The sequence below is a fragment of the Silene latifolia genome, chromosome 10 (genome assembly GCF_048544455.1).
Source record: "Silene latifolia isolate original U9 population chromosome 10, ASM4854445v1, whole genome shotgun sequence".
NCBI classification, from domain to species: Eukaryota; Viridiplantae; Streptophyta; class Magnoliopsida; order Caryophyllales; family Caryophyllaceae; genus Silene; species Silene latifolia.
This window is the reverse complement of record NC_133535.1, coordinates 109615520-109687608: the sequence shown is the minus strand read 5'-3', so window position 1 is coordinate 109687608 and position 72089 is coordinate 109615520.

Sequence of the window (72089 nt, the reverse complement as noted above, 5' to 3'; positions counted from 1 at the left end):
TTTCTTTATTAAAGGATTATGTCATAACCAGTTTGCTTAACGGGAATCCGAGGTTTTTACTTTACGATTTAAGGTATAATCGCTCATATGAATATATGAATTCGAGTGTAAGGAATAATGAAAACTGGAAATAAAAGATATTTCACTGTATTAGTCAAAACATCATTTTATTGGATCAGGGTTGTTACCCAATTTCTTAACATAGGTTGACCACGAGCATTACAAAGAAAGCAACCATTACAACAAAGAGGACCATTAACCAACTGAGCAGAGTCTTCACTTCATCGAGAGACTTCTTAACCGACTCGTTGAGCTCGTCGTATGGAGTAGCCATGATTAATGATTATGGACTTGAAATTTTGGGACTTGAAAGATGGTTATGTAAAAAAGAAGGAATTAAGTGAGTAAGAGGCATGAGTTTGAGTGTTTTGTAGAGGATGGATTACTGTAGCAGTGCCGTTGGAAAAGGAAGGAGTAGAGTGGTCTAGGGATCCGTTGGAAATAGTAAAGAGAGAGGAATGAACGATGATAGAACCGTAACTTGTCCTATTTATAAAATCATCGATACTTAAAAGGATATTCCATCAAGTCTTCTTTATCCTCTCCCCTTCTTCTATAACTTTAACCTATGGATATTCTTTTTGTTGCTTAAGCGCTCGGAAAGTTCAGCTGTGTGGACACGGGCCACATGCATGCCAAGCCAATCTGTGGACGTACATCGGTCTCTTGAAAGCCACGCTCGGCGGCGTAAAAATGCTTTCGACCTGATCGCTTTAGATCGGTCGGTTTCGTCTCGGTAAAGGTCTCGAAACGAAGCAAAGATGTTCGGAGTCGCCACCAAGCATTTATGGGATACTTAGGTCAATCAAGGCAAAAAGCGGTGCTTGACATAGGTACTAAAGATAAGGACTCGTCCCCCTTTTAGCATTCTATGCCTAAAATGACTCTCGTACGCCCTGGATAAAGCCATCCACTATCCAAAGGTTCTGAGTAAGGGGTGAGGGTACGTATTGGGAAGCCCTTTAATCGGACACCCAATCCCGCACGCGTTAGCGGCCTCTACTGATCGATCGTGGTTGTTTAAGTGCAAAAGTTGATAAAACGGTTAAAATGCATGAATGCGCATCCAAAAAGTCTTAACCTAACATGTGAGCTTTCTAAGTCGGTTTGTTTATCCAAATATCAAGTAATTGATGTCGAGTTGGATTTAGATTGATTTGCATATGAAAACGGAAATTAAACATCCATTTACCAAGTTCGGGTTATGATGCTTAACACGATCCATTTATTGAAAAAGGTTGTCAAATGACAAAGTGTAAAAACGTGAGCTTGTCAATCTGATTTGTCATGTATTCGGATTAACCGTAATCGGGATCGTCCTAGTCAAGTGTTAAAAACGAGGCAGAACAGCGCCAGGCAGCCCCATAGGGGCGCGAGCCTATTGGCGAGGGAAGGGGCTCTGCCCTGGTTTTGAAAGATGGAAACAGACGGCCTCTTGGGGCGCGAGCCATGAGCCGACCTAAGGAGGCGTCTCCTGGTTGTTAAAAAGGTTGTTTAAAACCGTGTTTGTGATTAAATAATTTGCAAGTATGATTTGCATGACTCGGAATAATTACTATTATTTTATAAATAGAAATGTAAAATGTTTGATTTGAACTAATTATGTTAAGTTCATTTCTTTGTAATTAGTCAAGTTAATCATCGTACTCGGATTAAACCGACATGGTATAAAGAACCAAGGATGATTATGAATTATGACTAATATATTTACAAATGTAAACAAATGAGAAAAATGGTAAATAAAAGAAAAATGGGGTTAAAATACCCTTTAATTTGTAATTAACCAATAATATCATCGAGTCACGGAATAAACCGTCATGGTATAAAGAACCAAGGATGATTTTTGTAATGGTTATAAAATGTTTATCATAAAAATGAATTAAAATGGTAAAAACCGTAAAAGAAAAGAAATAAAAATAAAAGAAAGCGTTGGAGGAAAGACGAACTCGAACACATTTGAGTCTGACCTGAACACCACAAGAGGCGCGAGCTTCCCTGCATAGCAAGGCGCTTCTGTCTCAGGCCAAAACTCGATTTTGGCTCGTCTAACCTATATTTGAATCGTGTTATGCATTGTTCATGTTTATAAAGTTATCAAAACAGTAAAGACATGAATTAAATGAGATAATTACACCCTCAAACTTACGTGTATTGATGTTTGCGTGGTAGACGACTTTAGAGACGGTTTTCTCGTTGTGACTACTCGCGATCAAAGAAGTTTAAAAGAGTGCCTTAAAAAAGGATTTTGTTTTGAAAATGAGTTGAAAATATGTTAATTAAAAGATGTTGATTAATGAGTTGAGTTGGTCGAATGGGTCGGTCGAATGCACGGCGACGGTACCAAACAAAATGTGTAAGGCTTGTGTTTACGATCGGTAGGTCGTAAACACGTGTCGATTTTGTGACTTAGGAACTCGGGTCTAGAAGTTTAAGAGAGAGGTGAGGGGGCGGACGCTCGCGTGAAGATTGTGGTGTGTGATGGTGGGTATTTATAGAGAAATTTGGGATGGTAGGTCGGTTAAGTTTGCTTGGAGGCTAAGGGGACACCCCAAAGAGGCGCGAGCTACCTCGTGATGGAAATGGGTGTATTGTCCCTTTCAATTTGGACGTGGCCTATTCTCCATCCATTATTGATTTGTGGTAATCAAATAGGATGTCGTGTAACAATATGGGCATCTAATAAGATGATTTTGGTGTTACTTGGGGTAGGTGATTTGTGTGCTTGACTCGGGTTTGACCCGTGTGAGTCGGGATTAGAATTTGGAGTCGGTTTTTGGCCCGGTGTCAGTTTTGATTCTAATTAGGGTCATTTTAATGGAAATGACATGATAAATACATTCATAGCATTATTTTTGACATCCGAGATTTGGGTTGACTCGATTTGCGGGTTTCTGAGTCGGTTTTTGGTCCGAAGGCGGTTTTAACTCTAAATAGGGTTATTTTAATGCAAATGAAGTTAGAAAATCATTTATGAAATCATTTTTCATATCTGAGTAGTGCATTAAACCATCTCATGTATAGCCAATCCACGCACGCATATCAAAAACACGTTATAGTCCGATCATCATCGGGTGGTTTTTGGTAGGTGCGGATCATCGGGTATCTCTGAGCCCCCACTTTGACTGAGGCTTGGACAGGGCGAAAGTCAAAGTATGATCTCCAGATCAATCGAAGATTACAACCTGAAGACCATTGCGACGTCGAGGCGACTCAAAAAGGTTTGAGCCAAGGACCTGCCGTCGGGAAGGGCGACGTCGAGGCGACTCGGGGATTCGAGTAAAGGACTTGCCGTCGGGAACAGTTTAGAGTCTGTCGACTTTCGGTTCGGGTCGTTTAAAGTCCATTAGACTACGTACAAAGGCTCGCCAGCTATAAGAAGGAGTCATACCTGAGGCATCTTCGGATATATCCTTGCGCGTTTGCGGACAAAGGCTCGCCAGCTGTGGTGCGTACATGAGGAGGGCTCGCCAGCCGTGATGCGTTGTAAGGCTCGCCAACCATGGTGCGTATATGAGAAGGGCTCGCCAACCGCGATGCGTAGTAAGGCTCGCCAGCCATGGGGGCGTATATGAGGAGGGCTCGCCAGTCGCGATGCATTGTAAGGCTCGCCAACCATAAGAAGGAGTCATACCTGAGGCATCTTCGGGATATGTCCTTGAGTGGTGTCTTGTTTGCGGACAAAGGCTCACCAGCTGTGGGAAGGAGTCGTACCCGAGGCATCTTCGGGATACGTCCTTGAGTTGTATCACTGTTTGAGGACAAAGGCTCGCCAGTTATGTTGAAGGTACGTTTTGAGGCCTTGGACTTGACGGGTCAGCGTTTGTTGGGAAGAACCCAGTACTTAGCTGGAATGCATTTGTCTTTTTAAGATTACCTGCATGGTTAGTGGCCACACAAATCCGCAGTCGCATAGACAAGCACGTAGCATGCAAGCATATAAGTACATAAGCATGTAAGCAATTAGAACGTAATATCTCGCGTGAGGGGAGATAAGAGTTTTGAAAGTTGTGAAGCTTAAAGGCGAGTCTTGTTACTCGTAGATCTGTGATTTGATAGATTGGAGACACGTGACCGTTGCGATATTGACTCACATGGAGGCATACTGACAGACTGACAAGCAGACGGTCGTGAACGTGATACAAACTCACTATCGACACGACACGGGGGTGACTATGACAGACTTTGCACATGTAAGTGCAAATCCTAGCCAAGAAAAGGGTGACAACGCATATAAAATCCCTGAGATAGAAGGTCCGTTCGGCTGGGGAATATGAATTGATTATCTTCTCCAGACATCTTTGCCTCCGTTTGCTTGTTGGAGATCCCTTCTCGAGGTATGATGATTCGAAGAGCGGAACCAAAACCTTGTCATCGTCCGAACCGAGCCCTAGGCTATGGGCGGTTTTATTTTGGACCGTAGTTGAGACTCAAAAGACGTTTGAGGATAAAGGACGGGTGACGTCTTGAAAGAGAAGCCCCCAGAGTAAGAAGGTGGGAATTTGACAAAACGAGAAATGGGCGACGTCTTAAGGAAGAAGCCCCTAGTAAAGAGGTATAAGATTAATTTTTGCAGTTGGGTGGGATGCTTTTGAGGATTGATGTTGATGGTTGAGATTGAAATGGGCGTGCGGTTGTGTCCTTGTTGGGGGACTGCCTACGTATTCGCGTGTTTGCGAAATCAAACCAGATCGTAGTTCCGAGGGTGTGTGCAATGGGTTGCAAATTGAAGGTTTGAAAATTGAATGTGTGTGGGGGTGTAGTTGTGTCCTTGTAATAGGACTGCCTACATATTCACGTGAAGTGAAATCAAACCAGATCGTAGTTCAGAGTGTGTGTGTGCCTAAGCGAGATGTTTGGACCTTTAAGTGATTTTGAGGTTTATGGTTGTGTCCTTGAAGGAGTGCCTACGTATTCACGTTATTTGAAATCAAACCAGATCGTAGTTCTGAATGTGTGTGTGCCTAAGCGAGATGTTAGGACCTTTAAGTGATTTTGAGGTGTATGGTTGTGTCCTTGAAGGACTGCCTACGTATTCACGTGATGTGAAATCAATCCAGATCGTAGTTCTGAATGTGTGCCTAAGCGAGTTGTTAGGACCTTAAAATATGAGGGTCACGACGGTAAAAGCCGTTTGGTGACTCGAAAAATTGATTTGAGAGAATTCCCCTCGATCATGAATCGAAGAGGTGTAATTTGTGAAAAATGTTCCTTATCATGTGAGCAGACTAAAAAGTGGACCCTAAGGGTAGATTGGGTATGTCCCGTTCTGGGTAGAAAAGCATTCGAGGACTCCGTATCTGGGTCAGGGTAAAAATGGCTTCGACATTAGGGAATGTGGAGCTTGGTAATAATAGGTTTGTTTGACAGATAAAAATCTGGAGTTGAGGGTCACGACGGTTAATTCCGTTTGGTGACTCGAAAGTTGATTGGAGAGAAATACCTCTTGATCATGAATCGAATCGGCGTTGCTTGTGAAAATGTTTCTTGTTATGTGAGCACACTAAAAAGTGGACTCTAAGAATGAAATGTACATGTCCCATTCCGGGGATCAATGTTTTTTTGAAGACTCCGTATCTGGATCAGGGTGAAAATGGCTTCGACATTATGGAATGTGGGGCCTGGTAATAATAGGTTTGTTTGACAGATAAAAATCTGGAGTTTGTATTTTGTGGTGTTTAGGCCGAGGGGTTACGGCTGTAATGTGGTGCGGAAAGGGGTCTCCGGCTTGATGTGGCCTGAGCACGAATGGTTGGTAAACAAATGTGCGATCAGAATCCCATGTCTGGACCTTAAAGGTTAAGGTGTGACATTACGAGCTTGAGGGGAATCCTCAGAAGCCTAGATAGTACTCCCTATAACAGTCTTTAGAAGGACTTAGGGGTGAAGCGGTGTTGGTTATGATCTTGAGGGAAATCCCCAAGATCCTAGATAGGTTTCCCTGTAGCAGTCTCTAGAAGGACTTAAGGGTGAAGCAGTTTTGGTTGAGGTTTTAGTGTTTGGTGTTTTGGACTTGTCGGTCCGGGATTTAGTGTGTTGGACTTGTTGGTCCTGGGCTTTGGACTTGTTGGTCTTGGACTTGGTATTTTGGACTCACTTATCCAGGATTTTGTGTGTTGGATGCTTTCTTTGGATTTTGGCCTTTTTGAGAAAAGGGTTTCAATCTTGTTTTGTTTTGATTTCGGCTTAGGTCTTGGCCTTGACGTTGGGTGAGTAGCTTTTGGCTTTTGCTTTGAGTGAATTGACTTTGGTTTTGCATTGAATTTGACTTTGGCTTTGGCCTTGAGTGAATTGATTTTGGTTTTGGTTTTTGCTTTGGCCTTGAGCTTTGGTTTTGGGTGAATGGATATTGGCCTGGGCCTTTGATTCTGGCCTTTCGCTTTGACTTTGGGTGAATGGGTATTGGCTAGGGCCTTTGATTTTGGCCTTTCGCTTTGGCTTTGGGTGAATGGCTATTGGCTTGGGCCTTTGATTTTGGCCTTTCGCTTTGGCTTTGGGTGAATGGATATTGGCTTGGGCCTTTGATTTTGGCCTTTCGCTTTGACTTTTGGTGAATAGATATTGGCTTGGGCCATTGATTTTGGCGTTGGTTTTTGCTTTGGCCTTGAGCTTTGGCTTTGGGTGAATGGATATTAGCTTGGGCCTTTGATTCTGGCATTTCGCTTTGACTTTGGGTGAATGGCTATTGGCTTGGGCCTTTGATTTTGGCCTTTCGCTTTGGCTTTGGGTGAATGGATATTGGCTTGGGCCTTTGATTTTGGCCTTTCGCTTTGACTTTTGGTGAATGGTTATTGGCTTGGGCCTTTGATTTTGGCCTTGGGTGAAAGACTTTTGGCTTGGGCCTTTTGTTTGGGCCTTTTGCTTTGGCTCTGGGTGAAAGGCTTTTGGCTAGGGCCTTTGATTTTGGCCTTTCGCTTTGGCTTTGGGTGAATGGAGTTTGGGCGAATGACTTTTGGCCTTTTGGTTTTTGTTTTTGGCTTGGATTTGTTGGTCCTTTGCCGTCCTTCGTTCGAGGAAGGTAAAGGTGCAGGCAGGGATGTACCCGTTGGTGAAAGGTTGATTCTTGGTGATGGGATGTTTTTGTGGGGAATGAGCTTGCCTTCCGTCATTGATCATGAACAGGGAGATGTTCTGGTTTGTTATCTAGGTTCGTCGTAGGATCCCTTTGATAGAAGCTCGTTCTAGATTGGGTGTTAATGAAAGGTTTCTATTGCCAGACATGGAATAGGTAAAGAAAATGGACACGGAGTTTCAAGTCCTCTGCTTACTCGGTACGGAACGTCACTCGAGTGTACTCACATTGAATTGGAACATGTTGTTTGTTTTAAATCAATTCTCGTTGTCAACGAGAAATGGTAAAGGGGAGAATATATGATAGTTGGAAATTGTGCTTTTATTTAGATAAATAAGAGGTTAGCACAGACTCGATGAATACATGAAACTCATGGGGACAGCCCCCAGTTGTCGCTTAGGAATAAAAGGACAGACACTAGGATAGATATGAGAAAGCCTAAGACTCGGACTCGGACTAAGACTCAATCGTAGATACGGACTCCTAATCATCATGTTCCTTCTCGAAGGTCTCTTTCGCAGCATCCAGCGGCTTGAATGTCTGGTTTTGAGCATTGACCCACTTGAGCACTTCACTCTCGTTGTTTGGGACGCCGGAAGGATAAGATCCTAGAAGGTTGTCCTGTTTTTGAGGAGTAAGGCGTCCATGGGGGCCATTCTTTTCCATTAAATGATTCAGGGTTGATAAAGACAACCTGCCACCATCGAGCATGTTGGATGATATGTTTGAGCTTCCAGCATATCTCTATGTTGTGCCCATTACCCCTATGGAATAGGCAATATTGGGAACCGTCCCAAAATCGGCCTTTTTTCTTGGGTGTAAGATCTGGAGTGGGGCTAATCGGTTGGATTAGTCCTTCAGAGACAAACACTCTAAAAACAATGGCATAAGGCATGCCCAAGTCTGAAATTGTCTTTGCGGGTGTGTGGCTCTTTCTGGTGAAGGCTCCACAAATTTTACTTCGGTAATGCGGAAGACTTGCTTTTCGGGAGGGGTCATAGATGTTGAACCTCCTTTAATGATTTCATCGATGCGAGAAATATCTGTTGATAGGTCCTCGACGCTCTTGATGTTACAACCCTTCAAACGGGATGCATAATTTGGCTGAAGGCAGTCAATGACATGTTTAACTAAAGCCCCATCTCCTGACCGATAGGATGGTGTTAAGTCTACCTTCCTCCTTTTTAGCAAATGATTGGTAGAATACTCATCCTCTCAATCACCCAAATTGATGGACTTCCTATTAGGCCGCCCAGTTTCTTTGTCTGGAGTGGTTAAGAGTAAGGTGGAAAACCTGCCATCCTCAATTCAATCTTGTATGGCGTGCTTGAGCTCGCAGCACCCTTCGGTTTTATGTCCCGTGCCTCTGTGATATCGACAATATGCGTAGCCATTCAAAAATTGGGTTATGTTTTCGGGTCTTGGATCTGGAGTGGGACCAATAGGTTGCAGTAATCCTTCTGAAGAAAGTATCCTCAAAGCTGTGCCATATGTCATTCCCAGATCTGTGAATACCCTTTGATGTTTTCCCCTGATTCCAACATTGGTGTTTTTTGGGATGTCTTTGTGAGTTTTGTTTTTGTCAATCCTAGGCGGAAGCAGGATTTGGTTGTTGTCAATGGGAAGTTTTGGGGATGTTGCTTGATGTTTTGAAGGGTATTTTGGTGAGGCAATTTCATGTTCTTTTTTGGTGGGTTCTTGGGTATGGGATCCATCAGACGGTTCCTCATTTTCAGCATTTGTTTGTTGGGGAATTGGGTGTTGGCTTCTCCTTGGTGGTCAGGTTCGTTTTCGGCATTACCATTCCTTTTTCCCAAACTAGCTATCTGAGTGTTCAAATCATTGATAGCCACTTGCAGCTTTGAGAATATGTTGTTGATGGAGACGGAGATCATAGGTATACCGCTTTGTAGTCCGTCTTCACCAATTGCACGAACTTTCTCATCGTCGGGAGGGACGAGATGAGAGCAACCCAAGGAAAGTTCCTGACTGTGTCCGATAGGGTTTTCTGGAGGGTTGTTTTTGTTGTTGGCAAGTAGTCGGCTTTCAAGGAGCTTAACCCTTTGCTCAATATCAGAAGAGGGAGAATTCTCGGTTATCATTTTGTCCTCAACTTGGGAGAGACGAGTGCTCAAGTTTTCCACGGTAGCTAGGAGTCGAAGGACCATGTTGTTGGTTTCGGCAGAAGTCATGGCGGATGAAGGTTGATCAGCTTCTTGAGTTTCTGGTTGGCGATTGACGGCGCCCAAGGGATTCCTATTTGACATAACGATAGGCGTTATAACTTGTCTTGGCAAGAGGTCGCATAAACAAAGGCAAGTGCGACACACACGTACAAAAGGCAGTTTTGTTGTGGAGACGCGACGGTGTGACTAGGTTATGAGTTCATTAGAGATCGTGAATGACCTCTTGTGTTTGAACTCAGGGTGAAAGACGTTGAACTTAGACTCGAGTGTCGACTTTGGCATAGTGATGCCTAGACATACGACTTCTGACTCAGTTTGGATGTGCGTTGATGGCGTGACGCCGTTAGACAAGACATGTACACAGACTTGACCTCTAACCCGTAATGTGGGGGTAAAGACGAGTTTAATACCCGAGAGGTTTTGACTCTGCTAACGCCATTAAAGATGTCTCGATAATTAGGCGACACGACCTAGACCAGAAGGTAGGTACTAACTTCGACAGAGACTCGACGTTATCTAGACGACTTGACTTGAAATCGACTGGACTCTAATCGACTCGAGGCTGAATCGGAAAGGTGGACTGAAATTTTCGAAAATAGAAATTTTCAAAAAGGTTCATTTGTCGTTTTATGGACGGCTTCCGAAGAGTAGGGATCTTCAAAATGTTGGCCATTCGAAAGGGTTGTCTTAGGTTTGTTTTCAAAAGACGGTTTGAGTTGAAATTGCGGCGGCTCTGAAAACAATGTGTTGTTTCCTAAGACGGTTTTGGAAATTCCGAATCATGGATTTGAAAATCGTATTTGGAATCGTCATCACAATGGCCATAAAAACGGTTAAATTTGTTTTCAAAGGATTTAAAATTGGGTTGAAAATTTGAAAACAGTTAAATTTGTTTTCAAAGATTGAGTTTTCATTTGAAATCTGAAAATGGTTAAATTGGTTTTCAGAGTTTTGATTTTGAATTGAAATTTGAAAACGGTCAAAATTGTTTTCAAATGATTTGAAATTGGACTTGAAATTTGAAAACGGTTAAATTTGTTTTCAAAGATTTGATTTTTAATTGAAATTTGAAAACGGTTAAATTAGTTTTCAAATGATTTAAAATTGGATTTCAAATTTGAAAACGGTTAAATTTGTTTTCAAATGATTTGAAATTGGATTTGAAATTTGAAAACGGTTAAATTGGTTTTCAAAGATTTGATTTTTGATTTTAAATCTAAAAACGGTTAAATTCATTTTCAAAGATTTGATTTTGAATTGAAATTTGAAAACGTTTTAAATTGTTTTCAAAGATTTGAAATTGGATTTGAAATCTGAAAACGGTTAAATTCGTTTTCAAATGATTTGAAATTAGATTTGAAATTTGAAAACGGTTAGATTCATTTTCAAAGATTTGATTTTGAATTGAAATTTGAAAACGTTTAAATTGGTTTTCAAATATTTGATTTTTAATTTGAGGATTGAATTCGTCATTACGACGGGTTAGAAAACCGTTTTAACCTTTGAAAGACGGTATGCAAATCATAAATTGTGAGAATTGAAATCGCCATTACGACGGCTTAGAAAAGCCAAATTTGATTTTGAAAACGAGATTTGAAATTTGGAAAGTTGCAGGGGTTGAAATCGTCATTACGACGGTTTGAAAAACGTTTTTGTTTGAAAACTGATTTCGAATTTTGAAAATTCGAGGGTATAATTCGTCATTACGACGGCGTAAAAGGGCGCTTTGAGAATGCAACCGTCGGCGACAGACCGAGGTCTGAAACGGACATTATGACGACGTAAAAGGGTATTTTGAAATGGTTTGTGAAAACCAAGGTTTGAAATTATCAATAGAACGACATGAAAAGGTGCATTTGAAATGGTTATTAAAAACGGGTTTTGAAATGGCCATTATAACGGCATAAAAAAGTGCTTTGAAACGGTTGTAAAAACCGGGTTTGAAAATCGTCATTACGACGGCATAAAAGGTGGGCAACGGTCGGCGAAAGACCGAGGTTTGAAACGGCCATTATAACGGCGCGAAATGCGTTTTTGAAACGGTAGTAGAAAACCGGGTTTGAAAATCGTCATTACGACGGCCTAAAAAGGCGTGCAACGGTCGGCGAAAGACCGAGGTTTGAAATGGCCATTATAACGGCGCAAAAGGGTGTTTTGAAAGTTGAAAATGACACGGAAGGACTTATGATCACATAACACATAAGCATTCGCAGTTCATTATATTATGCATACTGCTGGCACGGGTTTTGGCTTAAAAGGGTGGGTTACACACCAAGCAATCAAACCCCGATTTGCGAGAGGGATACCAATCCAAACAAAATGTGTAAGGAGGGTGCCCTAGCCTCGTGCTCGAAGGTGATGAAAGCTCTTTGACGAAACAGAAATGTGTAACGTCAATGGCATGCTAGACTCAATCGGGATTCGAAACGCGGGGATGAGAAAACTCACATAGACGGGACGAGCCAATTGGTCGATAAAGGTTAGGTTGTGGGCCCGGACAAGGAACCCGACTTATGACCGTAATATCAATTAATGCACTTTAACCACGACCTCGTTCGAGTTTCACCTCTAAGGATCACAAAGACACAAGTGTCCTAGTTTTCCCCAGCGGAGTCGCCAATCTGTGGACACGGGCCACATGCACGCCAAGCCAATCTGTGGACGTACATCGGTCTCTTGAAAGCCACGCTCGGCGGCGTAAAAATGCTTTCGACCTGATCGCTTTAGATCGGTCAGTTTCGTCTCGGCAAAGGTCTCAAAACGATGCAGAGATGTTCGGAGTCGCCACCAAGCATTTATGGGATGCTTGGAACCCGTTCGAATCCACTTTATACCTAGGTTAATCAAGGCAAAAAGCGGTGTTTGACATAGGTACTAAAGATAAGGACTCGTCCCCCTTTTAGCATTATATGCCTAAAATGACTCTCGTACGCCCTGGATAAGGCCATCCACTATCCAAAGGTTTTGAGTAAGGGGTGAGGGTACGTATTGGGAAGCCCTTTAATCGGACACCCAATCCCGCCCGCGTTAGCGGCCTCTACTGATCGATCGTGGTTGTTTAAGTGCAAAATTTGATAAAACGGTTAAAATGCATGAATGCGCATCCAAAAAGTCTTAACCTAACATGTGAGCTTTCTAAGTCGGTTTGTTTATCCAAATATCAAGTAATTGATGTCGAGTTGGATTTAGATTGATTTTCATGTGAAAACGGAAATTAAACATCCATTTACCAAGTTCGGGTTATGATGCTTAACACGATCCATTTATTGAAAAAGGGTGTCAAATGACAAAGTGTAAAAATGTGAGCTTGTCAATCTGATCCGTCATGTATTCGGATTAACCGTAATCAGGATCGTCCTAAACAAGTGTTAAAAATGAGGCAGAACAGCGCCAGGCAGCCCCATAGGGGCGCGAGCCTATTGGCGAGGGAAGGGGATCTGCCCTGGTTTTAAAAGATGGAAACAGACGGCCTCTTGAGGCGCGAGCCATGAGCCGACCTAAGGGGGCATCTCCTGGTTGTTAAAAAGGTTGTTTAAAACCGTGTTTGTGATTAAATAATTTGCAAGTATGATTTGCATGACTCGGAATAATTACTATTATGTTAGTAATATTCGTTGTCGGATTTGCATGTTTGAAAAGCATAGTTTACAAATAGAAATGTAAAATGTTTGATTTGAACTAATTACGTTAAGTTCATTTCTTTATAATTAGTCAAGTTAATCATCGTACTCGGATTAAACCGACATGGTATAAAGAACCAAGGATGATTATGAATTATGACTAATATATTTACAAATGTAAACAAATGAGATAAATGGTAAATAAAAGAAAAAGGGGGGTTAAAATACCCTTTAATTTGTAATTAACCAATAATATCATCGAGTCACGGAATAAACCGTCATGGTATAAAGAACCAAGGATGATTTTTGTAATGGTTAAAAAATGTTTATCATAAAAATGAATTAAAATGGTAAAAACCGTAAAAGGAAAGAAATAAAAATAAAAGAAAGCGTTGGAGGAAAGACGAACTCAAACACATTTGAGTCTGACCTGGACACCACAAGAAGCGCGAGCTTCCCTGCATAGCAAGGGGCTTATGTCTCAGGCCAAAACTCGGTTTTGGCTCGTCTAACCTATATTTGAATCGTGTTATGCATTGTTCATGTTTATAAAGTTATCAAAACAGTAAAGACATGAATTAAATGAGATAATTACACCCTCAAACTTACAGTAAAGGCATAAGTTCTTAGTCCCGTCAATAGTCACTCTGTAACTCGAGTCTATACCACGAGGTAGGGAAGGTAATCGAACCGGTATCTTGGCTCAGAGGTTCTATCAAAACATGTCCAAGACACAACACAACCCTAGCCTAAAATCTGCGCAGACCTAGACATGCGGATACACACCACCGCACCCAAGACCCATGATAAAACCACATGAGTACCCTAAGGAGTCCACCAAAGGGTTGGCTAGTACTTAAGCTGACCACTTACTCTCAAAATAAGTAACGAGGTCATGCCCCAACTTGGATATAAACCCACCAAGTCAGGAACACAGAGGCTATTAAGCAGTGAACATATACTCGTCAAAGACTATAAAGGCCTATCTATGATGAAGGCCGAAATACTCACCTAGGACCTAGTCCGACTAGTCCCGACTTGAATACTTTAGCCCACACCACACAAGACAAGTAGGATACCCAATTCAGCTGACAATCCAACAATATCTCCATTATCAATAATAATCCAAATTCCAACTAACCGTTAATTTCATAATTCATGAGAACAAGCTAAAATGGCAATAAGACAAGAAGACTGAAGTATAAGGCAACCAATTCATCCAACAACCAACATGTGAAATGATAGTCACAAATATTAAGGCATCAACGTAAAACATCCAAAAACAACCAATCTCACCTCAAAGACAAACCCTCGACCCGAGTCCCGCGACGGGTCATCGGTCAAATCGAGGCTGACTGGTTTAAACCTAGCTTGACCAAACTCGTTCGGTCAATCTGGCCCAGCTCAGAGTCTTGGCCTACTTTGGCCCAAATCACAAAATTTATCGCAATATTATTCTCATGCTATTTCTAATTTCTATCATGTGAAAAACGAAAGTAACACATTATCAATCACCTAAACACTTAACAAACAAAGTGCACAACATTAACTACTAATGTGACATTGATTCGTCGAGTAACTCGGAATAGTTACCTTACGCTAGCAAAGAGACAAGTAATAACTTGAGAAAGCTTCTAAAACCCAAAATTACTCTTCATCTTCAACCACATATATGAGCCACCTAAAATAATTATGTGAAAGGACGATATTAATGAATTATCTTTATATAAAAATATGAGACGGAAATTAATTTAATTATATTTTAAATAAACCAAACTAGCGTCAAAACAAATTATAGACACGGCTCTAAAATTATTATGACAACCTCAAACTCGGCCTAACCACCAACTACACATGGCCTCAAACTCGTGACTTAGCTAGGTCACTGCCTAGGCCACAACTAGTCCGACACGACCACCACCCGACTACCCATAGCCACCCTTCACCCTACTTCATAACCTGACCCAAAAATCAGTCCAAAACAGAACCCAAAAGATGCCTAAGCTCGACCCCAACTCCAGTCCTCAAATGCAAAGTGAAAACCCACGATGACGGCTCTCGTCCCCGCCAAAAACAGTACCAATCGTCCCCTTAAGACTCCATTCTCGCGCCTAAAAACAGTCCTAGCAGAGCCAACTAAGTCAGCATTTAAAACGGTTTTAGAGCGGAAATCCACAAGTATAAAGCAACTCAAAAAAACAGTCCCTAAAGACTACAAAAATTCGCCCCAACACGAGTCCAAATTAGTCCAAAACAATCCCTACATGTCAAGTATACACCGTCTCAACTATAAAACACACCAATTATCACCCAAAACAATCCATACAAGTCAGCATACACCGTCTTAAATATACCACTTACTAGCTAGCATCCCAAATGATCCCTAGAGGTCAGTATACACCGTCTCAACTGTCTCCACATATCAGTATACACCGTCTCAACTATACAACTGACTAATTAACATCCATAAGGATTCCTATATATAATTATACACCGTCTCAATTATAAAACAGACTAACAAATCTTATACAAGACCGTCTATCTCAGCATCTACAACCGTCTTATAATAAATAAAGCTGAAATTATAAATTGGGTTTGTAAAAATACATGACGAAAATGAATTTTACTTACAACGGATTGACGGAAACGACGAGAGGAACGCTATGGAACGAAAATCGTCGAAAACGGATGAGAAACGGACGACCGAAAATCGATTTTACGAAAGAAAGAAAAAAAAATGAAACGTGAAAAAGAAGAAAAAGGAAGGGAGAAGAAGAAAGAGACCTAGGAAATGGGGAGCAGACTTGCTGCTGCTATTTATTATACGTACGTTTCTTCGTCGTTAAGAAACTTCGATCGTTATTAAAACCGTTTGAGTTAAATTTAACCGGTTTTAGTAAAAGTTTGATAATAAAACGGAATCAATAATAAATAAATTTAATGAGTGAAAATAAAATAAACTCAGCTAGTTAACGTAAATAATACAATATCAGCTTGAATCGGAATTATTAGCGATTTTTACAAAACTAACGGATATTAATAAAAATTGCTAATTTAGTGAAATAAGCTCAAAATAGCTAATTGGACGGTTTTGTTCCCAAAATCCATCTCGGGTTTACTTAAAACAACTTTCATAAGGACTCGTAAAGAAACGGAAATTATTAAATAAGTAAACTCGAACTAATTTCAATAAACTCGAACTAACTTTAAATAAACTTATTAATGATTATTAAAATTAACGTATCGAATTATGATGAAATTAATTAGTTAGCTAAGCATAAATATATAAATCGTTAAATGATGTAATTAAATTCAAAATAGCAATTAAAAGAATTTTATCCAACTTAATAAAATACGGGGTGTTACAATCACCCCATCTTTTAAAAAGTTTCGTCCTCGAAACTTGAAAGTATAAATGAAAGGTTATAAAAATAAAACCAAAATTGGAATCGGTAACCAAAACATTTAAAAGGTCACTTATCGTAAGAATCAAAATTCTTTCAAAAGTTTCAAATAAAATTTTCCGACAGAACCAGATTCTCATCAAAGGAACGGAAGTGCTCTCGTTGCGCATTCAAGAACATCACATTCCAAATCCAAGATAAGGTCAAAGGCAAATCATTTGTATAAATCAAAAATCAAAATACTTTCAAAAACATTAATGAAGAGTTTTCAAAAGTATAAGTCTCATTCATGGAACGAAATTGCTCTTGTTGTGCACACAAGAACGCTAACCTTCCAAGTCAAAGACAAATTTAAAACCGAAAATCACTCGTCGACAAGAGTAGAACAAGTTATTAAACGTTTCTAATAACGAGTTCTAACATCCGATCAACGTTAAAATCAAAAGAAAAGGTAATCTACTCAAATTTTCTTTTGCAAAAAGCCAAAATAGAAATAAAGGTTTCACTTTTAAACCCAATTGGGGGTCAAATCCCTGAAAGTGTAACATTAAACTTTGACAAAGAAGTCATAAATAAATCAAAGTTAACAGAAATTGGATAAAACTTAACGAAATCTCGGGTCTAGTAATTAAAATTACGATAAATGAGTTTATATTTAAGGAAGGAATAAGGAACTAAATCAAATTTTCATTTTCAGATCTTTAAAAATAGGTTAGGTTTGCAGAAGTGACATAAACTTTTAAGAATGAATCGAAACTGGTAGCTTGAAAGTTTAGAAGTTGTACAAAAAGGAAAGTAACTTAGATAGCATAAAAACAAAGTATGTTAAGAGAGCTTAAACTTAAGCAACAAGAGAGCTATAATGAATTTCATAGGGTAGAAATTGAAGTCAAAATTACAAGGATGTCAAAGATAGAGTTTCACAAGATACGAGTGTCAAACTTAAAGGAGGAGCAAGATGAAGCGAGGAAATGAGGTATGAACGGTAACGCTTATGGTCAAGGAAAAAGGGAAATTAGATAACAAGGAAATGTCAGATACTCAAATCTCAAACAACAATGTCATCACTCCACTAAGGAAACAAAGGGTAATAACCAGGTCAGGAAATGATAGGAAATTTAAAAAGGGATATATGAACATGTCAAGATGTGAGACTAAAAGAGTCGAATCATAAAGATAACTAGTTACCAACCAGTAAGAGATATTAGAGTTAGGAAGGTGTTCAAGACAAGGAAATAACGAGTAAACTTTTATACTTAAGAATCAAATCCAACCAAGGTATGAACGAAAGGGAGGAAAACGATTAAAGGTATGAAAGAGGATTTTAAGGCTTAAACCATACGCTTCCTAAAACTTAAGGTTCTCTCTAACAAGGCCACGCCTATTAGGGTATTGTACCTTCATGACAAAACGACCAAATCCCAAACAAGGGTCAAGGTAAAATAAACGCTCGCTTAAGGGGTGATAAATCGGTTAGATACTTCTTCCGCCTATCTTATCACATATTAGGATTTCCCTAAATCAAATCTACCACTCAAGTATAAAAGCATCTCTTTATCTCAAGCACTCGACACAACCTCAATGTTTTAAAAACCAAAGAATGAATTGATAAAGACTTCTCAACAAAGTTCTCAAGGACAACTAACACCAAATCACATTCCCAAACTATACGGGATTGTTAACATCTAAAAAAAAATGGGTTTTCTTCCAAATTCATATTCTAAACTTATCTCATGTTTACTCCTAAGGCGACGACGCTCAACCTACTAAGCTTTCAAATCCCAAACATAAACAACAAAGACAAGTTCTATAACTTTAATTACATAGGCAACTCATTCCTAACACGAAGAATCCACCAATCGATTATACTCACTTTGTCAAGGAACTATGTATAAGAATCATTAAGTATGTCTCATCACATTACCTAAATCTTTCTAACATCACGACTTCTCAAAGCCAGGGTTAAGGGTCAGACACAAACAATCTCCTCAAAAGTCAAATTTCCAACCCAGGTCAACATTCCTCACAAGAAGGGGTACTATCAAATGGCGTTAAGGGAGGATAAGCAAGGAACAAAAGACAAGTTAGGAGTACAAGCGTAGCTTTTAAAGTAAAACAGAAGAGAGTTTAGGAGGAGGATAAGCACCAAGAGATTAAGAATAAGGCGAGATACAAAAAGAACGAGAAACATCTTCAAGAAAGTAGAAGCATTCTTCAAAGGTTGAACAAATCTTCAATCCTCAGCAATAGGCACTAAATCTTGATCTTCTTAAAATATAAGTGTCCTTTCAATGGAACGGAGATACTCTTGGCGATCACTCAAGAACATCAATATTCCAATTCAAAGACATAAAAATACATTTTTACACCAACAAATGATAAAACTAATTATCAGACGTCTCCAATAACAAGCTTTAACACTAATTGACGTTAAAACCAGTGAAAAACATTAAAATATTTTCAAAACCTTTAGTTCAAAATTTTTTTTTATAATAAGGGTAATAACTCCATTAGCTATAGATAAGCTCACGGTCATTGATCCAAGAACGCAACAATTATTAAATGACAATCAACAAACAAGTTAGTACCTAACAAAGAGCAAACACAAAGAGACTACAACATAAGGTCCTAAGTCTACCCATCTTACCCATCTCTCAAGTTTATTATTTTAAGGTCAAGTTATTTATATTGGGGTGCACAAACGTGCGTCGGGAGCAAATATGCTCTGATACCAACTATGACACCCTCATTTATTGCGGAAAAGTAAACACGTAATTCTAGAATAAAACTGCATGGATATGTTTGTAATAGGTTCATTATAGTAAAAACCTGTAATTTTTAAAACCTGAACCTGTTATAAAGATATCCAAATGGGAAGGTGTCAAACATGCAAGGTCCAAAATAAATCTCATGAATGAAACATCGCTAAAGTCGCGAAACAAAGTTATACAAACCAAATATGAGAAAGGGAGACATATGTCCCTAAAAAGTATATGACATAAAAAGTATTTAAGGGTCACAATATAATAAAGTCAATCTAGGTTCCAAGGTTACTTTGCTCGCTAGCTCGTCCATGTACCCCATATATGCATCACCTACCTGTCATTCGCATTTTATACAAATACGAAAGCCACAGTCAGTGGGGAGTAACTCCGAGTTCTCCCAGCCACGAAATGTCATAATTAATATAACATGTAAACATAAGAATATGAATATGAATAACACATAGCCTTTGCATATAGATGCTAGACAATCGTGCTTATCATGTGAACAATAATATAACAACACATAGTCCTAGCATGTGAATACTAGACGGACTCATACTACACTATCATGTGAATCACATAACATCCTGGAATCCAAACTCTATCAACCATAGCCGGCTTGCATCTCACCTTCTATGATTCATAGAATCATCAAACAAGAAAGGACAATATATCAAAGACAGGCATAAGTTCTTAGTCCCGTCAATAGTCACTATGTAACTCGAGTCTATACCACGAGGTAGGGAAGGTAATCGAACCGGTATCTTGGCTCAGAGGTTCTATCAAAACATGTCCAAGACACAACACAAGCCTAGCCTAAAATCTGCGCAGACCTAGACATGCGGATACACACCACCGCACCCAAGACCCATGATAAAACCACATGACTACCCTAAGGAGTCCACCAAAGGGTTGGCTAGTACTTAAGCTGACCACTTACTCTCAAAATAAGTAACGAGGTCATGCCTCAACTTGGATATAAACCCACCAAGTCAGGAACACAGAGGCTATTAAGCAGTGAACATATACTCGTTAAAGACTATAAAGGCCTATCTATGATGAAGGCCGAAATACTCACCTAGGACCTAGTCCCAGCTAGTCCCAGCTTGAATACTTTAGCCCACACCACACAAGATAAGTAGGATACCCAATTCAGCTGACAATCCAACAATATCTCCATTATCAATAATAATCCAAATTTCAACTAACCGTTAACTTCATAATTCATGAGAACAAGCTAAAATGGCAATAAGACAAGAAGACTGAAGTATAAGGCAACCAATTCATCCAACAACCAACATGTGAAATGATAGTCACAAATATTAAGGCATCAACGTAAAACATCCAAAAACAACCAATCTCACCTCAAAGACAAACCCTCGACCCGAGTCCCGCGACGGGTCATCGGTCAAATCGAGGCTGAGTGGTTTAAACCTAGCTTGACCAAACTCGTTCGGTCAATCTGGCCCAGCTCAGAGTCTTGGCCTACTTTGGCCCAAATCACAAAATTTATCGCAATATTATTCTCATGCTATTTCTAATTTCTATCATGTGAAAAACGAAAGTAACACATTATCAATCACCTAAACACTTAACAAACAACAGGCACAACATTAACTACTAATGTGACATTGATTCATCGAGTAACTCGGAATAGTTACCTTACGCTAGCAAAGAGACAAGTAATAACTTGAGAAAGCTTCTAAAACCCAAAATTACTCTTCATCTTCAACCACATATATGAACCACCTAAAATAATTATGTGAAAGGACGATATTAATGAATTATCTTTATATAAAAATATGAGACGGAAATTAATTTAATTATATTTTAAATAAACCAAACTAGCGTCAAAATAAATTATAGACACGGCTCTAAAATTATTATGACAACCTCAAACTCGGCCTAACCACCAACTACACATGTCCTCAAACTCGTGACTTAGCTAGGTCACTGCCTAGGCCACAACTAGTCCGACACGACCACCACCCGACTACCCATAGCCACCCTTCACCCTACTTCATAACTCGACCCAAAAATCGGTCCAAAAAGAACCCAAAAGATGCCTAAGCTCGACCCCAACTCCAGTCCTCAAATGCAAAGTGAAAACCCACGATGACAGCTCTCGTCCCTGCCCAAAACAGAGTACCAATCGTCCCCTTAAGACTCCATTCTCGCGCCTAAAAACAGTCCTAGCTGAGCCAACTAAGTCAGCATTTAAAACGGTTTTAGAGCGGAAATCCACAAGTATAAAGCAACTCAAAAACAGTCCCTAAAGACTACAAAAATCGCCCCAACACAGATTCCAAATTAGTCCAAAACAATCCCTACATGTCAGTATACACCGTCTCAACTATAAAACACACCAATTATCACCCAAAACAATCCATACAAGTCAGCATACACCGTCTTAAATATACCACTTACTAGCTAGCATCCCAAATGATCCCTAGAGGTCAGTATACACCGTCTCAACTGTCTCCACATATCAGTATACACCGTCTCAACTATACAACTGACTAATTAACATCCATAAGGATTCCTATATATAATTATACACCGTCTCAATTATAAAACAGACTAACAAATCTTATACAAGACCGTCTATCTCAGCATCTACAACCGTCTTATAATAAATAAAGCTGAAATTATAAATTGGGTTTGTAAAAATACATGACGAAAATGAATTTTACTTACAACGGATTGACGGAAACGACGAGAGGAACGCTATGGAACGAAAATCGTCGAAAACGGATGAGAAACGGACGACCGAAAATCGATTTTACGAAAGAAAGAAAAAAAAATGAAACGTGAAAAAGAAGAAAAAGGAAGGGAGAAGAAGAAAGAGACGTAGGAAATGGGGGAGCAGCTTGCCTGCCTGCTATTTATTATACGTACGTTTCTTCTTCGTTAAGAAATTTCGATCGTTATTAAAACCGTTTCGAGTTAAATTTAACCGGTTTTAGTAAAAGTTTCAGTAATAAAACGGAATCAATAATAAATAAATTTAATGAGTGAAAATAAAATAAACTCAGCTAGTTAACGTAAATAATACAATATCAGCTTGAATCGGAATTATTAGCGATTTTTACAAAACTAACGGATATTAATAAAAATTGCTAATTTAGTGAAATAAGCTCAAAATAGCTAATTGGACGGTTTTGTTCCCAAAATCCATCTCGGGTTTACTTAAAACAACTTTCATAAGGACTCGTAAAGAAACGGAAATTATTAAATAAATAAACTCGAACTAATTTCAATAAACTCGAACTAACTTTAAATAAACTTATTAATGATTATTAAAATTAACGTATCGAATTATGATGAAATTAATTAGTTAGCTAAGCATAAATATATAAATCGTTAAATGATGTAATTAAATTCAAAATAGCAATTAAAAGAATTTTATCCAACTTAATAAAATACGGGGTGTTACAATTAAAACATGTTGATTAATGAGTTGAGTTGGTCGAATGGGTCGGTTGAATGCACGGCGACGGTACCAAACAAAATGTGTAAGGCTTGTGTTTACGATCGGTAGGTCGTAAACACGTGTCGATTTTGTGACTTAGGAACTCGGGTCTAGAAGTTTAAGAGAGAGGTGAGGGGGCGGACGCTCGCGTGAAGATTGTGGTGTGTGATGGTGGATATTTATAGATAAATGTGGAATGGTAGGTCGGTTAAGTTTGCTTGGAGGCTAAGGGGACACCCCAAAGAGGCGCGAGCTACCTCGTGATGGAAATGGGTGTATTGTCCCTTTCAATTTGGACGTGGCCTATTCTCCATCCATTATTGATTTGTGGTAATCAAATAGAATGTCGTGTAACAATATGGGCATCTAATAAGATGATTTCGGTGTTACTTGGGGTAGGTGATTTGTGTGCTTGACTCGGGTTTGACCCGTGCGAGTCGGGATTTGAATTTGGAGTCGGTTTTTGGCCCGGTGTCAGTTTTGACTCTAATTAGGGTCATTTTAATGGAAATGACATAATAAAGACATTCATGGCATTATTTTTGACATCCGAGACTTGGGTTGACTCGGGTTGACTCGATTTGCGGGTTTCTGAGTTGGTTTTTGGTCCGAAGGCGGTTTTAACTCTAAATAGGGTTATTTTAATGCAAATGAAGTTAGAAAACCATTTATGAAATCATTTTTCATATCTGAGTAGTGCATTAAACCGTCTCATGTATAGCCAATCCACGCACGCATATAAAAAACACATTATAGTCCGATCATCATCGGGTGGTTTTTGGAAGGTGCAGATACTGGGTATCTACAAGCCGCTTTTCTTTTTCATCAATTATACACCCGACCTACTAATTATCAACCCTTTTTACATCTCTTGTTCACCTCATCCACCCTTCTTCTGTACAATTTATTTTGTTTACCTTTCCTCCTGACGGGTCTCCTTGTCATCGAATTTTCGAAAACTTTTTAAAGTCGTTAACCTTCATTTTCCTCCACTGGATTCAGAAAAATTTGTCCAGGTGATATTTGACAATCGTCTGAAACCTTTTATATTTCTTCAAATAATTTCAAGTACAGTTTTACTGTTTGGAATATCAAATTTCACGAATGAAGTTTTCATAATCGAATAAAAATATTTCAAATTATATTTCATTACTCTGCTCTCACAGCGTAGAAAAATGAGATTGTTCAAAAGGGGTACTATACTTGAATCCCATTTAAAATGTTGATTGTTTTAAAATTCGACCTTCATTTACAAGTTTCGAGGACAAAACTTCTTTAAGGGGGTACGACTGTAACACCCCGTGTTAAACTGTTACAAATTAATTTGATTTAATTACAATTAAAACTACTTTTATAATTTTCCAATTATATTAAGTTATGTTTATCTCAATTCGTTCTCAATTTAAAAATTTTTAATGCGCATTTTTATAAACGATTTCGTTCATTTTAATTATAATAAAAAAAAATTGTCATAGATAAAAATACGATGACAATCGTTGCCGTATTCGATACTGCTCCTTCACATCACCCCAAATATTTTACCTCATTCTGTAGTGTATCAAACATTTGGCTCAGTCATTCTGTAGTGTATAGTCTCATCACTACCACTATACACTTTCATAGTTCACATGCCTTACTTACTATGCCTTCACATGTATCTTTCCCCTCTATTTAAAATTTTGTCACTACCACTTCACTCCTTCACATGCCTCCCTCATAAACCACACCAACTATTACACTTTTACAAGCATCATGACCAGCAACCTTGTAATAATCAGCCTCACCATTTCTTACCTTCGTGACAGCTACCTAATCCGAGTCGACATTGATTCCGTTACCAACCAACACTCATGCCTAACTCACACAATACAACACCACACCACACCTCCGTACTCAGATTCATACCAAGACTCGAATCACACCGACACCTCTAACTCTAACCCGCCTTCACTACCGCTGGTGCACGGAGCCAGACATGAGCACCCTTAACCACCTCCATTCACGTCACTGACCTGCACTTCGCTCCGTCCTCCTGTTCCTCTATTTTTCCCCTGTTTCGAAAACAGAAACAATGGCCTATCGCCTCTGTCACCACGATCCACCCTTAACCTGCAACCATAAGTCGATACCAATGCTGCTCTAAAGTCAACCAAATAGCTCTACTCCATGTTTTATAGCTACCCGAATCCGAACCGTGACCGACTCCGTCATCAAATAACGTGCACGCCTCACCCTCTCGAACACCACCTCTGAATCCACCAGAGAACCTTTTTCACTCACCTTCACCACCAAGTATAAAGCCAGACCACCAGTATACGCCACCACTCCACGTTGAAAATAGAAATCGTCTGCCACACCACCTCTGTCAAACGCCAAAAGATCACCTCCCTCGCAGTCGTTCGTCACCATCGTCAGTCACCGAGCACATTGTAGACCACCGGTCAGCCACCATCAGGACGAACCCTGTCGTCGTCGCCTTGTCGTTGGAGCAGCACCATGTCGTGAGCCGCCTTTCTCTCCTTCTCTCCTTCCTCCTTTTTCTACCCTTCTATACAGTAATCCGTCTTACTCTTCTCCCTCATATGTTTTCGAGCATCACCAGTCACCTCCGTCTCTACCATCATCAATTGTGCCCACATCGTCATCCTCGTTACCATCAACGTGCCACCACCATCGTAAGTCTCCGTTCCTTGTTCCTTTCTTCCTTTCGTTCTTTTGTCTCGATCCTTCTGATCTACTTCTGCTTATTCTGTCTTCAAACCACCACCGCTAGTGTCATTGTTGCCGTCGTCACTTGTTGTTGCCGCTGTCGTCCTTCGCCGTGAACGGGTGTACGAATCACCAGTGTGGGGTGAGTTCTGGTGACCTAAATCCCTAAATAGATTTGGGGATTGCTGAGTTTTCATGTTAAATCACGTTATACTCGGTGTCACTTCCTTTTAAGTGATACGAGTTTGGCCCGATTTATTAACTTGAACTTTCATAATGCAAGGTTTGCTTGACGGGATTCAAACTTGGACTTCTCTTGGCCGTAATGACGGATTTAAGACGGACTTGTGACTTTATTAATAACGATTAATTTTTAATAATTAGGATTAATAAGCACACCCACTTATTTCACTAAACTTCGGTAACCCGACCTTCTTCTATCCCTCCTTAATTTTACAAGACTCGTTATGCTAATGTTAATGAACATGTTTAAATATGAGTTATGTAAGTTGTTGACTATTAAAAATTGATTAGAAATACTAGACCGCTAAATTATTGTAATGACATGAAATATACATATGCGCTAATTAAATACTTAATTAGTTGGACTTGTACGTTAAAATTTCATGGTATTAATTGATTATCGTTGTGTTATTTATTTTCTCACCTAGAAACATGATTAGGAAATATAATTAAATAATATCTTGATTGGCTACATTTATTTACGGTTGTGTTACATATGTTCTGACATGTTATCTCATGATTTTTGCTTTTACTTTATTAAATAGTACGTAGTCTATTGAGATGTTAACTTTTAAATGAGTAAAAGCAGATTAGCTCTTAACCACTAGCCTAAAGGGATTATACCTTTCCTCTTTAAATATAGCTAAGGCTAGAACTGATAAGTTTAAATTTTATTAAACATTAAAGTTTAATAACAACTCTTTTAAAGGTTTGAAAATCAAAAGTATTCGTTAATGTTTTTCAAAAAAAAAAAAAAAATGGTTTACGTGATTTAAGCGTTTCTCCAAATTACAAGAACAGTTACTTAATAAATAAGTGACTTAATTCATATCTTTTATAAAAGAATTACACCTATAGTTTGTAAAAATATTTGAAATGATTTAGTAGTATTTTCAAAAGATTTACATAAAGTGTTTATTAAGTAACCATCTTTTATTAAAAAAAGATTGAATAAGCTCTTTAAAAACGAAGCATAAACTTAAAATTATTATAATAAAAATCTAAATGCCTTTCCTCGAATAAAGAATTTAGAATATTAAATTCCAAATAATAGTTGCCAAATCCTAAAGATTTCAGAAAAGATGAATTTATGTGTGTTTACGTTTCTTATCCTAAAGCTTCTAGCACTCTGGGACATGTCCCTTAAATGGGACCGCTGAGACCAGTATATCAGTAAATGGTAACCTGACTATGCCTCTTAAATGAGACCTTTGAGCCATGGTATTTTTTCTGGTTACTTGGGTATGCCTCTTGAATGGGACCTCTGAGCCAAGTACCGTTGTATTGTCGATATGTTGGGATGGTCCGCATAGTGATGTATCATCATCTCTATGAGACATCCATGAGTCTTTCGTGCTACATGTTAGGCGCCAACTTGGTAAGGTTTAGGGATCGACGTGACGGAAGAATTCTTAGAGAGATTATCCTATACAAGTATGGACATCACATCCCGAAGCTGCGTGTGGAGGGATTGTCGTTGGGATAGTAATCGACCAACTGCCACTGAGGAGCTGCGTGTTCCAAGAAGTTGTGTTGTGGGTATATGCGCATATATTGACAAGAGCTTGATCAACTTTACTACCTTTCAGATATCTTGGCAATTATTATTTCACGGTTACGTTCGTGTGCAGACCTTGATAGTTGCGATTGTCTTGGTGCCTCGAAGTGTATGGGACATGTCACTTAAATGGGACCTCTGAGACCATCCATTAGCAGTCTGTTCTTCCCCACGATTCTGGTTGTTAAACCAAGTCAATTTAGTTGTCAGGTCCTACTGAGCACTAGGGGTGAGATGTAAACCTCCTAGTATCGGTATGATTGGCGGAATTGATGTTCACATTCGTACTTAAGGTGAGATGCAAGCCATGAGTATGTGTGTGACATTAGTAGTCACGTCCCGTGCTTATTTGTTAAGAAAACAAATGTTTTTAAAATAAATGACTTTAGGGGCCGTTTGGTTCAAACAATTTGAATGGAATGGAATGGATTCTAATACCAAGGAGGTATAGAGTTAGAACCCCATACTTTTTAATGCTTGTTTGGTTTGATCTTGTAATGGATTCTAAATGTCATTCATGTTGTTTAGTTCACATTTGGAATGGATTTCTAATCATTTTATTTTCTTCATTATAGATAACTAAAATAATATTATTTAAAATTAAAATTAACTACAAAAAAAGAAAAATCCAAATCACTCCATAAAATTTGATTGAACATGTTCATATAATACGACAATAGCAAAATATTCTAACACCAATAAAAATCCACATAAAATGTTTTATGAAAAATACGATAGTCTAAACATCACACGCATCAATTATTGCCATTTCGAGGCAAGTGTGTGTAAATGAGATTAAAAATAAACTCCTTCTTCCATGAATCATCTGGACTCTGATGAAAGAGAGAGAGATCACTTGGACTATACGCCAATTTTTGTGAAGCTAATAATGTTTCATACCTAGTCAACCCTTGCACGCTAAGTAGCTCATTTACCAAATTTTTCTTCTGATTTTCTAATTCTTGCTCACGAACCATAATAGCATGTTCATGTTGTTGGGTGGTTGATAAAGCATTAGCAATAGTAGACATAAGAACATTCATTCCATTCATGAAATCAGATAAGTTTGAAGACATATCTTTGAAAGAAGTAGTCAAATCCACAACATACGACATCTTTCCCTTCTTTGTTTTTTGGTTCTTATTCTCCATTGGAATTTTCATCATCTTTGCTTTCTTTGAAGTTGGATCACTTGGACTAGATTGAGTAGGTTGATAAAGTGACTCATTATCATCAATAAGATCGTCACTTTCATCCTTGCTTAAGTCAATGGGCTCATTTTGTTGGTTCTCCACTGCTTCGGCAAAAGTCTCAGAATAAGTTCCACTGGCTCGATCAGGACCATAAATAATTGCCAACTTATCAAAGTGTGGAAATGAAACGTTCCACAATCCATGAGCATTTTTATTTTGCTGCAACAATAATACAACACATTCTCGTTCAACTTGAGTTAAAAAAATCACAATTAAGAAACAGAAACGAAAAGAGAGAAAAAGTATTACCCAACAAAAATCATCATAATATTGTCTTTCACACTTTATCATATGCTTCTCATCATCCCAGAAAAAGCCAGAAGTGCGAAACATCTCCATTAGTACATTATATTTATCCTTAAACCATTTTATCTTTGACTCAATATGGGGATTTGCTTTTAAACCACATCCTGGGAATTTTTTGTTCATCATATCTTCCAACTTATTCCTAAAGCCATTCTTGAAACTACCATCTGCTTTCCATTGCGGATCACTATTCAACTCTAACAACCCATCAAATAAATGCTCTCCTTTAAGTTTAGTCCAAGAACGCTTATTTTTACCCCTTCCACTTTGAGATGTTTGCCCAACATCCATGATATATACAATAAAATGTTAAATATCCAGCCAACAATTAAATAAAATTATTGCATCCCATTATCACAAAAATAAAATAGTAACATAGGGTTTCAAGAAACATTTGTAGAGTTATTAAAACATTAACAAAACATAGGAAAATCAAGTGCTAAACAACTTATGCATTTTGGTTACGTCTAGCTCTCCAATTATTATACATAGTTTGCGCTAAGGTATTCCGATTATTAGTCCATGCATCAGATGTCTCAATCAAAGTAATATAATCAACTTCATCATCTGAATCCTCATCATCACTTTCATCATCTTCAACATCATCATCGTCATCTGAGGCCTCATATATTGTATAATCAGTTGGCATATATTTGTGAATGAGGTTATGTAATAAGGAACAAGCTTGAACTATACGGCCTTGAGTTCGTACTGAAAAGAAAGAAGGGGACCTAAGGATACCCCATCTCCCTTTTAATAATCCAAAACTTCTTTCAATAACATTTCTGGCTTTAGAATGTCTCATGTTGAAATACTCTTCTACACTCATTGGTTGTCGATCCCCCCACTCCTTGAGGTGATATCTATGACCTCTATATGGTGCTAAAAACCCCTCACAATTTGTATACCCCGTCCGCGTCAACCAAATAATAGAAACCTTCAATTTATTAGAAAAACAAAAAGTCATTTCAATCTACAATTGAATATATAGTTGTTATTTTTTTGGTACTAGTATCATTATTTAGTTTTATTACCTTTGGGAACCTTTAAACCAAGAGGCTTACTAATAGCATCTCGAAGGACGTGACTATCATGAGCAAATCCTTCCCAACCAGGTTGAACATATATAAACTCCATAAATGGATTACATACACCTATCACATTCATAGCAATTGAACCTTTCCTCGTTCGATATCTTGGTCTATCCTCATTTGGAACTTGTACACTAATGTATGTGCCATCTAAAACTCCTAAACAATTCTACAAAACAACAAGTATATGTGAACGGGCTTAATATTTACAATAATTTTTAGTCTTTTAAAAAAAATAATGCATTTGATTAAATAAATTATAATACCTGAAAATATTTCCATCTACCATCTTCGCATTCTTCCTTTGTAGGCTTTGGCTTTTTAAGTAAGTGACTATGTAATTTTAGTACTGCAAGAAGACAACGATGAAAGTTTCTACTCACACTTTCTCCACTTCTGAAGAATTGATTTCCTATCGTCCTATTTTTAAAATGATGTGCCAATGTATATAAAAACATGGCAACAATTTCCTTTAGTGACATATTTCGAGTTTCCTTCAAGTCTCCAATATCTCTAACCATCTCACAAAGCACGTAAAATATCCTTCGATTCACACGAAGTTCGCTCTTACAAATTATATCACTATACTTAATTAGTGTATACAAGTGTCTTTGCCTAAGACGCTTTTTTTCATCTTTACTATATCGAGGATGCTCAATTCTATGAATAGTCACGCCCATCATACACAACACTAGATATAGAATAATGACTATATTAATCACAACCAAAATAGTCAATAACAACTCAATTTGATGAAACATATACATTAACTATAAGACAAATGAAAAAAATCGAATAATGATTATATAACCATGAATTATAATTACAAATATATGAAAAAAATTGTCATGTTATTGCCCATAAAAATTTTCTGAAACATATACATTAACTATAAGACAAATGAAAAAAATTGAATAATGATTATATAACCATGAATTATAATTACAAATATATGAAAAAAATTGTCATGTTATTGCCCATAAATATTTTCAGAAACATACACATCCAATCCAAGAGTAACTTATGTCTAATTAGTTCCGTATAAAGTTGTGTAAAAAAACAAATTTTGTATAATCATTTTTTCATTTCAAGAACAAATTATTAAAAAAAAATTCATAATCAAAGCACTGCTCGGACGTGCATAAAGATTAATCAAACAACAAAACCATATTGAAAGTTATACGCCTATACATACCTACGTACAAATGCATTAATCAAACAAAAAAAATAAAAATTGAAGGTTATCGACATAACTGATAATGGAGTTTCAAGGGGATATCAATGGAGAGTTAGGAATAGCAAGTACCATTTTTTTTAATAGATTTAGGGTTTGGATGGGGTGGAATGGAGTTAGAATCCTAGGATGAGACTTGGGTATGGGATTCCAAGGGGTTGGAATAGATTTAGAACCCCTTGGGTATCAAACTCCATTCCAAAAGGGGCCAACCAAACACTTGAATTGATGGAATCCATTCCAATCCATTCCAAATGCCCCAACCAAACACCCCCTTAGTTTTTACTCACATGATGCCTGTTGGATTTACCGATGAAACTTTTACACGGTGAATAATATTACTGCCTGATAAAGGAAGATCAAGGTAATAATGTCACATGTTTGATGATTGAAACTTGTTGTGCCCATATGTGCTTAACCTTATATTCACTTTCTATAAGTGTTGTTGTATTACTAAAATGGATTCTTAATATCTTTGAGTAATACTGTTGTACCATTGAATATCAAGAATGTTGTGATAAGAGAACTCAGGTGATGTATGCTTTATGTGATTCTTATTTATGCATTCCATTTTCATTCGCATGCCTGCTTTTGAATGATTAAGGTGATGATAGGAGAATGGTTAGGTTGTTGTCGCTTAGCGACTGTCGTTTTAATATTTTTCAGGCACCAAAGACGAGTTAGATGGAGACACCTTTCAAGGGCTTTACGGGTTTGAGAGGAACTTTTAATGTTGTTTTAGTTTGTAATTAATTCTCTCGACTAAATTATTTAGTCATGTGTAAGTGATCCATGACGATCTGGATTCATTTTTATAGCAATGACTTAGTTTCATTCCGCTTTTATCTCTTAATTAAGTCATTAAAAATCCGGGTTGTTACATTGCAAATCAAATCCCCGTTCATCAACGAGCGATAACTATTCATTAATGTGCACATCCCCTCTTGTGACGGGTTCCACAAAGAGTGAAACTAGGGAGTGTAGCTACTCCCGCAAGTGACTCCACTCAGCTGAGGACGCGCCTCGCGAACATCACCAACAACCATCACAACACCAACACCAAACTCCAATCCAACAACAACAGATAATCACAATATCAATCGTACAAACAATTACCACAAAATCTTAAAACAATTAAATAGTAAACCGAGTAGGGAAACCCTAACAAACTGCAATGAGACAATCAAGCAAGCTAAAATGGCTCCTCTACGAAGTCTCCACCTAACAACAATCACATAATTCCAATTACAACATGCCAAAATCCCCTTTCCCCCAAATCATAAACTAGGGCAAAACCCTAAAAGACCAATTAATGAAACTTATGAAATCAGAGGCTTACCGACACAATCGACGCAAGGAAAGATGAAATAGACTCACAATTGATCCACGCACTTGAGAGAGAGATTTGGAGAGGATTAGAGCTACGTTGTAAGTTTAGGTTTTGTTAAAAATGATTACGAACTGTAAATCCCGTTTTATATAACTCTAATCCTTTCTAAATCAAACCACGGAAATAAACCACGTCAGACCAGATACTCGGCCAAGTATAGAGTATACTCTGCCGAGTATTCCTAGACAGTAGTCTGTCCAGAAACACACGACACACTTACTCGACCAAGTAAGCCATATTCGACTGAGTAACAGACTTAGAAAACCGTAGTATTACAAGACATGCATTTTTAACTTTCGCCATCGTAATGGCGTCAAACATTAGTTGTGACATACACCTCGTTATGACTCCATTATCAAGATATGTAAATTATCGCATTTGAAGCTAAATAATTGAACTAAATCGGGCAAACTAATTCCATACCTATATTCATTATTTATATGATATTAAGGAAATTGTGTTGCTTAGCAATCTACTCAAATGGTTTTTATTTTCAAGAAATGGAGATAAACAAATATATTAATACAAAGCACTATCGATGATGTAACACATAGACATCTCAAAGTTTAACAGTCAGTAACCCATGTTCTAGACCTTAGGCGAAATCTTCTATTAGCTATAATAAGTAGTAAGCCACTCGCCATGCATGTTTTTGTAAATGATTTTTGCAACAATAGGCTCTATATCTCTGTGGACACGGGGGGTCCACGGGGGCGCTTGGGAAACAAGCGTTTGTATTTGTGGAGTCGCCACCAATTTATTGTGGAAAATCGAAAACCGTTTGAATATTTCGCGTCATGTCAAGACACAAAGTAGTGACATAGACACTAAGAACTCGTTACCCATAGCATTCTATGTCTAGAATGACTCTCTGGATGCGAATGAACACGGATGTTCACAGAGATCTGGAGTAAGGGGTGAGGGTACGTATTAGGAAGTCCTTTTAATGAACACCTAATCCCGCCCGCCTCGATAGCGGCCTCTACTAATGATTAGGGAAATCGTTTGTACTCGATATGATGTCGATTATATGCATGCAATGCAACATCCACAGATTAATCCTAGCATGTGAATTAATACTAAGTCGGTGAACATGCTATTTAGCATTCAATTATGTCGAAGTAGGGTTTAGAATTAATTACGTGTGAAAACAAATAAATAAATCATCCAATACAATAAATAAATAAATGCAATAATTAAAATTACAATAATTACAATGGTTTAATGATTTACGTCAAAAATATATTTAAGACGGATAATTTGAGAAAAATACAAGAGAAAATAAATTAGGTTAGAAAATACGGACAGATTAATGGTGATACTACGGTTAATAGTCAATTAATACGTAAACTAATGAATTAGGTCAAAGCAAGGACGGAAGTTCAGAAACAGAACTCAACCCGGAACAGGCGCAGCAATGCTGCGTCTCTTGGAAGAGGCGTAGTGGTCACTGCGTCTGTTCCTGAGGTGAGTTCTGGCTGTGAAGTCAGAACTGCGGGTTATTTACGTCTGTTGGTATATTTAATGGTTGATTATGGATATTTGACTCGGATAAAAGTGATGTAGCATATTATTTACATATGAATTTGTCATGAAAGCGATAAAAATGATTTAATACGGAGTACAAATTAATTACAAACTTATTATGGTTATTTATAGAGACGAAAACGAATTAGACAAACTGGAAATAAACGGTAAAAAAATGTACAAAGGCGAACTTCAGAAACTTGATATGAACGAATCGAGTCTCTAAAAATCCGGGTTTGATTTGATGACGAAAACCCGCAAATATCGATTATAAGGGATTTAAGTCGGAATTAAAGGCGATAATTATTACGAATACGTGTTAAAATTATTATATACGAATGTAAGAGAAGAAAATAAGAAAAAGAAAACAAAAGAGGACGGATTAACAGAGAGGCGAGGAAGAAGAAGAAAAGCAAGAACTGCGGCAGCCTCTGGAAGAGGCGCAGCAGATGCTGCGACTCTTCCAAGAGGCGCAGCAGTTGCTGCGTTTCTTCTCGACGTCTGCCTACTGTTAATTCGTAAAAACAGTTTAACAAAAGGGTTTTAGAAATCGGTTTTAAGCATACTTTTGACGTAAATCTTACATTAATTGGTATAAAAATAAAATACAATAATAAAAGATGGGATTTACACCCTCAGACTTACATGTTTGACGAAACGAGTTTAACTAAGTTAACGTATAGTGATTGCTCGACTCGAATGTATGATGAAAGTGCCCTCGTAAGAGGATTTAGATTAAATTGATTGATTAATTGAGGTGTAGTTGTTCAAATTGGTCGGTCATGCAACGTGACTGGTACTCAGAAGGATCCGAGCTTATGTGGTCGATTGATCAAGCACGTAGACGTCATTAAGCTTAGAGCACGGTCTTAGAATGCAAAGGGAGAATAGAAGGGCGGACACTCGCGTGAGAAATATGAGGAACGAAGGTCCCTATTTATACTAATCACACGGAGGAATTATGGAATGACTCAAACTTTGGAAACAAATCTCGAAAAAATCTGAAAATACGCAGAAAAGAGCTGGGGAAGAGGCGCAACAGGTGATGCATCCTTTCCCAAGAGGTTTCCTCTTGCGGAAGAAAGATTCCCGCGTTTCTTTAATAGAATTGCGGTAGATCTCAATTTCCTTATTCCTTAAAATAAGATTTTCGGGATATATTTTACCAAAAGGATATAAAATTAAATTATGGAATAAATATCTGGAATATTGTAGAACATTCCGACTCGGCATTTTAAACGGTTTATTAGAAAATGAAGCAGTTTTTGACCCGGAGTCCAAATGAACTCTAATTACTGTCAAAACGACCGTAATGGCGCGTCGATGACAACCAAGGTGAAGAAACAAGTATTTGAGCTATCACTTGACGATAAACTTACGAACTGTCATAAATCGTTCCGCGTACCAAACATGCGGTCTAATCATCACTGGGTGGCTTGCGGGAGGTGCAGAAATGAAGTATCTAGAGAGCCCCCACTTTGACTAAGGCTTGGACAAGGCGAAAGTCAAAGTATAGCCATCAGGTTAATCGAAGATTACAACCTGACGACTATGGCGACGCGAGGCGGCTCAAGGGGTCTGAGCCAAGGACCTGTCGTCGGGAACATTTTAGAGTTTGTCGACTATCGGGAAAGGTCGTTTAAAGTCCATTAGACTACGTAAGGAAGCTCGCCAGCCATAAGAAGAAATCATACCTGAGACTTCTTTCTTGGAACGAATAATATTGAGGACAACAGAACGTCGGTAGGAACTGCCGGGGAGATCTGCTTGCGTCGGTCTCAAGCGAACTTTATCCATTAAGAAGTACAATCGGCTGTCATGAACTCTCGCTGGGAAAATAATAGGGTATTGAGGGAGGCGTGTCGAAACACCATCGGAAATCCGCTCGTTGCTGCAAGCGAAGTCCTTACTGGAAGATCCTTGCTAGGAGATAAAACAGTCTACTTGAAGATAAAATACTGTGACGGTTCGCAGTCTGCTCGAAGATAAAAATACTGGTCCGGACAAAAATAAATGCCCAATAGACCAAATATATGATATATGGTGTTAGAGAAGAGGCGCATCAAAGATGGGCCCACAAATAACGAACTTGTAACGTACTTTTGAAAATTGAGCTGGAGGGAAGCTGGGGAAGAGGCGCAGTAAGAGCTGTGACACTTGGAAGAGGCGCATCAGGTGCTGCATCCTTTCCCAAGCTCGTCCCTGTCTGAGTAAAATTCGACAGAAAACCGTGTTTTATTCATAATAACAAAACACAAATTCTTTTTCAAACTCTCTCAAATTCCAACCAAAATCCGTCAAAATTTGATCAAATCATTCCATTAATCATGACTAATCGAGGTATGTGTCTCATTCTTGCTTTAATATTTGTATTTGCTTGATTTTTATCGAAAAAAATTAGGGTTTTCAACCCAATTATTTCGAAAATATGGGGCTTTTCCCCAAATGAATCTGCCTTGTAAAATTGATATTAGAAATGGATAATTGGCAATGTTAGGAACATAACCATGTATTCTTTTTGAATTTTCGTCAAGTATTGAGCATTTGAGTAAAATTGAGACGGTTTCTTAGCTGTTTCGAAAATTGCTTCGAAAATGGCCTTAGGATTGCCCATTTTTGATGAAATTTGGTTTTTGGAATCCTTGTATATTGGGTAAACTTCCTACCATTTCGGATTTTTGATTTGTGACGACTTTTTCAGGATACTTTTCTTAGGGCATAATCGCCATTATAGCGAAATGCTGCCGAATTTTCGACTCAAACCCATGACTAGGCTTGGACTTAGACTTGACTTGACCCAATTTATCACATGAGTGGTCAGGTTTCGAGAGAAATGGCCAAAGATGGCGAGAAAAGGTAGTCTTCGGGGCTAAAAAGGCTTGAAACAAACCTCAGCGAGGCTTGTCGTCATCTGACGCGGCCTAATTTACTTTAATTTTGCAGGTGACGTTGCTTCTACGTAGGGGAAGGCTCCCATGGACGTGGACTCCAACTTCGACCCTTCTCTCGTTCTTTAGGAGGTGGTCGAGGAGGTTTTCGAGGAGGTTGTCGAGGAGGTCCCGAGGCGGGCCAACGTCGGACGAGGTGGTCGCCAGCTAGTGGGGGCACCTGAGTGGGCTGAGAAATGGGATGGTCGACATCTCATTTGGGCAGAAGAGAGCCACTTGTCTTACAGGACGGCGAGGAGTTTGGTAGATTTCGAACTTGTTATTTCCTTATCACCTTTCCTTATTCACTTGTCGTTTCATTTCTCTTTTTATTTGTGCTAAAGATAGCTTTGCGTCAAATGGATGATGGTGTTAGAAATCTATATCTCATTACTAAACATATTCATATATGTGAAGATTTAATTTTCTCATAAAATTAAATGTTGATCTTATGCATGCAAACAATGATAAGAATAAAGAAGAAATCATCACCTTACATTGAAGATTTCGGATTATTTGGGCACAAGTGAGTTCTCCTACTCACTTGTTCTTGAGCTTTCCATTAATGGATGAACAAGGATTCAAGTATAGAATCCCTCCCAAGGAATAATACCCAAGGTAATCTCTTAATAAAATTAATATTATTAATACTAGAACAATATTAATTTAAATAAAATTGACCCAAAAATCTTTATTTTGTTCTCTTTATTTCGGTTAAGAGAGGAAGAAGAAGGAAGAAGATTTTTCTCTCTAAAACTCTTATTTTAGATGGATGTTTGAATGAATAATGCACTAAACTATAAAGTAGTGTATTGTGCAAATTATAGAGCAAACCCATGGTTTTTCTCTTAAGATAAAACCGGTAAAGGGGGGGGGGGGGGGGGGGGGGGGGAGTTTTGATGCCCAATGCATGAGTAAGGTGCTCTTCACAAGAGGCACTAGGTTTGCATGGCTAGGTTTAGGAAGAATGATTATGTTTTCCACTTAATTAATCAACATAATATTTTATCCTAATACTCCATTATTTCGGTCCATTTGTGATAAAATGGATTCCATTTTATCTTTGTCAATTTGTCACATGTCACATGTCATGTAAAATTGTTATGCATTTTTAACATATTAAAAATCAACGCATTAATAAAAATACGTCATATACAAAATCGACTTAGTAATTCATAATTACTTGTACCAAAATAGTTTATCAATTATAAATCACAACATCTTGTATTTATAATAATTTATTCATTCAGTTCAATTGCTTCCGTAAACAATAATTTCATCTAAGCAATAAAACAATTCAATTACTTAGACCGTATCTTATTTAATCAAATTACAATGAGATACGTAAACATTACTTCCAAAATCGTCCGTCAATTTTAAGTAATTTAATTAACCCATATCGTCATACGATCAATTAAATAATCAATTAAGAGTGTTACCCTTTAGGTATGACCTAAGGGGATCAACTGATCACCACCGTCTCACGACAGTAATGTCAAACTCTAGTCAGCCAATTATTACCGATATGTGTGGATCAGTTGACAGTAAAATATTACTTCCCAATTGTATTCTTTAAAATGAGACTTAAACATGTGATCATTAAGATCGACAGTTGTGATCGCATTATTGTCGGAGGACACATATTCCAACAGATGGAGGCCTACGAGAGACTGACGGAGGAGGAGAAGGCCATCATCGAGCTGGGAGCCTTCGGAGCTTTGGTGGGAGCGTGGAGGGCGATCAAGGAGAGGAATATTCGTGCTAACCTTTACCTGATTCGAGCTTTCCTCGATCGGTACTGGGATACAACCTCGACTTTTCACATGCCTTTTGGGGAGGTCGGGGTCACTCTGGAGGACTACGACATGATTTCTGGTCTGCCGTGTGGAGAGGAGGCAGTGGTGTGGCCGTTGACGACCATGAGAGTGGACTCGGCCGAGGCGAGGAGGCTGATTGGCTGGAACCTGACAGCGGGTGCTGCAACCGTTCCCGGGTTGGTGCCGAGTACTTACGTCAGAGATTACTTTGCGGGTAGGACCCCGACGGAGGTGATGATGGATGGGAGGAAGGTGGCTTCTCCTGCTTGCACTGCTGACCAGAGGGCTCATCTGTGGCTCTGGTGGTTCTTGTCTTTCCTTTACCTCGGAGACAAGGGGGAGAGGCTATCGACGAAGCTTCTTCCATTCCTTTCTGACTTGAGTGACCTGGGTCGGTGAGATTGGGTCACTCCTGGCTTTGCGGTCCTCACTCGTTACATGAGGGCCATGGTTCATCCTGAGCTGATGGAGAAGGGGACTTCTCTTGCTACTGTCGGTCCTGGACTGTTGTTGGAGGTATGAACCTTTATTGCGTATTGTGAAAGATCATTACTTCTTCATTGCTATCGAATTATGAAAGATCATTATCGATTATCTTGTTTTGCAGGCGTGGGTGTACTCCTACTTTCCGGGCTTCGCGCCCAAGAGGACGGAGTCTGAGCCAAGGGCTTACCCGGTCGTGAGGGGCTGGGTGGTGTGTCGTAGGAAGAGCCAGCGCTCTTCTTACGACGTTTGTCGACGGGGCGTGAATGCTCTAAAGTTGAGAGACGTAAGTATCTTTAATTACTTTTCTTCATTGTTTTGGTTTAGGAGAAGTCATAGGAATGGCCTTTCGTTTGCTTATCTTAGTGGGTGCCCAGACCTTGGGTGGACTACCCCGACACTCCAGCCTTCGTGGCTGAGGTCCTTTGACCTAGAAGCTCGAGTCGGTTGCTGCTATGGACGTCCATGGGACTAGTGTGGTACCTGGGCGAGCGTTTGACTCTTCAGTGCTCTCGTGACACTTTCACGGTTCCCGTCGATCCTCCCCGAACGATGTTTAGGGAGCCTTCGGATGCTGAGAGAGAGGCTGACTTGGCGGACGTTGGTGGTGACGCCCTTCTCCTTCCTGGCGAGGAGTACTCTCTGTTTGTTCACCAGAGGCTGGCGTACTGGCCGATCGTGGTAAGTATTTTCCCTTCCTTTTTTGAATTGATTTGACAAACTGACGAATGATCGTCGAATAAAGAATTCATTTGAACTTTGCAGGAGATCGAGGTGGCAGGCGTCGAGCCCCCAGCGTACCCAGAGACCCTTGAGTACACCGACGCGGCGGGGATGATGACGATCTCCGAGATCCGTGACTTCGGTGAGGAGGTGATGGATGTTGGCCTGCAGGAGTGGCAGCACTTAGTGAGGAGGGTAAGCCCCCAGCTTCAGCTATCTTGCGCTGTTTGTATTGCATAAGAATGCATTCGTTTATTATCGAAAAAGTTTTATTTATTGAAATGCAGGTGGCCCCGTCTCAGCATGTGGCGTTGTGGAGGGTGGCCAACCGGCTGCTGGCCACGGCTATCGAGGTGCTTGCAGGTGGCCGAGGACGATAGATGAACCCCTCATTCTCTTTACTTGGTATTTTGTTGCAATTTCTCGCGTTTGTTTGAAATGGTTGAATGAAATGATTGAAATGAGGCATTTCTTTATCACTTGCAGAGGGAGTGTGACCTGGAGCGTGACCTGGCACAGTCCCAGGAGGAGACAGCTCACCTGTTGAGGGAGTTGGAGGTCAGGGACGCTGAGATCGCTGCCCTCGAGGCGACCGTAGCCGAGCTGAGTGGCGACCAGGAGTAGCTGCTTTTCCTTTTTGTTGTTGATTGTCTTGTATGTACTTGTACATTTTGGAACCCGTTTTGTACTTTCGGACCTGTTTTTGGCGAGAGCCCCCGGTTTGCTGTATATATTTCATTTTTGGTTGTATATATGACGGCCTGAGTGCCTTTGCTGCTGGATTGTTTGCTGTTCCTGCAGGTTAGCTTAGAAAACAGATTTGGTAGATGACGGTTTGTGCCGTCATGCTCCCGAAATTTACGCAGAATTTACACGTAGAACACATAATATACACGTGACTTAAATTAGCGCAAAATGAGAAAAAAGCAAAAAGGTGCCCGTAAATGAGCAAAATGACCGGAAAATGCGAAAAATTGCCCGGAAATGAGCGAAAATGACAAAAAGTGCCCAAAAATGGGCAAAAATGACCGGACGGTAGGGAGGGCTACCCCCTAAAAAAAACGTAAAAAGAAATTTGTAAGTTTGAAATGAAATGTGAAATGAGGAGTGAAATGATTCCCCTAAAAAAGAAAATAAAATGAAATGGGTAAGTGTGCTCGTTTGGTGAGAATGTCGATGTTGTCTCGAAAAGCGTGCCCGAAAAATTAGGAAACATAAAATTCGGTAATTTGACGGAATTACCACAATAATAACCTATAGGAATAGGAAATTATAGCCAAAATAAATTAGGAAAGATCCAAAGCTGAAAATCACGGAAATCAGCCTGGGGAAGAGGCGCAGCAAGAGCTGCGACTCTTCCCCAGCTGGTCAGACCTGACGGGAATTAGGAAATGGCTTTTAGTATAAATAGAGACGTCGGGGAAGCTTTTATTCTCATAATTCCTCCATCTTTCTTCCGTCTATCTCATAAAAAACTCTCCTATCTTCATAAAAAATTCAAAATTATGGATGCCTTTGAAAACTTTCTCAAGGAGTGGACGAACGAATTCACAAATGTTGAGAAACATGACATGGGTGCTTTTAATATGGGATCGATCTTGAGTCTCAAATTGGTGAAAATAGGGAAACCTTTCTTGGATGCTTGTCTTGAATATTGGGACCCGAATTTCCACGTGTTCGTCTTTCCTGGAGGCGATATTTGTCCTTTCCCGGAGGAAATAGCTGCTATTGGAGGATGGGATCCAGAAAATGCACCCGCTATACCTTTTAGCTCTCAAGGGTATAAGGGTAAATTTAGAGACTTGATGGGACTGACTAAGGCTGAGGTTGACCGTCTTGTGACCACAAAAGGAGTCCGTATGCTTGATTTCATTGACCGATTCATAAACAGGGAAGACCCTTCTATTTCTTATGTTGCGAGACACAGGGCGTTCGGGTTTTGTCTACTTCACTGTTATGTCCTTCAAGGGAATGTTGACAAGAAGATGAGAGGGGATCCTCGTTTCTTGAGCTTAGTGGAACAAATGGAGCTGCGCAAGAGCCCAGCATGCCTTTGTTTAGGAGAGATAATTATGGTACTGGACAACAGAAAAGCCAACCGCGAGCTTCCTTATCTGGGAAGTCCTATCATTTTGCAGGCAAGAACCCACTTTCCTTCCTTTTTTTTTTTTTTTTTTTTTTTTACATGTGCTTACCGTTTTTTTGTTTGTTTTTTTTTCGTTGGCCATATGGGCATTAATTCCCGTCTTCTTTGCAGGTTTGGCTTATGGAGCATCTGCGGTTGATCGAGCCCCTAGTTAATGTGCCAGGATACCATGCTCGGTCAATTGCGATGAGAACCAGGCTCTACATGGTGGACTTCACTCGGGTTTGCAACTATTGGGAGAATAAGTTGAAGAATGAAGGAGGCCCCTTGATCCGGGGGATTGTGCTATGGTGGCATCTCAGGTCAGTCACCCGAGTTTCATCTTTAGATCCAACTCGGTCAGTTCGTATCCCTAGCTTGGAATTCATGATTTGCATCTTCCCGGAGAGATTGATGAGGCAAGTGGGCCTTAAGCAGAAGATTCCAAAGCTTGACACTGTTCCTCAGACTGCATTGGCATATACTACAGAGATTCGTCGAGAGTGGGCTCTCAAGTGGGCTCAGAGGAACATGTGGTTCATACTTTCGCCTATTGGCTCCTTATAGGTATCTGATTCATACTTGCAATGGAGGAAGGCTGCTACTCCTGAAGAGCGTGAGAAATTGAGGAAGCACGAGCTTGTTGACTACAAGATTCGCGAAGTAGTAAAGGAGAACCATAAATACTTGACTGAAGAGCAGGAAGAGGCCGGATTCCGAGTCGTTCATCCGTCGAAGAAACCGAAGACCGCTCCTGCCGCAGAGATGGTGGTGGACCGAAATGGTAAGGCTAGACCGCGAGAGAGACCTTTGGTGATTAGGTCAGAGATAGCACAAGAGCGCCCGGCTCGTGGTCGAGACAAGAAGTATGATAGAAATGACAAAGGCAAAGGAAAGATGGAAGAGTAGCCTCAGTCGTAGTATTATTTATTATTATTATTATTTGTAATAAATGGCGGGGTTTTTAGAATCCTAGCCTAGCATTTATTTTATATTATGTGGCGTATTATTATTATTTATGGAACAAATGAATAAAAGACTAATCAGTTAATAAACTATTGTGATATTCTTATATTATTCTTGTCGAATTTCAAATGCAAATGCAAATGTTCTTCTATTTACATTTAAAATAATGGGTTGTATCCTGTAAAGGATTGCCTACGTATTCATTTAAAGAAATGAAATCAAACCCTTGCGCGTAGTTCGAATAAATGTAAAAGAATAATTGTTCTAAGCAAGAGCTTGTAGTGAACTAGAAAATAAGCATGAGCTTTACTTACTCTTAAAATACAACTCAGTTTATTTGATGATATGAGGATGACGAATTGTCAAAATGCAAGAGCAAAGTGACATGAGTTTTATTTCAGCAAGCCAAAGGCCATTTTTATTTCGTGTCGCAGGAGCAGCACGTAGGTGTTACGCGAGGCGCGTGTCTTGTCCTACAGTAAGCATAATATCGTTTCAGTTGATCGAGGTTGGTTGGGTTATCAAATTCATTTTCATCTAGGTCTGTAATCTTAACCGTACCCCCCGAGAGTATGGACTTGACTAAGAATGGTCCGGCCAATTTGGGTTTAAATTTTCCACGTGGATCGATAGGTAGTAGAGCTCTGACTGATTTGAGGACTAAGTCTCCTTCTTTGATGTTTCTGGGCTTAACCCGTTTATTGAAGGCTCGTTTGATATGTGCATGATATGTTTACACATTATGTAATGCGCGCAGCCTTCGTTCATCCAAGGGGATGAGTTCTTCATATCTATCCCTTTTCCAATCAGTTTCTGGGATTTGACTTTCGAGTAGAATGCATAAGGACGAGATTTCTAATTCAACTGGTTGTACAGCTTCCATGCCATATGATAAGTAGAAAGGAGTAACCCCAGTGGGCGTCCTAACTGATGTGCGATAACCCCACAGTGCGAATGGTATCTTGTTGGGCCAATCGCGATAATTGTCGATCATTTTCTTGAGAATAGTGATGACATTCTTGTTAGCTGCCTCTACCGCGCCATTAGTTTGAGGTCTCTATGGCGAGGAATGGTGGTGTTTGATCTTGTATTTGGCTAGTAATTGCTCAGTCTCAGCCTGGAAATGTGATCCATTGTCACTGATGATCTCGTGTGGGCAACCATATCGACAGATAATATTGGTTTGTATGAACTTTGCCACGTTTTTGGCTGTGAGACTAGTGTAAGATGCCGCTTCGACCTATTTAGTAAAATAGTCGATAGCTACCAAAATGAAACATTGGCCTCCTGTTCCGGATGGAGTGATTTTCCCGATGATATCGATTCCCCAAGCAGAAAATGGCCAAGGAGATGTCATGGTGTAGAGTAGTGAAGGAGGGACATGTTGCACATTCCCGAATATTTGGCAGTTATGGCAATGTCTGACGTATTTGATACAATCCGACTCCATCGTGGTCCAGTAATATCCTAGACGCGTGATTTTCTTTGCCATCATTGGTCCACTCATGTGAGGGCCACATTCTCCATCATGAACCTCTTCCATCACTTTTTGTGCCTGTGAATGATCAAGGCAGTGCAAGACTACACCAAGAGGTGTTCTTTTGTACAATTCTCCTTGCATGATGAGGTATTGAGAGGCTAGTAGGCGTATGGCACATTGTACCCTCTTATCCATACCTGGTGGATATGTACCATTGAGCTTGAAGTTTAGAATGGCTTGAAACTAAGGTTCCCCTGGATTTTCTTCCTCATCTGTAATTTGGTGCACATAGGCTGGTTCTGACCGTCGTTCGATGCATAAAGGCATTTCTACCATGTTGTCTGGCATGTTAATCAAAGATGCAAGTTTTGAAAGAGCGTCTGCAAATTGATTCTCTACGCGAGGTAGGTGTAGATAAGTGACCTGATCGAAGAATTAGGCAACTTGATCTATCCTAGCCTGATAGGGTGCTAGACTTTTACTTCGAATTTTCCAAGATCCAGTAATTTGGTTGATGATCAAAGATGACTCTCCATGAACTCGAAGATTCTTGATGCCTAAACTTACTGCTGCTTGTAGCCCGATGAGACAAGCTTCATATTCTGTTGCGTTATTTGTCACCTCGAAGCCGAGTTTGACAGAGAGTGGTGTATGCTCACCTTCAGGAGAAATGAGCAACACTCTTATTCCAAATCCTTTTAGGTTCAATGCTCCATCAAAATAAAGGTCCCAAGAGTCTACGCTAGTTTGTAGCATGTCCTCGTCTGGAAATGACCACGTGTCTGCTGCTTGGGTGTCGTTGGTGGGATTATTTGCGAAGAACTCGGCAACGGCGTGCCCTTTTATAACCTTCAGAGGTACATACTTGAGATCGAACTCCGAGAGCATTAAGGTCGATCTTGCCAAGCGTCCGTTGAGGACGGGTTTTTCGAAGAGGTATTTGACAGGATCCATTTTGGAATACACCTTGACAGAGTAGCTAAGCATGTAATGGCGTAACTTCTTTGTTGCCCACACAAGAGCCAGGCATGTCTTTTCGAGAGGTGTGTACTTTCACTCATACTCCAAGAACTTCTTACTAAGGTAGTAGATAGCTCTTTCTTCTTTCCCCACAATTTGTGCGAGCATAGCCCCCATGGGTGTTTCAGTCACTGTGTGATATAAACCAAGAGGTTGATCTCGCTGAGGAGGCATGAGCACTGGTGGCTTGGCTAGTATCTCCTTAATTCTTGCAAATACTTTTTGGCAATCGTCGTCCCATATGGTATGATCTGTTTTCTTGAGCTTTTTGAAAATGGGTTCGCAGATCATAGTAAGCTTTGATATGAATTGGCTTATATATTGCACCTTGTCTAGGAATCCTCTAACCTCCTTCTCTGTTTGAGGTTGTGGCATTTCGATTAAAGCCTTGATCTTGGATGTATCAATTTCTATTCTTCTTTGACCGACGACATATCCCAGGAGTTTGCCTGATGTTACCCCGAACGCACACTTTTGGGGATTGAGCCTCATGTTGTACTTTCGTAATCTTAGGAAGAATTTACGAAGGTTGTCAATGTGCCCCTTCCTATCCTTGGACTTGACAATCATATCATCAACGTACACTTCTACTTCTTTATGCATCATGTCATGTAGCAATGTGGTCGCAGTTTGTTGATATGTAGCTCCAGCATTGATTAGCCCGATTGGCATAACAGTATAGCAATAGGTGCTCTATTGAGTGACGAAGGCGGTCTTATGCATGTCTTCTATGGCCATTTTGATCTGATTATACCCTGCATATCCGTCCATGAAGGATAACAACGCGTGGTCTGCTGTATTGTCTACCAATATGTCGATGTGTGGTAGAGGGAAATCGTCCTTGGGACTTGCTTTGTTTAAGTCTATGAAATCAACACAAACTCGGATTCGCCCATCCTTTTTGGGTACGGGTACTATGTTAGCCACCCAGTCTGAATACTCGGAAACTTTGATGAACCCGACTTTGAATTGTTTTTCGACTTCCTTTTTGGGTACGGGTACTACGTTCAACTAATTGTGTGCTAGTCTTCCTCCACCTACTTAGGAAGTCGGTGAAGCCTTCTTTTTCATTTTGGGTAAGAACCTCTAGAGTGCGCATGTTGACTTGGATTTCAGCATTAATTAATAGTGAATTCAATTGCGGCGTCATCCCAAGTGGCAATCTTCTTGTGCTCCAAAAGTAGAACCATTGCTTAGGAATGATGTCGAGAGATGAAGGAAATATCCTTAAGAACATCTCAGGTTTGATGCCTTCGATAGACATGTAGTCTTTGAAAGCACGAATGTGGTTCAAAGGGTTTTCATGCCCCTTGAATTTCAGGATGTTAGTCATGTTGAAGTTGGTTGGCAATTGAGCATTCACGGCCTCATACTTGCGATTATTCTCCCTGTAGATGTCATCTCCCTTAAGGTACATTAGTTGTTCCTCCAAGTATTGGAGTCGCTTTTCAGCTTCAGTGGGACCTATTGGAGGGTTGGTTTCTTGTTGTCCAACAAAGGGTGGAAGGTTATCATGCACAACTTCGCTAGGAATATCGTCTTCTGCAAGAGGGTGTCTAGTTTCTACAGCAACAATTCGACCTTCAATAGCGTTGAGGCGATCATAGGCTTGGTCTTGGTTTGTTTGAAGACGAGCGAGCGCAGCTATGATTTGTTCATTACCATTTAGGGGTTGACCACTAGCACTTGTGGTACTAGTTTCAGGCATCTTGGAAACTGGATAAGAGATGGACGATGAATCAAAACACGATCGACCATTCTAGCACACTTACTCAAAGAAAAGACTCGACTTGTGAAGTGGGAGTGTGCCACTTGTGTTAAGTGGGGTTTGAAAGTGACAAAGGTTTGAAATGTTTGTCCTAGACAACTGTAGTGTAGTTATAGGAGTGCTGACTCGAAGTGAGGTTTTGAGGCCCGAATTTTGACTAGATGTTTGGACAGAGTTTCGACTCATTTTGCGCTAATTTAGGCCATTTTTGAAAGTGTTTACATTTTAAAAAGTTTTTTTTTTATTTTACAAAATTTCGTCATGGTTTTGTTTACAAAATGGTGATCACGTATGATACAAGCATTCATACATGCATTATAACGGTATGCTGAGTGCATTTAGAAGGGTTTTGGCTTAAAAGGGTGGGTTGCCATACCGAGCAATCAAACCCTGGTCTTTAGAGAGGTCCTTGCCAAACATGAGTAAGGTCGGTTCCTAGTCCATTTTCTCGAGTAGTGAAAGCCCTTGATACAAACATGAGTAAGCATCACGGTATGGTTGTGTAGATACCCAGTATCTGCACCTTCCAAAAACCATCCGATGATGATCAGACTATAACGTGTTTTTGATATGCGTGCGTGGATTGGCTTTACATGAGATGGTTTAATGCACTACTCGAATATGAAAAATGATTTCAAAAGTTTTCTAACTTCATTTGCATTAAAATAACACTATTTAGAGTTAAAACTGTCTTCGGACCCAAAACCGACTCAGAATCCCGCAACTCGAGTCAACCCGAGTCAACCCAAATCCCGAATGTCAAAAATAATGTCATGAATAACTTTATCATGTCATTTCCATTAAAATGGCCCTAACTAGAGTCAAAACCGTCTTCGGACCCAAAACCGACTCAGAAACCCGCAACTCGAGTCAACCCGAGTCAACCCAAATCTCAAATGTCAAAAATAATGCCATGAATGTCTTTATCATGTCATTTCCATTAAAATGACCCTATTTAGCGTCTAAACCGACACCGAGCCAAAAACCGACTCGAAATTCAAATCCCGACTCACACGGGTCAAACTCGAGTCAAAGACACAAAATACCTACCCCAAATATCACCCAAGAGGAAGCTTACACGGCTAAGCAAACCTCAAAGACCACAAATCACAACCAACAAAACATTGGTTAGAACAAATGCAAAATCCAAATTTGTGAAAGGGACAGTACACCCCATTGAGTCACGGGGTGGCTCGCGCCTAAAGCAGGTGTCTGCTTAGCCTCTAAGCAAACACAACTGACCTACCATCCCACATTTCTCTATAAATACCCACCATCACACAACACAATCCTCATGCGAGCTTCTGCCCCCTCCTTCTCCCTTAAACATCTAGACTCGACTTCCTAAGTCACAAAATCGACACGTGTTTACGACCCACCGATCGTAAACACAAGCCTTACACATATTGTTTGGTACCGTCGCCGTGCATTCGACCGACCCATTTGACCAAATCAACATTAATCAACATGTTTTAATTAACATCTTTTCAACATCTTTTCAAAACTAAATCCTTTTTTAAGGCACCTTTTTAAACTTCTTTGATCGCGAGTAGTCACTACGAGAAAACCGTGTCTAAAGTCGTCTACCACGCAAACATCAATACACGTAAGTTTGAGGGTGTAAATATTTCATTTATTTCATGTCTTTACTGTTTTCATAACTTTATAAACATGAACAATGCATAACACGATTCAAATATAGGTTAGACGAGCCAAAACTGAGTTTTGGCCTGAGACATAAGCTCCTTGCTATGCAGGGAGGCTCGCGCCTCTTGTGGGTGTCCAGGTCAGACTCAAATGTGTTTGTTCTCATCTTTCCTCTTTATTTCATTTCTTATTTGCAATCGGTTTTTACCATTTCGAATGTTTCAAATCATTTTTATGACAAACTCTTTAACCATAAATCATAATCACCCTTGGTTCCATATACCATGACGGTTTAATCCGTGACTCGGTGATATTAATTGGTTAATTACATTTTAAAGGAAATCCTTTTCTTTTATTTACCATTTTAATTCATTTTTATGACAAATATTTTGACCATTATAAATATCATCCTTGGTTCCTTATACCATGATAGTTTATTTCGTGACTCGATGATATTATTGTTTAATTACATTTCAATGGGTATTTTAACACCCTTTTATTTTATTTACCATTTTTCTCATTTGTTTACATTTGTAAACATATTAGTCATAATTCATAATCATCCTTGGTTCTTTATACCATGTCGGTTTAATCCGAGTACGATGATGATGTGACCATAATTAGCGCATATTTAGCCCCCGAATTAGCCTTGTTCCCATGCTTTTTAGTGCATATTTGGGTCATTTATTGTCTTTAGTTCTTTGTTTTGCATATTCTTTGAGGTTTTGTGTCCTTGGTAGGAAAGGAGTGCAAACCTTGCATTTTCATGGCAAAATGAGACTAAATTGATTGAATTCAATGACCAAGCATCAAGGAGAGACAAGATTAGAAGGCCTTTGTACATATTTTAGTAGATGAGCAATGTTGAGGAAAGATTCTTGCATCCCCAAGGAAATCCCCAAGGATTTTACGAAGAAAAGGGAAGAAAAGAAGAAGAAACAAAACTGAGGAGCAATCCGTGCGGATTGTCCTGAATCCGCCCGTCCCCAACACCACAATCCGTGCGTCTTCCTTTAAAGACGCCCGGGCAGCAGCTACCAGAAGACGTGCGTCTTCTCCCAAAGACGCCCGGGCAGAGACCGTGGAATCCGGCCGTCCCGTGCCTAAGACGCACGGATTCCAGTCCAGCACAAATCCGTTTCTTCAAGCTTCAAAGAAAGAAGCCCTTCCTTCGAAAAATACCGGCGTTTCCCTGCTCAAATCTAAAAAGTGTAATTACTAGTTTAGCCCTTAATTAACCCTAATGCATCCACCTAATTTCCACTATAAATACCCCATTAGTCTAATTAGAAGAGGATGTTCTTCTTATCAATTCTTAGAGTAGTTAATATCAATCAAATCTCTCTTTAGTTTTGTAATCAACAATTAATTAAGTTTTAATACAAGTTTTATTTCCTTAATCTCTCCTTTGTTCATCCTTTATTTTGGGTAATTGAAGATTATTTGGGTTATTATTGGGAGATTGACAACCTCTCAATCAAGCATCAAGTACTTCTTTTATTCTTTGCTTTATTATTGGAATCACTAGTAGGTATAATTCTCTTAATCCCTTTTTAAGTATTGTTAATTACTTTCATTTGTTCATCATGTTTCATTTTGTTGGTATGATTGACAACCTTGCTAGCATGATCAACATGATAATGAGTGAGTAGTGACCTAGCTAGGGTTAATGGGTAATTAGGGGAAACCAACATGGGGAATGATTCATGCTTAAATTAATATGTTTTCATGGTTTATTTGCTTGCTTCTTTTGATCTCAACTCATGCACATGTTATGTTTGATGAAATGCGAGCCTATGAATCCTTGCATTTTTTACCCATCACCTATCTTTTCAACGAGACTTGTAAGACATAAACCAACTCGAGTCTCATTAGACCATGCATGTTGTTGAGTAGAGAAGACTAAGTCGACTTGTAGGTGTTGTACAATCTAATCGATTCGGCTCCGGGACCCAAACTTTCCTAGGATTGTAAGATATAACCCAACTCAATCCATCACAACAATAATTGCTTGCTTATAATTTGAGAACATGTTTGTATGATCAATTCCCATGATTCCCCTATGACCCCATGATACCCTAGTGCTTTTTATCAATTGCTTACAACCCTTTCAATTCATCTTGCTTATTTACTTTTATTGCTATTTAGTTTAGTGACCTTCTACATCAACCCAAATTGCGACACCCCTAAGACACCACTAGTTGCAATAGAAATCTCATCTCAATTCCCGTCCCTTGGGATCCGACCTTTACTTGCCTCTTTACTAATTGTAGAGTTGTTTGTGAAGTTATAAATTGTGTTTTGGTCTAGGTGCTCCTAACGACAAGTTACCGAAAAGATTTAGTAAGTCCGACCAAAAATGGCGCCGTTGCCGGGGACGGTGTTAACTTGATTTAGATTTTCTTATATTGTTATTAGTTGTGTCTTTCTTTGCCTTGGGGAAGTAAAACTCCTCAAGGTGTGTTCTAATTGTTTTCAAGTTGTTCGATATTTTGCAAGATGGACCTTATAGATTGTTTTGTAGAGGACCACTTAAGTATACCCTTCTTCAAAGATCCCATGCAAGCATTGGAAGCCTTGGAAGCAAGTGAGGCTAAAAATATGTATTGGGAATTGGAGGTAGAACTTTTTGAGGCCGCTCTAGCTAACAAAGAACTTACTCATGCACAATCCATATTGGTGCATAACATCCTTGTGGAAGCATGTCAACCCATAGAAGATGAGCAATCCATCCTAGAAGATATTTTACAAGCTCAAGAGCAAGAGGAACCCATCATGGAATTTGAATATGATGAGGTTGATGAGAATGAAGAACAATTTGAATATGCTATGAGAATGGAATGTCTAATGGAGATGGAGCAAATTCTCAATGAAACTCCAAAGGAGGAAAGTGAGGTACAAACTCCTACTTTAAAACCCCTTCCCCCAAATTTGAAATATGCTTGCTTACCTTGATGAATCAAAGACCAAACCCGTGATTGTTAATGATAGACTTGATGAGAACCAATTGGGAAAATTGCTTGATGTGTTGAAACAACATGAGAAGGCTATAGGTTATAGTCTAGATGACCTTAAGGGGATAAGTCCCAACTTTTGCATGCATAGAATTCATCTAGAGGAAGACCATAGACCTACCATTCAACCTCAAAGAAGATTAAACCCCCACATGCAAGAAGTTGTCAAAGGAGAAGTTATGAAATTACTTGATGCGGGAATCATATATCCCATATCGGACTCTTTGTGGGTTAGCCCCGTCCAAGTGGTGCCTAAGAAAGGAGGTACCACGGTAGTGACAAATGAAAAGAATGAACTAATACCCACAAGGATGATCACCGGTTGGCGTATGTGTATTGACTATCAAAAATTAAACTCCGCAACAAGAAAGGATCATTTCCCCCTACCATTCATTGACCAAATGCTTGAGAGGTTAGCCTCCAACAAATTCTTTTGTTACCTTGACGGTTATTCGGGATTCTTCCAAATCCCTATACACCCGGATGACCAACATAAGACCACCTTCACATGCCCTTATGGTACTTTTGCATATAGGAGGATGCCTTTTGGTTTATGTAATGCCCCCGCCACTTTCCAAAGATGCATGATGAGTGTCTTCTCCGATTACTTAGAGACCATAATGGAAGTTTTTATGGATGACTTTAGTGTTTATGGAAAGGACTTTAATTTGACTCATGTTTGCATAATCTTTCTCTTGTGTTGCAAAAATGTGAAGATGTTAGTCTTGTTTTAAATTGGGAAAAGTGTCACTTCATGGTCAATGAAGGAATTGTTTTGGGTCATTTGATTTCGGAAAAGGGCATCGAGGTCGATAAAGCTAAAGTTGAGGTGATAGAGAAACTCCCACCTCCCGTGAACGTTCGAGGGGTGAGAAGTTTTCTCGGTCACGCGGGTTTCTATCGCCGTTTCATAAAGGATTTTTCAAAAATAGCGAAACCCCTCACTCAACTTTTGCTTAAAGATGCCCAATTCCTTTTCACTGATGAGTGTGTTAAAGCCTTTAATAGAATCAAGGAAGCACTAATCTCGGCACCGATCATTCAACCTCCAAATTGGGAACTACCATTCGAGATTATGTGTGATGCTAGCAACTACGCCGTTGGAGCGGTTCTTGGCCAACGGGAAGGAAGAGCTCTTCACGCCATCTATTATATAAGCAAGACTCTTAATCCCTCCCAAGTGAACTATGATACCACCGAGAAGGAGCTTCTTGCCATTGTCTATGCTTTGGACAAATTCCGTTCCTACTTGCTTGGATCCAAAGTGATTGTATTTTCGGATCACCGTGCTCTCCGACACCTCTTGATAAAGAAGGAGGCAAAACCAAGATTGTTGAGATGGATTTTGCTTCTTCAAGAATTTGACTTGGAAATAAGAGACAAGAAAGGAGCCGAGAATGTAGTGGCGGATCATTTGTCAAGGATCCGGTTTCATGATGAAAACGGAGAAACCCCGATCAATGACTCATTTCCCGACGATATTTTGATGGCCCTTCAAACACAACTCGAAAGGCACATCACCCCATGGTTTGCCGATTATGCTAACTATATTGTTGGAAGAGTACTCCCTCCAAATTTGAACCACAACCAAAGGAAGAGATTCCTATTCGAAGTGAAGAGGTACTTTTGGGATGACCCAAACCTCTACAAGGAGTGTAGCGATGGGCTCTACCGGAGATGCATCCCTCAATGGGAAGTCCAAGGAATCTTGGAAGGATGTCACTCATCACCCTACGGTGGGCACCATGGAGCAAGGAGGACCGTTGCAAAAATTCTTCAATCGGGCTTCTATTGGCCTACAATGTTTCAAGACACAAGAGAATACATCATTCATTGCGATGCTTATCAAAGAACGGGGAATATCTCTTGGAGGAACGAAATGCCACAAAGGGGCATTATAGAGGTGGAGATCTTCGATGTTTGGGGAATCGACTACCAAGGTCCCTTTGTGACATCCAATGGGAATAAGTACATTCTTGTGGCCGTAGACTACGTCTCAAAGTGGGTGGAGGCAATTGCCACTCCAAATGATGATGCAAAAACAGTCACCAAGCTCTTCAAGAAGATAATCTTCCCAAGATTTGGAGTTCCTAGAGCAATCATAAGTGATGGAGGAACGCATTTCCATGAGAAGAAACTTGCATCTCTTTTGACCAAATATGGTGTTCAACGTAGAACTGGCTTGGGATATCATCCTCAATCAAGCGGTCAAGTTGAAGTTTCAAATAGAGAGATCAAACAAATCCTCGAGAAAGTTGTGAACAAGACCCGGAAAGATTGGAGCACAAAGCTTGATGATGCTCTTTGGGCTTATAGGACGGCCTATAAGACTCCCATAGGAGCCTCCCCTTACAAGCTTGTCTATAGAAAAGCATGTCATTTGCCAATCGAATTGGAGTACAAAGCTTTTTGGGCAATCCGAGCACTTAATCTTGATCTCAAATTGAGTGGTCAAAAGAGGATGATTCAAATTCAAGAGTTGGAGGAATTCCGACTACAATCCTATGAGAATGCAAAGATTTACAAAGAAAGAACGAAATTACTCCATGACAAGAGAATTAGACAAAAGGCCTTGCACAAAGGGGACAAAGTACTTCTATTCAATTCCCGCTACCGACTTTTTCCGGGAAAGTTGAACTCTAGATGGATGGGTCCCTATGTGATAACCGAAGTTGGAAGATATGGAGATTTTGAACTCAAGGCGGAAGATGGAAGCAAGTTCAAAGTCAATGCTCAAAGATTGAAGCCATACTATGAAGGAGCGTTTATTGGAGAGGTCGAGGTCACCTACCTCGGGCCTTCTCATCCTTGAAAGAACCAACAAAGGGAGAGTTTGGTGGAGTCCTCCCTAAACCACCACTTGTAAATATACTAACCCTCTAACTTGTATTTATAATTTAATTGCATTTCTTTAATAATAATAAACATAAGCTCTTTTCATGAGAGTAAGTGAGGGAGGGTCACTAACGAATTTTTAATGAAGGAAGGAACCAATTGTCAAGTGTGGGGAAGCATCTAAGAGAAGAAAGAAAGTCAAAGGAAGAATTCACAGCTTGAACACGTGCGTGTTCCCTGGAATCCGGCCGTCTTGCCAGAATCCGGGCGTCCTGAGGAGAATCCGTCCGTCCTGCTAAGCTGAGAATTTAAAGATTTTGGGACTGAAGGAGAATCCGAGCGTCTCGTAAGAGAAGACGCTCGTCCTGAAGAATCCGGCCGTCTTCGCGGAAAGACGCCCGTCTTTCTACCTGTGCATTTCAAGAAAAATCCCTGGAAAGGAATCCGCCTGTTTTCAGAAGAAAACGCCCGTCCCGATAAAAAGGAATCCGAGCGTCTTATGCTCGGGACGCCCGTCTTCGTGGCGTCAATTTTTGAAGAAAATTCCCTGTAAGAGAATCCGGCCGAATTCTCTTAAAGACGCCCGTCCCGAGAAGCTTGAATCCGAGCGTCTTCTGCTCGAATCCGCCCATCTTCCCGCGGTAATTTGACCCGTCTTTTCTTAATTAAATTACAACCCACCACACATTTAGTGACACATCACCCCTCCTTCCACTTGCATTATAAAACCCACCTCCTTATAACTCCCAAGCATATCCAAATCACGCTTTAACCCCTAAAAATCAAAAAGCCCCAATTTTCTAGGGTTTCCAAAGGCAACATTCAATTTACAAGGAGCATCTTTATTCCTTCACAAATCAAAAGAATCCAGCTCAATAATCAAGGAATGGCACCAAGGAGATCCTCTTTTAGGAATGGGAGAAGACCAAGGATGAGGGGAAGTTCTTCTACCTCCCATGTCAACATATTAAAAAGGGAGCATGAAGAGATTGTAGATCTTACAAGGCTTGATGACTTCTCAAATGTGGAATTTGTCAATGATGTGCAGAGATTAGTCTTCCACCGGCTTCTAAGTAAGAACATTCTTCCCACTAAGTTTTTATGTCATGCTACCTTGAGGAAACTTGGTATTTATCACCAAGTGGAAGCTCTCTTTGAAGTATTTGGTCTCTCCACCTTTTTTCGCATGTATGAACAAACTTATCGATCTCTTGTGCTTGAATTTTTGAGCTTTTTGAAGATTACAACCTTGAACAAAACAATATGCATAGAATTTAGGTTGGAGAATGTTTCTAGGATAATGACCCTTGTAGAATTCGCAAATGTGCTCGGTCTCGATGTTTCGCCTACCCGGACATCGAAGCCAAAGAAGTATAGTGTTGAACCTTTGTGGAGGGCCATGACCGGCCGGGATTTCATACACACCAAGGAATGTCTCGCTTTTCATATCCAAAATCCTATCTTGAGGCTTACTTATCGATTCCTTTCGGGCACTCTACTTGCTCGCCGAGATCCGGCCATAGTGAATCAACTTGACCTTGTGTTTATGGAATCCTACCTCAATATTCAAGGAAGAAGTGCGTACCACTTCAATGCACCGCTAGTGTTACTCGAGAAATGGGCAAAGTTTAGGAATGCTGATGATGACGGGATGAAACACATTGTGAATGGAGGACTCATTACTAGGCTTGCGAAGCATTTCAATCCGAGATTCAACGAAAATAATGAGTATGCTCCACTTTCGGGAAACACGAGGATAAATGAAGATATTCTTCTCATTCATCATCATTGGATAACCCTTGAGGGGGTTGATAAGCAGATCAAGTGGTTAACGAAAGGAAGTGATCCGATATATCTACCGATGACCGGCCTACGACGAGTTTCCCCGAGAAGAGGACCTTTAGCTCCAATCCCATCCTACCTCATCCTTCCAAAACCAACCCAACCAAGACAAGCACCACCACCTCCAAATCCCCAACAACAACAACAAGAGCAACAATCTCAAGATGAGAAGATCAAAGTGCCTCCCTACCCATTTCCTTATCAACCGTACAACCATCCCAACCCCTTCATCCTTCCCCGTGACGAATTTATCACGGGAATTCTACAAGATTTGCACTTCCGCCAATACGAAACCAACATGGACATTTACTATGCACTCTATCCTCAATACCACGATTTGGTTCAAAAGGGAAAGATTAGTGAGGAAGGAGCATTTCCCTCATGGGCTCAAATGGACCTACTCTTCCCCAATTCGGAGAGGGCAAATGAAGAAGCAAACGGGAGACAAGAGGAGGGAAGTAACAATTCTTGCGGAGGGGACACGGTGGAGCTTGAAAGTGAAGAGGACGAGTTCATGGACCCGAGTATGAGTGATGCATCAAAGGAGATATGGGATAGCGATCTAGAAGGAGATGATACCGATCTCTAGAGGATTACTTCATAGTTAGGTGGAGCGGGCGAGAGGCACCCACCTAAGTTTAAGTGAAGTTCCCTCATCTCCTCTCTTTAATTTTCAAAGTTTCATGAAAAGAAGTTTGTGTTTTGTTAAATTGTATTTTATTAATCTTGATCATTGTTGGAGTAGTCCTAGCACCATAGAGGACTAACACCTCGGCCCCATTGAGATGTTCTCATTTTATTGTTCCCACCTTTTTGAAAATCCAAAATGACAAGAATTAGTTTCATGCATTGCATCGTGAGTGCATGAACTACACCCAACCTTAGGACATTAGCAATAATATCTAACTCGGTTTGGGGAAGTCAATGCATACACAACGGGAGGTAATCTAAATTATCCTCTCCGTCATAAACAAAAACCATGCATCATGTAGTGTAGATTAATGTAGCTTGCATTTAGTGTAGAAATCATGCATCATGTTTGCATAATTTCCCATCATTTTGGTCATTGAGGACAATGCCCATATTAGTGTGGGGATGGGGAATTCTAACTTAACGTTTATTCAAAAATCCAAAAAAAATTGAAAAATTTCGAAAAACCATAAAAATTTGAAAATTGGAAAAACCAAAAACATGTTCATTTCTTTTGTAGTGTACTCATGTATATATTGTTGTATATATTGTGTTTGTTCTATCCTTGTTCACATTGATTGACTAAGCCACATCCGAGACATGAGGATCATGAAGACCGCATGGTATGCTCTTTCCAATCTCTTTTTTCCTCTTTATGTTAATGACTATGTGGCTTTATTTTGATTGATGCGGTATAACAATGTGAACTTAGGACTTGCATTTAGTTTATATGTCATATTAGTTGGTAGAATCACTTGCATTAGGATGTATATAATAGTTGAATCATGGCATATAGTTGCATTTAGATGAAATATTTTGAAAAGTGCCTAATTGAGAACTTTGACAAGTGCAACTAAGCCATTACAAATACTTTTTCAACTTAAGACTTTGCCTACTAGAATGGTTGTAAAACACCCTAGATTGTGTCATACTAGTGTCTTTTGACCCATGACCCAAAGCCTAGTCAAGGGTTTGCATGTGAGTCACCTATTCCAACCCCGTGATGCGATGTGGACTTGGTTAACTTGTCTAGGTGACCTTGATTGACCTTGTGGTAAGGCAACCCAAAAATACTTTCTATCAATAAGTTTGAAGTGCTCATTTCGAAAATTTTGTTATGTGGAAGTAATTTATTGCTAAGGAAACCTCAAATGTTATGAAATGTTGAAATATTGAGAATTTTAGTTGTTTTGATGGAGGCGTACCACTTCGATGTGCTTTGGAGAGGGATCCATTGAATTGGGCCCCCACACGGTTGTGAATTCAACCGCCCAGAGACAGAGTGACTATCACCCCGAAAAGCTATTGTCTAGAGGTTAACCGGTTGCCTAATAAGCGATTGGCGAAAGCAAAGGACATTAGCCCGGAAGGGATAAACCCCATCTCTAATTTTTGAAATGTGAAAGTTGAATGAGGTCAATTTTTGAATACTAGTCATATCCACCCTTATTTGTAACGATTTGAGCATTTCATTCCCAAAAAGCCTTTTTGTCAAGCCACTTTGTCGAGCTTGGGACGATCCATGACCTTTACTTTTGTAGAGAATTCGAGACGTGTCATGTCATATGCTACTAGCATCATAGGGATCATCATTCCATACCATCCGATCGCTCTTGACGAAAGCATTTGGAAATTGAGGACGAAAGTAGTCTAGTTTAACACCATTTGGAGGTGATTTAGTTCCATCCTCTTAGCCTTAGTAATTTGTTGAACTAGTATTTGTGGAGGATTATATGCTCTTAAATTTGTTCGCTTTTAGTTGCCTCCGCCACTTGATGAGGAAGTGGCTATTCCTTTTGTAGATGCATCCATTATTTGATTTTGTGTGCTTAATGTTTGGATGTGTCGCCATTTTGGCAAGACCCACCTTGCCTTGCAAGAAGGCATCCTACCTCATGGTTGTCTTGTTGTGAGTTGAAGGGGCGGAGTGAGACCCGCTAATTGTCTCATATCGGCTATGTTATTAGGTTAGTTTAAATAATGGTCCTAGTCTTTGTCACCTCTTTACTCGGGACGAGCAAAGGTTCGGTTTGGGGATATTTGATGTGACCATAATTAGCGCATATTTAGCCCTCGAATTAGCCTTGTTCCCATGCTTTTTAGTGCATATTTGGGTCGTTTATTGTCTTTAGTTCTTTGTTTTGCATATTCTTTGAGGTTTTGTGTCCTTGGTAGGAAAGGAGTGCAAACATTGCATTTTCATGACAAAATGAGACTAAATTGATTGAATTCAATGACCAAGCATCAAGGAGAGACAAGATTAGAAGGCCTTTGTACATATTTTAGTAGATGAGCAATGTTGAGGAAAGATCCTTGCATCCCCAAGGAAATCCCCAAGGATTTTACGAAGAAAAGGGAAGAAAAGAAGAAGAAACAAAACTGAGGAGCAATCCGTGCGGATTGTCCTGAATCCGCCCGTCCCCAGCACCACAATCCGTGCGTCTTCCTTCAAAGACGCCCGGGCAGCAGCTACCAGAAGACGTGCGTCTTCTCCAAAAGACGCCCGGGCAGAGACCGTGGAATCCGGCCGTCCCGTGCCTAAGACGCACGGATTCCAGTCCAGCACAAATCCGTTTCTTCAAGCTTCAAAGAAAGAAGCCCTTCCTTCGAAAAATACCGGCGTTTCCCTGCTCAAATCTAAAAAGTGTAATTACTAGTTTAGGCCTTAGTTAACCCTAATGCATCCACCTAATTTCCACTATAAATACCCCATTAGTCTAATTAGAAGAGGATGTTCTTCTTATCAATTCTTAGAGTAGTTAATATCAATCAAATCTCTCTTTAGTTTTGTAATCAACAATTAATCAAGTTTTAATACAAGTTTTATTTCCTTAATCTCTCCTTTGTTCATCCTTTATTTTGGGTAATTGAAGATTATTTGGGTTATTATTGGGAGATTGACAACCTCTCAATCAAGCATCAAGTACATCTTTTATTCTATGCTTTATTATTGGAATCATTAGTAGGTATAATTCTCTTAATCCCTTTTTAATTATTATTAATTACTTTCATTTGTTCATCATGTTTCATTTTGTTGGTATGATTGACAACCTTGCTAGCATGATCAACATGATAATGAGTGAGTAGTGACCTAGCTAGGGTTAATGGGTAATTAGGGGAAACCAACATGGGGAATGATTCATGCTTAAATTAATATGCTTTCATGGTTTATTTGCTTGCTTGTTTTGATCTCAACTCATGCACATGTTATGTTTGATGAAATGCGAGCCTATGAATCCTTGCATTTTTTACCCATCATCTATCTTTTCAATGAGACTTGTAAGACATAAACCAACTCGAGTCTCATTAGACCATGCATGTTGTTGAGTAGGGAAGACTAAGTCGACTTGTAGGTGTTGTACAATCTAATCGATTCGGCTCCGGGACCCAAACTTTCCTAGGATTGTAAGATATAACCCAACTCATTCCATCACAACAATAATTGCTTGCTTATAATTTGAGAACATGTTTGTATGATCAATTCCCATGATTCCCCTATGACCCCATGATACCCTAGTGCTTTTTATCAATTGTTTACAACCCTTTCAATTCATCTTGCTTATTTACTTTCATTGCTATTTAGTTTAGTGACCTTCTACATCAACCCAAATTGTGACACCCCTAAGACACCACTAGTTGCAATAGAAATCTCATCTCAATTCCCGTCCCTTGGGATCTGACCTTTACTTGCCTCTTTACTATTTGTAGAGTTGTTTGTGAAGTTATAAATTGTGTTTTGGTCTAGGTGCTCCTAACGACAAGTTACCTAAAAGATTTAGTAAGTCCGACCAGATGACAAACTTGACTAATTACAAATAATTGAACTTAACATAATTAGTTCAAATCAAACATTTTCCTTTTACCATTTTATTATGCTTTTCAAACTTGCAAATCCGACAATGGATATTACTAACATAATAGTAATTATTCTGAGTCATGCAAACAACATTTGCAAATTATTTAATCACAAATACGGTTTTAAATAACCTTTTCAAGAATCAGGAGACGCCCCCTTGGGTCGCCTCATGGCTCGCGTCCCAAGTGGCCGCCTGTTTTCATACTTTGAAACCTGGGCAGAGCCCCTTCCTTCGCCAATAGGCTCGCGCCCCAATGGGGCTGCCTGGCACTGTTCTGCCCCGTTTTAGCATTTGTCTAGGACGATCCCGACTACGGTTAACCCGTATACATGACGGATCAGATTGACAAGTTTACGTGTTTTTACACTTTGTCATTTGACATCCTTTTTCAAATAATGGATCGTGTTAAGCATCATAACCCGAACTTGGTAAATGGATGTTTAATTTCCGTTTTCACATGCAAATCAGTCTAAATCCAACTTGATATCTTATGCTTGATATTTGGATTAACAAACCGACTTAGAAAGCTGACATGTTAGGTTAAACTTTTGGATGCGCATTCATGCATTTTAACCGTTCTATCAACTTTTGCACTTAAACAACCACGATCGATCAGTAGAGGCCGCTAACGCGGGCGAGATTGGGTGTCCGATTAAAGGGCTTCCCAATACGTACCCTCACCCCTTACTCAAAACCTTTGGATAGTGGATGGCCTTATCCAGGGCGTACGAGAGTCATTTTAGGCATAGAATGCTAAAAGGGGGACGAGTCCTTATCTTTAGTACCTATGTCAAACACCGCTTTTTGCCTTGATTGACCGAGGTATAAAGTGGATTTCGAACGGGTTCCAAGCATCCCACAAATGCTTGGTGGCGACTCTGAACATCTCTCCATCGTTTCGTGGCCCTTGCCGGGACGATACCGACCGACCCAAAGCGGTCCGGTCGAAAGCATTTTACGCCGCCGAGCGTGGCTTTCAAAGAGACCTCTGCATGTCCACAGATTGGCCTGGCGTGCAGGTGGCCCGTGACTGTGGACCGGTAGGCGGCCTAAATCCGCGGACCGAGACGTGGCCCATGTCCACAGTTTGGCGACTCTGCTGGGAAAACTAGGACACTTTTGTCTTTGTGATCCTTAGAGGTGAAACTCGAACGAGGTCGTGGTTAAAGTGCATTAATTGATATTACAGTCATAAGTCGGGTTCCTTGTCCGGGCCCACAACCTAACCTTTATCGACCAATTGGTCGTCCCGTCGGCGTGAGTTTCTGTTGGAGCTTGTGTCCTCCACAAATTAGTGTGATAACATTTGTAAATCTCTTACAGGTTCACAAGGGTATACTTCGTATTTTAATCAGTTGATTAACGATTACCTAATAACGGTTGGCTTGCTAGAAAGTTTGACGTTATTATCATACAGATGGCGGTGATCAACTGGTCCCTAAAGGTCACACCTATAGGATGTGTTTGAGAGATGTGGTTATAGAAATATAATCACATTGATGCCTTATATGACTAAACAGTTAGTCAATGTGTTGATGAGACAATTATTTAATGGAGATTAAATAATATTAGTTGAGACGAATTAACTGTCAATTCGTAAATTGAATATAATAAGTTATATTTAATTAAATGTATTCGGTAATGGGCCGAAAATTAGAAGAAGAATAAATCTACCCTAATCTTCCATATACACGGTTTATAGGGGAGAAAAGGGAAATGATTCTAACCTAATTCTTTTCCCATTCTCTTGCCTCTCATCTAAAAAAACAAAAACATAAACCCTAATTAATTTTTACAGAAAATTTGGGGGATCGATTCTAGCAACAAGTTAAGGGCATATCTCATATCGTCTTGGGTGCAACTGATAGGTGAATATCAACTTTGATATTGTTGTTAGGCCGTATTTGCTAGGACCGAAGGTTATTTCTTCATACTTTACGATCTTGTTTATGCATTTTATTTTATGACTAGTATTTCATCATGTTATAATTCGTTATAGTCCTTAAAATTAAAGGGATGCATACAGATAAATCCCACAAGTGGTATCAGAGCCAAGGCCACGAATTTTAATTTTGATGATTTTCATAAAATTGTTTGTAAACAACATAAGGGTTTCGAAAAAAAAAAATATGGTTTCGGTATAAAAAATTTTTTTGCCGATTTGTTTTTTTTTTTCCTGCCGAGTTTATGCCTTTGTTGTTGATGATTATTTCAATTTCGATTTTTCATATTGTTGTTTAATCAGCTAACATAAACATATGATAAATTGGTAGTTTTTGATTTAATGAAGATTAAGTTAAAATTCAAATGGAATCGTCATGTTCATGATATAAAAATTGTTTTTGCTATATAGTTTTTGGCATATAAGATTAATCATGTTTTATTAATTCATATGCTAATCATGTTCTAATAGCAACTATAAACGATTTTCTTCATCGAATTTATGTTTTAGGGCATTTTTGCCGTAAAAGAGGCATTAGGGTTCTTGTTTTAATTTGAGCCGTGAAAAAAAAATTTATGTTACTGTTCACGTCTCGGTTACTGTTCACAGTGGGCAGAAAATAAAAAAAAAAAAAAAATTGTTGTTTTGTTTCGGTTTTTACAGAAAAACCGTGAAGAAGAAAAAAAAACGGGTTGTTTTTGTTTCTTTTCAGTTTTACCGAGAAAAATAAAAATAAAAAATTATTTTTTTTCTATTTTTTTGTTTTTGCCGAGGCAATTTAAAAAAAAAAGGGTTTTTTTATTTTTTGTTTTGTTTTGGCAAATTAATTATTGTGAAGCGGTTCATAATTAATAGATACCTAATTATTTTAAAGCAGTTTAAAATATTGATGGATTAAATTCATATTACAAGTTTAATATGAATTAAGTTTGAAATTAATGTGATTAATTGAGGAATTGTCACTTAATTTGATTTTAAATAGGTGGTTTGGAAAATTAATCTACATAATTAAAGAATTATGTCTTGTATGTTTAATTTATTTTAGTTGATGCATTTTATTTTTGTTGAATGAATCGTTGAATGAATTTATTTACGTATTTTTTTTTCAATCGGTTGTAATTTGTAATACTTAGTGTGGCCTTAGTCAAATTATGTTTTCGTAATGAAGGAAACATAATTTTTATGTAATTATGAGATCTCGAATCTCCTTTTTTTTTCCTTTAGTTTTGGTTTTGAAATTAGAATGTAATAAATAGGTTTATTATGTAAATTTATTTATTGTAATTTTCGAAGAAGATTAAAGATGGAGATTGGAGCTCACTCCCGCTACATGGATCAAGATGGAACATCGAGACAAGCATCTCGGGTCCAAGGATGGATTCCAAACTTGTATTTAATGTTCATTTTGATAGGATAGGCCACACTAGGACTTTTTATTATTTTTACGTTTTTCATTCCTATTGCTTTTCATTCACATGATAGTTTATGCATCATATTCCGCCTAAAACCAAACCACCTACTAAAATGCATGAAAATTGACTCATATAGATTGTATGTTAGTTTTCATGGACATACAGATGTCACATATTTTTTTTAAGCCATCACCTTAGTTTATTCATTCTCGCATGCTAGATATTAGTTCACTTAAAATGAATTAAAATAAACTTGATGGGATCTTCCTCTAAAACTGAAATTGAGATTAGTCTTAATGGGCCAAACAACTATGAATCCCTTCTTCGTCGGTAGGCATAATATGACCCCTTCTACGTTGGGTAAGTAGTTGTGTTGACTTAGTTTATCTCAACATTATAGTCCGAAGAGTTTCTCGTGATTATGATGGACTAAAAGATAGAATTTACAGAAATTTATCGACCAAGAATTCTAACGGTAGAATTAGCTAAAAGGTTAGCTTATCAATTTACAGATAATTGAGTCTTGGGATCATTTATATAATTCTTGAGGAATGTCAATTGTATAAATGCTTGAGTCTTCGCGTTATGACAGTAGTTCATTAGACTTGAAATTATAAACGATGCACATGCTTATTATTTTTATTCTTCTTCTCGCAGTGTAGAACACGTTTATTTTGATAATACTGTTACAACAAAATGGGTGGAAATAACGAAATCCCAATGCCTAGTGCCACACTTGATCGCGCGTCCTGGCTTAAAGTTTTTATGGACCAAATGAATCAGTTCACACGTCTGAAAAATGACGGGTCCAACTTTGCGGACTGGGAGGCAGCACTACGGAATGCTGCCATTGCTGACGGTAAGCTCAAGTACTTAATTGAGCCAATACCGCCAAACCCAGGCCCAAATGCAAGAGTCAACGATACAGTTGCTTATAGTGACTTCGTTATGGAAGCGGGTGCGATAAAGAACGTACTCATCTTTGCAATGGAAACCAATTTGCAGAGACGCTTCATTGCCCAAGGTGCAAACAAGATTTTCACCACGCTCACTAACGAGTTCTCAAAAGCACCGAGAATCGTTACTTATGAGCATACCTGTCGCTTCTTTGATGCGAAACTCCAGAAGGGCCAACCAGTTAGCCCACACATTCTTCACATGATTGAGAATGTCGAGAAGCTGGAGGCACTGAATTGTAAAATCAGTGAGAGCATTGTCATTGACCGAATGCTTCATTCTCTTCATGATGGTTTTGCCCTTTTCAGGGCGAACTACTACATGAATGACTTGAAAAAGAGTCCTCATGAGCTACACTCCCTTCTCGTACAGACCGAGAAGGATATGAAAGTGAGTGGGAGCATGAAGCAGGATGTTCTCACGATTTCCAACAAGGGTAAAGGTAAGGGCAAGGCTCATGGCGACCTAGATGTAGGTAAGCCAAAGTTTAAAAAGCCAGGAAACGGTAAGAGTGGGACTGGTGAGACTAGTGGCTCACAGGGTAAGGCAAAGAGCAAGGGCGGTGACATAGAGTGCCACCATTGTCACAAGACTGGACATTGGAGGAGGAACTGTCCCGTCTACCGTAAGGACATCAAAGCAGGCCGCGTCGTTCCTGTTGGTATGTCATCTTATATTCATATGATTGAGATTAACCATGCAAGTTTCGGAACTTGGGTACTTGATACTGGTTGTGGTTCTCATCTGTGTAATCATTTGCAGGGCCTAAAGAACATCATACCTCTCGAAAAAGGTGATGTGGACCTGCGAGTCGGGAATGGAGCACGAGTTGCTGCTGTCTCGAAGGGAACATATGTAATCCAACTCCCTAGTGGTTTTGAGTTATTTTTAAATAACTGTTACTATGTACCCAGTTTGTCTAAGAACATTATTTCTGTTTCCGTACTTGCTAAAGACGGTTTTGCATTTTCAATAAAGGATAATAGCTGTATTTTCTCTTTCAATGAAATGATTTATGGCAAAGCAGTTTCCATGAATGGAATTTACATCTTAGATCAAACCACGGAAGTATTACACATGAATAATAAGAAATTAAAGGTTGGTGACAAAGATCAAACCTATCTATGGCATTGTGGAATGGGACACATAAATGAGAAACGCGTAAAGAAACTCGTCGATAATGGGACTATTCCCGCATTCGATTTTTCTACATATGGCACGTGTGAATCATGTCTCATTGGCAAAATAACTCGAATTTCCTTAAAAGGTGTTGGAATGCGTGCTAGTGACCTATTAGGACTCATACATACTGATGTTTGTGGACCTATGTCAATTACCGCTAGAGATGGCTATAGATATTTTATCACTTTCACGGACGATTTGAGTAGATACGGATATGTCTACTTAATGAAGCATAAAAGTGAGTCCTTTGAGAAATTCAAGGAATACCAGAACAGGGTTGAAAACCAACTGGGTAGAAAGGTAAAAGCACTCCGTTCAGATCGGGGTGGCGAATATCTTTCAAATGAGTTTGATCAACACCTTCAAAACTGTGGAATCGTTCTACAGTTAACTCCACCTGGAACACCTCAATTAAATGGTGTGTCCGAACGGAGAAATCGAACCTTACTTGATATGGTTCGATCCATGATGAGTCACACGGTAGTGCCTGATTCATTATGGGGTTTTGCTCTTTTGTCAGCTGCTCTTATACTTAACCGAAGTCCGACTAAAGCTGTCGACAAGACTCCATATGAAATGTGGAAGGGAACGGTCCCTAACTTGTCCTTTATTCGGGTTTGGGGCTGCGAGGCTTATGTCAAGTGGAGACACAAGGATAAGCTCGGCCCGCGATCGGTCAAGACATACTTTATAGGTTATCCAAAAGGAACATTTGGTCATTACTTCTATTCGCCTGCCGAACATCGAGTTTTTGTTGCGGCTAGTGCGACGTTCTTAGAGAAAGAATTTCTCGAGAACAAGACAAGTAATAGAACCTTCGAGCTGTCGGAGATTCCAGAACCAACAACCGAGGAACAGATAGAGAAAGTTGTTCCTCCAACTGTTGATACGGTTAATATTCCTGAGGAACCTAAGAGGTCGGGTAGAGTCTCTCATCCTCCGGACAGATACATTGGTATGGTCGAGGAGAATGACGTTTTACTCCTAGAGAGTAATGAACCCGCTACCTATAAAGGTGCTATGACCTGTTCCGACTCAAAGCTATGGCTCGAAGCCATGCAATCCGAGATGGACTCTATGTATGAGAATGACGTATGGGATCTAGTTAATTTACCTAATAAGGTAAAACCTCTACAGTGCAAATGGCTTTACAAAATAAAGTGTTCTGTAGACGCGCAACCAGATATTTATAAGGCACGACTAGTGGCAAAAGGTTTCACTCAAGTGCACGGATTGCATTATGATGAGATTTTTGCACCTGTAGTCATGCTACGTTCCATTCGGATAATCTTAGCGATTGCCGCTTTTCATGATTATGAAATTTGGCAAATGGATGTGAAAACTGCCTTCTTAAACGGTTATTTGGAGGAAGAGTTGTACATGGTGCAACCCGAAGGTTTCATAGATCCTGAACATCCTAAGAAAGTATGCAAGCTTAAGCGCTCCATTTATGGACTTAAGAAAGCTTCTCGGAGTTGGAATCATCGTTTCGACCAGGTGATAAAAGAGTATGGTTTCACTCGATCGGTCGAAGAACCATGCTTATATATCAAGTCGAGTGGGAGCAAGATTGTATTCTTGATATTGTATGTCGATGACATACTCCTGATTGGGAATGACATTCCTCTCCTATCTTCGGTTAAAGAATGGTTGAAGAACCATTTCCAGATGAAAGATCTGGGTGAGGCACAACGCATTTTGGGAATCCGTATCTACCGAGATAGATCACGGCGGACGTTATCACTTAGTCAGGAGTCTTATTTGGATAAGATTCTTGAGAAGTTCAGCATGACCAACTCCAAGAAGGGGAACCTTCCAATGACGACTGGGATGCAGTTGAGCAAGTCTCAGTCACCCACGACGCCTGAAGGGATTGAGCGCATGAGTCGTGTTCCTTATGCATCTGCAATAGGATCAATCATGTATGCCATGATATGCACACGTCCAGACGTGGCATATACATTGAGTATGACGAGTCGGTACTAAAAGACTCCAGGTGAAACACACTGGATAGCTGTTAAAAACATCCTCACGTACCTACGGAGGACTAAGGATTGGGTATTGACTTATGGAGGCGATACTAAGCTATGCGCAATCGGTTACGCAGATGCTAGCTTCCAAACGGATCGAGATGACTCAAAATCTCAGTCCGGGTTCGTCTTCACTCTTAATGGTGCTGCGGTCAGCTGGAAGAGTTCCAAACAGAGTGTTGTAGCATATTCTACTACTGAATCCGAGTACTATGCCGCTTCGGAGGCTGCAAAGGAAGCGATATGGATGCGTCAATTCTTACAAGGACTTACGATAGTTCCTAGTTCGAATGACCCGATCACCATCTATTGTGACAATAGAGGTGCCATCTTCCAGGCTAAGGAGCCAAAGTCTAGCAACAAATCTAGACATGTACATCGGAAAGCTCACCTGATCCGTGATTACGTGGAGCAAGAGGAGATAGTGATTGACAAGATTGCGACGGATTATAACATCGCGGATCCTCTCACTAAACCGTTGAATTATGATAAGCATGTAGGGCACGTTATTTCCATGGGAATTAAACGTGTTCCTGAGTTGTAGTAGTTGATTATGGATTTGATACATTATCTCTTTCATATACTATTTATAACTTCATCGTTTTTATAGAATATATTGTTTTTCATGTGGATTGTAGTGACAATATTGAACGCCACAAAGTGAACTGAATTACATTATATTTTGTTTTGGTCCGTAATCGCCCACAAGAGCTGATAACTCTGGCTATTATATTGTGCAGTCGATTGATGGTGGGTTCAACGAGCCATAAGTCAAAGGGTTGACTGATCGATCACAGATGCGAGATTATAACGATACCTCGTAAGACAAATTTTTTGTGACATCGTAATGGAGTCCTAAATGTTAAAAAACATTCGGTGCCAGGTCGTGGATAGGACATCCATTGTGTTCCTAGAGTCGATTCTTTTGACTATCGACTGTCTCTTGAGATTAAGGCAGTTTTTGGGTGACTTTGGTTTCTTTCTCACGGTCTGCCTTAACTGGAGGCTAAGTCAATTTTTTCTGGGTCATTTCATACTGCGCTTACATCTGCAGGATTCGAGTTGAGGAAAATATCCAACCCTTATCAGGTATAGTTATTTCTCTGGGCCACTCGAGGAGTTGTAACTGAAATGCATGGTCATGCTCGAATGATGATTCGTTTATCAGTTAAGTTACTCTCTAGTCGGGGAAACCACTCTTGATAATGATCGCTTGTAAAATACGACCTTTGTGAATACGGATTTGCAAATTGTTTTACATTGAGTGGGAGAAATTTTAGGATATGAGAATCGGTTATCGCACATACACTTGTGAGGACAAGTGGGAGTTTGTTGGAGCTTGTGTCCTCCACAAATTAGTGTGATAACATTTGTAAATCTCTTACAGGTTCACAAGGGTATACTTCGTATTTTAATCAGTTGATTAACGATTACCTAATAACGGTTGGCTTGCTAGAAAGTTTGACGTTATTATCATACAGATGGCGGTGATCAACTGGTCCCTAAAGGTCACACCTATAGGATGTGTTTGAGAGATGTGGTTATAGAAATATAATCACGTTGATGCCTAATATGAATAAACAGTTAGTCAATGTGTTGATGAGACAATTATTTAATGAAGATTAAATAATATTAGTTGAGACGAATTAACTGTTAATTCGTAAATTGAATATAATAAGTTATATTTAATTAAATGTATTCGGTAATGGGCTGAAAATTAGAAGAAGAAGAAATCTACCTGATACCCGTCGTTGTGAGTACCAAAAATAAGATTTATAATTTCCTATTAAGACTAACCTAGGCTAGTGGTAACAGGATCGAACCACAAGGAGGTAGATGTAAATTCTAGTTGATTTATATTCAGTCTAAGGTAACAATTGTGGGGGTTGAGTTGAGATGGTCTATAGCTAAGAACAAATAAAGATAATAAACTAAAAAGACGGGTTAAACAGATAAAGAAGGGCTACTAGGATGATTGGTTTATTAAAGCTTCGGCGGCAGCATACTAAGCAGGTCTAAATCGAACACAAGTGAGGCGGGAAACAAGAGGTCCTCTCGGTCCACTCTTAACAAATAGCATCTTTCGATCTCGCTATAAGTCCCTAATATCACTAATACTGACTCTCGTCCCGAAAAGTGACTAACGGTCTAAACTATACCTATCTTTCGATCTTAGCACAGTTTAGTCGATTTAATTGGTGGTCAAATAACTTTCCCTATCTTTCGATCTAATGGGTTGGTCAAAAAATAAGCATCTAACTGGTCGCATGCATTCGATTCGTTAAATACAAGATTAAAATCAATTAAAACGAAGGGTAACCTCACGAGGTCAGTCGATCGACCGAGAATGTCAGTCGATCGACTGACATGCGAATCAGGACGTGTTCAATACTTTGCCGCCTACGCTAAAATTCGCCTACATCCTAGCACAAACTATTTAGCTACTCATGCTAAGGGTAAAAACAATAACTTTAATAATGAAATTAACCAATGGATTCATGCTTGAAACGACAAAGAGAATAATTAACATAAACAATAAATTGGCTGCGGGAATTAACTAGCAATTCTATACTAATGACGAAAATAAGTAATAATCTGGAAATTATAACAGAAGGAATACCGAATTTCGCAGAAGGAATGTAACGGAGTGATTGAAAGCACAACGGAAATCCAATGCAAATTAATATCCCAAACCCTAATTAGTAAACTAAAACTCAATGTAAATTTCTGATAATAAAACTTGATGATAAACTAGGTATTCTCAGTTACGTTATATAGAAAGTTCACGTAACAATTATTCTAAAACCTAAACTTAATGGGCTTCAAGTTCCTTGGTCTTTTAATTCTCGTCTGGAATAGCAATTAGGTCGATCGACTGAAGTGAGGGGTCGATCGACCGGGATAGCATTGAACAGTAGCTTCTGTAACCCGATAGTTGGTCGATCGACTAAAGGAGGTGGTCGATCGACTGCTTGAGCTGCTACTTGACTTCTATAAACTCGTGGATTTGTCTTTTGGGCCTTGAAATGCACACCAAGCTCGTTCCTAAAGAAAATACTTCTCGTCACATGCAATGCAGGATACTCGGGGACGGATTTAGCTCGATTTCCGCTGGATTCTTCACATTTCTGCAATAATGTACAAAAATACGGAAGTAGACGGAAATAGGGAGAAATGTAGTATAAACTACATGAATGAGCTCTGAAATGCGTGTAAAATGGGATGTAAAACATCATATAAAATACACGCATCAAACTTCCCCAAACCGACCCCTTGCTTGTCCCCAAGCAAGAACTAGACTCGATCTAATTACCTAATGGAACGAGTTCAATCTCAGAGCGAATTACAAACTGCATAACCTAAACCATTTTAATGCATTAACTGTAGGGAAATATCCGTAAAATTCCCTTAAATTTTAGGACTATAACGTAGATTTAGCATGTGATTATTGTCATAAAACTAAAATACAAGAGAAACGATAAAGG